At 38.1% G+C, this 72,089-nt stretch overlaps 2 long non-coding RNA genes across 2 annotated transcripts; both read right to left on the reverse strand.

Annotated features, from left to right (window-relative positions):
* Nucleotides 1-15,379: 15,379 nt before the first annotated feature.
* LOC131226785 (uncharacterized) lies at nucleotides 15,380-20,241 on the reverse strand. Its single transcript, XR_009162019.1, has 10 exons — nucleotides 20,179-20,241; nucleotides 19,922-19,992; nucleotides 19,254-19,390; nucleotides 17,823-17,927; nucleotides 17,244-17,515; nucleotides 17,053-17,142; nucleotides 16,400-16,518; nucleotides 16,175-16,234; nucleotides 15,626-15,693; nucleotides 15,380-15,541 (listed from the first exon to the last, which is right to left on the reverse strand). It is a non-coding gene; the product is annotated as an uncharacterized LOC131226785 (long non-coding RNA).
* A 4,608-nt stretch (nucleotides 20,242-24,849) lies between these two features.
* Nucleotides 24,850-26,064, reverse strand: LOC131226784 (uncharacterized). Its single transcript, XR_009162018.1, has 3 exons — nucleotides 25,647-26,064; nucleotides 25,262-25,480; nucleotides 24,850-25,043 (listed from the first exon to the last, which is right to left on the reverse strand). It is a non-coding gene; the product is annotated as an uncharacterized LOC131226784 (long non-coding RNA).
* Nucleotides 26,065-72,089: the final 46,025 nt, after the last annotated feature.

Below are 72,089 nucleotides of genomic sequence, written 5' to 3' on the forward strand. Positions count from 1 at the left end.
GAGAAAAGCAGTTTTGACATCGAACTATTCTATCTCTAGATCCATGCTAACCGCCAACTCAAGCAAGACTCGTATGGATGTCATCTTCACCACTGGTGAGAATATCTCCTTGAAGTCTATACCTTTCCTCTGACCAAACCCTTTCACCACAAGTCTGGCCTTGAACCTTGTTTGTGAATTCTTCTGCTCAATCTTCTTTCTGAACAGCCACTTGTTGTTCAGAGCTTTCTTGTCCTTAGGCAATTTCACCATATTATGGGTGTGTTCTTATACAAGGATTTCATCTCCTCTTGCATAGGTTTCAACCACTCCCCCTTATGCTCATCAGTTAGGACCTCAGAATAATCTTCTAACTCTCCCCAATCAGTGAGCATAATGTACTCATGTGGTAAGTACCTCTTGGACGGGTGTCTGTCCCTAGATGTCCTCCTCACCTGTGGCTCAATAGGTGGATCAAGTGGGGGCTACTCTCCCAGTCCATCTTCTGTAGGAACTCCCCCATCCTCTGCATCTTGTTGTACTCCCCCGTCATTAGGCACCATAGGAGGAATAATCGGATCCATGTGCTCTAGCTCACCTGAACTAGACTGGGTCTTCTCTGCCTTACAAATGTCTTCTATACATTGATCTTCAAAGAAGACCACATCTCTGCTCCTGACGAGCTTCTTCTTGGTCGGATCTCACAATCTATAGCCAAACTTTTCATCACCGCATCCCAAAAACACACATTGTCTGATCTTCATATCAAGCTTGGACCTCTTGTCCTTTGGTACGTGAACGGATGCCCTACATCCAAACACCCTGACATGACTGTACGATGGATCTTGTCCAGTCCACAACTTCTCAGGTACTTCTCCATTCAATGAAGCTGATGGAGACTTGTTTATCAAATACACTACCGTGTGCATTGCTTCTCCCCAGAACATCTTGGGCAACTTTGCATAGGATAACATGCATCTGATTCTCTCTACAATTGTGCGATTTATTCGCTGAGCCACACCATTATGCTGGGGGGTCTTGAGAACCGTCTGTTCATGTCATATACCTAAGGACTTACAATACTCATAGAAGTCACCAATGTATTCACCACCATTGTCAATGCGGATGCACTTTAATGATCTATTTGTCTCTCTCTCGAAATTACATGAAACATTTTAAACACACCAAAGACCTCGTCCTTGGATTCCAAAGCATAAACCCAAACCCTCCTAGATGCATCATCTATATAAGTGAGAAAATACAATGCCTCACACGGGGTTTTTGTCATCACAAGACCACAAACATCACAATAAACCAAATCTAATGCATGCATTTTATTAACATGGGGAGCAGATTTAACAAATGAAACTCTATGCTGTTTTCCTAATAAACAGTCAATACATGTTTTGAGAGGTATACCTGTCACTTCTGGAAGGAGTCGCTTCTTCGTTAATAGCTGAAGCCATTTTTCACTCATGTAGCCTAAACGCCTATGCCATATGTCAGTAGTTGAATCTTACGCTACGTTCAACCCACCCTTGCACACACTGACACTTGCCTTGTAAAGGGTGTAACACTTCTTCCATCTGGCTGTAATCAACGAACCCTTGATGTGCTTCCAGCACCCACCAACAAATCGACTTTCATAGCCATCATCATCGAACCTTCCTGTCGACATCAAGTTAAGGTGAAGGTCTGGAATGTGCCTCACATCCATAAGAACTAATGTGCAGCCCACATCGATCTTCACACAAATATCACCGACCCTTACGATCTTCGATACGCCAGAATTTCCAATTTTCACGGTCCCAAAGTCACGTGACTTGTAGCTTATGAAGAAATCTCTGCGTAGAGTCGCATGAAACGAGGCTCCCGAGTCTATCACCCAGTCGGTGTCCTAACTCGTAGCTGTGAGACAAACATCATAATCTGCCGAAAGAATAACTATAACGTCGCCATCTAAAGCGACCGCAGTGGAGTCCGATTCATCTTCTTTCTCCTTTCATTTTTCTTTCTTGTCATTCTTCTTCTTATGACATTCATACTTATAGTGGACCTTCTTACCACAATTTCAGCATTCAACATCCTTCCTGACACTCGACTTACCTCTTAATTTATCTCGGGCCTTCCCGTACTTTCTGTTCTTTCCTCTCCCCCGATCTTGTGTCACAAGGGCCTCTTATTGAGTAGACTCCTAAGGCTTCCTCCTTATTTCCTCATTGAAGAGACAACTAGTTACCTGTTCAATGGACACCTTTTCATCTGGCGTAGAGTTACTCAGAAACACCACCAATGTCTCCCAACTGTCAGGCAATGAGCTAAATAATAGCAAAGCCTATAGTTTATCGTCCAGGACCATCTTCATAGCGGAGAGCTAGTTTAATATGTTGTTGGCCTCATTCATGAGCTCAGCCACAGAACCACCATCTTTAAACTTGATATTCACAAGTCGTCTTATTAGAAAAATCTTATTGTCGGCTATCTTCCTCTCATACAACCCTTATAATTTCAGCCATAGGCTAGCGGCTGAGGTTTCCCTAGACATATGGTGGAATACGGAATCGTCCAGTCATTGTCTAATAAACCCCACCGCCTTTCGGTCTAACTTCTTCCAATCATCATCTAACAAATCCTTTGTCTTTGCTGATATGCCTTAAATTGGAGTATACAAGTCCTTTCAATAAAGCAAATCCTTCATCTTAGCCTTCCATATGGTCCAGTTAGAACCATTAAGACTGATCATCCTTGATGAGCCACCTTCCATAATTCAGAACTGATCCCACTCCATTCAACCAACCTGAACTCTCTGATACCACTTTATTGGGGGCGTTGCACAAATTAAAAACCTTAGGATCTCGCCTCCCAAAAAACACTAAAATTATAGATGTGATAAAGCAATGAAATAAATCAAAGCATAAACCACACGACACAAGAGATTTTACATGGAAAACCCTTGAAGAGGGAAAAAACACGGGACCTAGTCCAGAGAAACAATTCACTATGAAGTAGAACGTTACAACCGATCACAAACACACCCCGCTTAGATCAAACCTTCTTCATTCACGTAGGAGTGGATGAACAATAAGAGAATAATGAAAACGGAGAGATCTCACCGATCACGAGGACGTAGAAGTGTTGAGACGTCGACTGCACAGTAGATCACCTCTACGAGTAGAATCCTCCCTTCCACAAGCTTCATCTCTCTCTTTTCTCTCTCTCTCTTCCTCTAGAATCACTTTAGGAAGCCTTAGCATGCCCTAGGGACCCCTATTTATAGTTTAGGTAACTTCCCTTCCACACATCTGCGAAACCGCCTCAAATTTAAGCAATCTGCACAAAATCCGCGCGAATCTATGTAACCTTCGACTAGTCGAGCCAGGTCCTCGACTGGTCGAAGGAACCCCTTAGACCGGTCGAGCCTAACCCTCGACTGGTCGAACCAAAAAAATACAGCTTGCTGGACTTTGAGTCGAGCAAGCCTCGACTGGTCGAGCAGCCCCCTCGATTAGACGAGCAGCCCACTCGACTGGTCGGGCAGCGCAGTAATGCCAAGATTTGAGATATCCGATTTGTACTACCTCTCCTCTGAACTGAGGAGGAAAACCCCATCAGTTGGCATCCTACATTGGGAATTAGCTCTAATTCAAAAGTAGTTATGCATGGTATATTTACAGGTGTTTGAATTTAATTACTAAATCAACTTTAATATCTCTAGTTAGTGATGTATGTAATGTTTGACACAATAGTTATAACAAGCCTGCTAAAATATATGCTTTGCCTGAAAATAATGAAATTCCAAGTCTAGGATGGGCCACAAGCACAAGATCATGTCCGAGTGACTAACCAACGATTTTTAACCATTGATTTACATGGAAAATATTTGCATGGTGTTAATCATCATATTAAAGTAATTATAGTGATGCAATTGATAATCTAATTGTTTTGGGATATCATTAGTGGGCCATGTACCCAATAGAATAATAGTATGGTGATAGTTACACATGCAACTCTTGAAAGGATTTTAGATGTAATCCAAGCTCTCATCATGGATTTCAAACCCCTCTTCAAGGGAATTTAAAATCCCCTGGATATGAAAGCCCCAATTACTGTATGCTGTCAAACAACAAGGGGATTTGAAATCCCCCCAAATCCATGGTGCCAAACGACCCCTTAGTGTTGAAACAAGGTTATCTTCACTCAGTCTACTACTTGAGTTATGGATTGGTGTGCTATTGGTAGGCTACCTTATAAAATTCTTTGGACCTATCTTGCTTTGCTAAAAAAAAAAAATAGTATTTTTGTGCTTTTAATTTTGAAAATTACTTTTTAAGTTTTAAGTATATATTTGGTTAGTCCCTTAATTTATTAATTTAGAAAAGAATTTATTCAAATTTGCACTTCTTTCTACAGTGTCGAACCCCCTTTTGGTGGTTCACGTTTCTTCAAACTTGAGAAAATCAATCATATAATCAAAGATTTCTCTCCCTAGGTTGGAAGATTTGTTAATTTAGAGTCATTCACCTCCACGCATGTGCCATCATGGCACATAGGTCTGAGATCAAATCCATTCACCGGTTGGTTTAGCCATGTTTTCCTAAATTTAAACTAGTCCACTCAAAAGTTGGGCCCCAATATTGGAAATAGGTCAATGGGTTAGAAAACTTCAACCAAATGTTTTAGAGTTGTATATTTGTATTGAAAACTATGACACACTTGACAGTAGATCAACATCATGAAAGTGCCCTTATTTGTCAATGTACGTGAATGTTGAGTTCCAGTGTCAAGTGAGCCCTATATGAAGACTACAAGACCAAAGACTCTTCAAGTTGAAGAAGTTGAGTATGATTTACAGGTATATTAAGTCCCACTTCCCAAACCAAACCCTATCAGGTAAAAGACCCCACTTAAAATAAATCTAAACTTGCCCAAAACTATATTTGTAAAATCTTTGGTAAGCTTAGATCAGGATTTGTTTAAAGCCTATGGAGATAGAAGCAAATAAGAAAATTTTCATGTTTTGTAAATTGCAATCAAAGTGCAATCGAGCAGCTTCAATGTCATCGAACAAGTTCAATGGCATCGAAACAGAGGTCTATCAGTCCAACAACTAAGCTAGAAAATCCTGGATGAGTTCGAAGGAATCGAAGGCAGTTCGATGGAATCGAAACTTAAGTTTCGATGGCATCGAACCCACTTTAATGGCATCGATATAAGTCCTAACATCTCCATTAAGCTTTAAAAAATTCTAAGTATACTCGATGCAATCGAATCCATTTCGGTGGCATTGAAGTAAGTTATCGATTGCATCAAACACCGCACAATGGCATTGAAAATGGGATCGGTTTGTCCCGTAAACTTTCAAGGCAAATCACATATTCTCGATGGCATCAAAATTCAGATTTTGATGGCATCGAAATATGGACCAAATTGTCCAGAGATTTTTCATAGAAAAATTAATTTATTCATGATGGCATCGACATGCAATCGATGACATCTTCGATGGCATCAAAAGCGTGTTTGATGACATCGAATTTTGGCTCAATCTGTCCAGCAACCAAAGTGATATTTTCAAAGAAAATCTCAATGGCATCAAGCCATCTCTTGATGACATCAAAGAATATTCGATGGCATCGGACAAAATCTATTCTGCACTTATTTAAAAACCTTAGTGTAGACCCTTCGATTACATCGACAAGATCGAATTTCTGCCCTTTTTTTACCCTTGGGATTTGACTTTATATAAACTCTTGGGTTGCTTCTTGGCTTTTTGAGTGAGTATTGAAGAGAGCTTTGAGAGAGTTATTACCTGAGTTATTACCCTTGTTCTCAAGCCATCTTTCCTATAGGAGATCAGCATTCAATCAATGGCTTAAAGGCATTTATTGGTATATTCATATCTTGGATTGAAGAATAAACTCTGGCATTCATTGATCATCCAGAAGCATTCTTTAATGGAAAAATATTGTGCTGGGATCCTTGAATGCTTAGCTTCTGGGAATCTTCTCTAGCTCTTAAAGACTCATCATTTATTAGAGAAGATCGAACCAAACCCTGACCCAACAACCTTGTACTCGATTGGAGCATCTATAAGCTGTTGCGGTTTAAGAGAGCTGAAGATGCGTCATCAGGAAGAAGATCGTCATCAACATGTGTTAAACGGGGCTCACTCACTTACAAGTAAGTAATAGAGTCCATTGAGTCTGAAGGTCTTTCCTTATATAGGATTGGGATTCAAAGTTTGGTTCTCAAACTTGTTAAGACCTTTCGTAAGCCTTCGACGAGAGAATACATGTAGTGCCCTTATGTAGGACCTACTACCTTGTATAAGCATTATAGGTTGCCTTGTGTAGGCCCTAAAAGTTGCCTTGTGTAGGCATTGCAAGTTGCCTTGTGTAGGCACCCTAGCTAAACTTGTGTAGGTTGTTAAGGTTTATGGTTAACCTAATTTAAAACCATTAGATAGTGAAATATGGTACACTTATGGGGATGAGTGCATTAGTCGGGAGTGGAGTAGACACATAGCCGAACTACTATATATCGTTGTATTTGTGATGCATTCTTTTGTCTATGTTCTGTTGATTCATGATATAATTAATTTTCACACACTACATGTTTGATGCATCACAACTACTGTACATTTCACTATCCTATCTTTTGAGTGTGAATAGTTTTATGTAAATCCTACTTATTTTTGTTTAAATTAGTTACATTAATTTTTAAGCAGGATTAAAATTTTAAAAGTCCGACTTGTGGGCCACGCCACTCAAAATTCAGAAAAAGGGAGAATTCAATGCTCGTCAATGAAATTTGTTGTTTTTTGAAGTCTTAAATCATTCGGAAACAGAGTCTGTTGATGCATCGATAGACCATTCGATATCATCAAGAACTATTCGATGTCATCAAACAGTGCTCGATTCCATTGAGAATTTTTGGATTTTCTCCAATTGGTCACTGGACTAACTGGGTACTTTTTCGATGCCATCGATGATGGTTCAATGACATCGAAGATGAGTTTGATGCCATCGAAGACGGCTCAATGCAATTGAAGAAAATAATATTTTCGTGTCCTGTCTCTGGACTGATCGGGTATTAGTTCGATGGCATCGAAGGATAAGTTTTGATGACATCAAGGTGTGTTCGATGACATCGAATGGATCCACGTAAATTTATGCAGAGTTGCAATTTTGTAGAATTTGTTTCTTATTCCGATTGTTATTCTTCAAAAGGCTATATATATTGGGATGTAATCTGGATTGGGAGGTATTCAGAGCTTTCTAATTCATTCTAGGGTTTCAAGAGTGTAGCTTGGGTTGATTCGAGGATGTTCAGATCGGGTAATCTCTCTACTCTTGTAATTTCCTGCTTTCATAGTGATATCTATCACTTTGTGCCGTGGTTTTTTCCCACAAGGGTTTTTCCACATTAAATTTCAGAGTGTTTGCATTTTGCTTGATTGGTGCGATTGGATTACTCTACTTGATTTGTCTTTGTGTGCTTCCGCAATCCCCCAACGAAATCTTCATGGGGAAGTGTTTTCTGCTACATGTTCACCGACCATGCATTTTTTAACATAAGCAATTTTTAAGAAAAAATTTCAAAGAATCACTTAAGATTCAATTATGTAATTGTTAGAAGCACTTTTTCCCGTAAGTAATTTTTAATAAACAATTTCAAAGAATTTCTTCATATCTATTCATTTTCCAAGATGCAAATTTTATGGTTTAGAATATTTTTACCAAAGTGATGATTGTTACCAAAGTGATGATTATCGAGGAGCATGAGAAACAAAGTTGGGTTGGGTCAACCTGAACCCAACTGGCCCAGCCCAAATTTTTAGTTGTGTTGGGTTGAAAATCCTCAACCAGGTTGAGTTTGAGTTGAAGCTTTAAGTGACCTGACTAACCCAAACCCAAACCTAAACCCAATCTTAGGTTGAGTTGAGTTTGGGTTGAAGCCTAAAGCGACCTAGTTCAACCCAAACCCAACCTTAAATGTAGTATATATACATGTGAGTTATCACTAACATACATAATATGAACATAAAATTGGAGTTTAGAAAAAATTAGAATTCATATAAAAGGAACACCATTAATTTTGGTCCATAACCTGGTCACAATATTGCTCAATACTCAGCGGATGGCACAAATTTCTAACAAATGTATAGTGTGTGGAGATCTCTCACAAGTATTCCACCCCTCATACGAGCGGCTCTTTATTGATATTCATGAGCCGCTACTCGTGAAGAATTTTTTTGCATCAGTCATCACTTAACCCGATCTTAAATTGAGTTGGGATTCACAAACCTAACCTGACCCGAGCACCTCTAGAACCAGACTACAGTCAGGTTGGATCAACTGAGTTCGAGTCAATCCGAACCAACCCAAGTTGCATCTCTACCTACCCTTCTCGAATTAGGGTTAAGCTTGGGTTGATCATCAACCCGACCTGACCCAACCCAACCAAACCGAGTTGCACCTCTAAAGGTAAGGCACACTCGGTGAATTCTCTGTTGTTGATTGGACTTTTTTTTCCGGCCAAATACCACAATCATAAAATTTGTAGGATGATCAGATGGATAGGATCAAAGAATCATATGGTAAATGAGAGTTTTAAAAGATTGCCCATTAAGCATGGACAGACTGAATGGACGGTTGAGATTGACTGAGTTTGAAAGGGCCTCTACGTGTCCGCATGTTTTGATGTTGTTTGCAGGACCACTAGCAAATGACTAAGATATAGACGCTAGGCTTTTGCATGCGATGTGCTGCAGTAGAACACGTGCCGTGCGTGAACTCCACACGCCATTGCTTGCGACGAAGTCGATTTTCGTGAGGAGACTACGTTAGCCTTGTGGCAAGCACGTGCCCAGAGTGCTCATCGTACTAGCCGCTCATGGCACCTTCCCTACGCGCATATTTACATGCATGACACGTGCCAACTCGACAGCTCTCCTAGACATCTGAGCGGTTCATTAGATGGTCCCTACCATGAAGATGACCCTACATAATTTATCAGGCCATTCTACTCGTCGCATGGATGACACGTGTACATTGGATGGTGCACAATCAGGCCATTCTACCCATTGCATGGATGACACGTGTACGCTGGATGGTGCACAATCAATCACAACCAGTGTTTCTAAACCGTCCATCCTTTTAGCATAGGGCCTAATTTTTCAATACAGTCATCTTGACGGTGGGTATATACATCTTGTGCACTTGTCAGATATCCCGCGTGTACTGCATGTAAATGTGCGTGTAGGATTAGTAAACCTAGGCTAAAGTATATTCCGTCCGTCGCAATCTCCTCTAGAAGTTGAGTTGACTACACAGCAATACCTAGACATGCATTCCCTCCATGTATTTGCAACTTGCAGGACGTTGTTATTTAGGTCCGCCAGCATCTCTAACCTAATAAGTTAAGTGTTTTTCAGTTCGATGCGATGAACTGATTACGGTCCACATCTATTGTCTATGGCCATTCATGAAGCCATTGACTTTTTCATCTTGAATCTGGAACGTTCACAAGTTTTTTATATTCGACATCCATCCCACGGCAGAAGTTCAACCGCTAGGATTTTCTTATTTTTTATTTTTTATTTTTTACGCACACACTCACACCACGCACACCCACTCAGACCGCATGGGCACTGGATCCCTGGTCAGCGATGAAACGGAGGCTTGTCTACCACCGAGCCATGGAGCCGGACGCTAGGTCTGTTGAATAGATGTTTCATTCTAAGGGTTTCAAGGGTGTAGCCTGAGGATTCAATCGAATTTCTTCACGTTGGGTAATCTCTTTTCTCTAGTAATTTTTTACTTTCATAGTGTTTATTGTCCGTGATTTTTATTTTTATTTTTTCTTACAGGTGTTTTTCACGTTCAAATCTGTTGTGTTTACATTGCGCTTGCTTGGTGTGATTGGATTACTCCACTTAATTCATCTATGTGTGCTTCCGCAGTTCCCAAACAATGATTGCATCTCATGAGGAGCATTAATTCCACAACAAGACACGAGTTACAGAAACGGATTATTATTATTATTATTATATGATGTCTCAAGTTTAACCCGTAATACCACATCTTATTGTCCACCCAACGGATAATTTCCAAACAAGTGCATGTAACATGGTCCAAGAATAAGCTCCATCAACTCATCGATGTTGTCCTGGATTCCATCATGTGTAATATTTGTGGGTGTGCGAGATCTGACTGTGTAGCTCAATTCCACCTAAACAACTTTAGGCATATCAAAATCAACTGTGTGGCTTGATTCCAACTGAACAACTTTGCCCCTATGCGTTAAGATAGGTAGATTTATAGATATGTTAGAATTGACAATATATAACTGAAATATGAAAAGTATGGCCACCTATTTAGCCACTTGCAAGATGTTGTTTAAAATGATTAGGCGATGAACGAAGGGTAGGGTTCGTCCTCCGAGAATGAATTGTACCTTGCCTTCCATACAAAAAGACTTTCAAATTAAAAAAGCAAAACAAAAGGAAATACTTGTATTCAAGTGCAGGGAGTAACTGCAAAAGATCCTTTCTAAAAGGATTATATCTAACGATTATGGCTACTCCTAATAGGAGATTATGCTACCGATTATGCTAAGGAACATAAATGACTGATTATGCTAATCAATATAAAGGATAATTGAAAGATAGATTTGATTTGTTTGATTGGGCTGGTATGATGAATTGTTTGATTGGGTTGGTATGAAACACTTTGCTTCTTTGAAATCCTTCGCTATTTATAGATCTCATTGCAGTAGTCATCTAGATAAGTCTTCCCCACATTTAGTTAATAGCAATTGCTTCAGCACCACTTCGACCTTCTAGACTCTTCCTAGACACCTATCTCGGTAATTGCCTCAGTACCGTTTTTCTCTCGAACACGTCCGGTATTCGATTTTCTTAGCCATGCTTCGTCTATTAATGACGTGTAGCACTCTTAGCAGCACCAACTATAATTCCACAATGTGTGTTTGAAATATCCTCAAAGATCTTAGATGTGTTTTATACTTCTCATGCAATGACACGTATCCTTTCCTAATTGGTTATTCTACAAACAATTAAAAAAATATGGTACAACATTGCCCCCTATGTCACTTTATATTTGAGCAAAAGGTGAAAGCGACGGTAGTCTGTTGTTCTATACAATAAATGTGATCGATCTACTTTCCACATGTCAACTCTCTATTGAATCAGCTTGGCAGAGATGAAAACCGAATGGCGATTTTGCTCCTTTTCATCAGACGTCATTGCGACACCTCGCACACAATAGAATCATACGAATCATAATTATCCTTTCATTAATGTGCATGTTCTTGACCGATATATACTCAATTTCGAATCAGTTTTGATTTTTTTTTCCTCTATAACTCTTGTTCTTTACGTCTCATCTTCTTCTCAAATTCTCCAAGTTTGCTTTTGTTATCGCCATGACTACTTCTTCGTCTTTCGGTCCTGCAACCTTCCATGAGGAAGACTTCAGAAGAGACTTAGACGTTCTTTCTCCCAGGATTATGAATGACATCATCTTCACCACCCCCTGTCAACATAGATGAGGCATATCTTACGGTCGAACCAACCTTCCATCTTGAGATATTCCACGAACAGCTTCGATCGGTGGAATAATTCTTCTCAGGCTGTCCAAGTGAAAAACTTCTTATTCAATCCAATTCCCTTCTAGATACTCTGAACACCTTTAAAGCCTTAAGATCATGGTCAAGACCCATGAAAGGATGGTTGGAATGGTACAACCATGTATCCGAACAGCATGGCAATACATGGAAACAGGTTGGCATTTACAAGTGCATCAGTCTTTCTTTGCACGAGTATATAACAAACACTTCCCTTCTTACTACAGCTTCAACTTTTTAGTGTCGATTGACCAACACCTTCCACTTCAGATGCAATCCCATGAGTCCAACAGTCATGATATTTATGTTTTCACTCATCTTCTCCCTTTTGGCGATCAAGTCCATCCTAACTTCGCCCAAGACGACAAGCACTACTTTGTCTTTTCAAATAAGAATGGCAAAGCTTATTCCAACTTTATGCTAATCCAGTGCAAAACCCACACCACCGTTGATAATCAGGAACACACGACATTTCTATTGATGTGGATTTGCCGTTATTTACTCTTCAAAAGTGTTGTGCATATCACAAAAGAATGTCCACTTGGTTGAGGCGCTAGCTCAAGGATGACAGCTAACTCTAGCTTCGTTCGTGCTCGGCCATCTCTACAGCGGCATATATGAAACAACCTCCGAATACTTTTACCACAGCAGAGGGCCTCTTTGGCTTATTCAAATGTGACTTTGTGAATATTTTTGCTTTGCTTTTGTAAATCCTAATACTCATTCCAATTCTTATACTTCATTCGGCCGGTGCAACATCTTTTACCTTAAGTCTACTCATTTATTTGCAGACTATATGAACTTCTTCTCTCTTGCCCAAATAAACTCAACCGTTCTTTTTGTCCTTTTAATGTAAAGAATTTAGTTCAAACTAGTCCACGAAGGAATACAAGATAGCCAATGTAGAGATGGCCAAGCTTAGGGAGAGTTCTCTCATCTGCAGAGATCTCCCCTATGGAAGCACCATGAAGACATGTGTTAATACTAAAGCTGGGTCGAATAGTGTTGTCCCAATTTTCTTGCTCGCCAAGTCAGCCTAGCTCAATGCATTCCTTACCCATTCACCCATATATAGAACTTGTAATTAACCTCCAAACCATTGCTTGCTCGTGGATTTAGTCAATACTTTCCAAATTCTCCACAACAATTTTGAAATAGTAAGTTCTGCTTTTCAACCTCCTCTCTTCCCCATCTATCCTTGCCAAATACTCACTTTTTGTAATTAGTGGAAAAATTATTATGAGAGATTGGTACTGAACCCATTGAACTCATCATCGCCCAACTCTTTCCTTGTGTAACAAGGATAGAAAAACTTATGACCAAAAAAAGAAATCAGCGACCAAGGGCAATAAATAAAAAAAAAAAAAAACAACGGTCACTATAAGGGGGCTTTAGCATCGGTTCAAAACTGTGGCACTACAAGAAATTGGTCTTTTACCGACGAACTTATTTCCGACGAAATTGATTACATCGGTAAACATGACTTTCCCCGACGAAATATGATTTCGTCAGCAAAAGATTCCCGTCACGACCAAATATGTTCCCGCCACTATTTACAATGACGGCCTGGAAACTTTTCCCAACAATATTCTGTATCGTCAGTGAAACAACGAATCATAATATTTCCTAAAGATTATTTCGTCAATAAATTTTATATTTCCCCGACGAAATATGATTTCATCGGCAAAAGATTCCCACCACAACCAAATATGTTCCCGCCACCATTTACAACGATGACCTGGAAACTTTTCCCGACGATACATAATATTTCCCGACGATTATTTCAATTGCACAGCGAGATTCCATCACCGGCCAGAAGCCTGGACCAGTAGACCTCAACAGAGGGACTGTCGACAGGCGACGGGATCTTGGGTTCATTCTAGAGCCAACGAGAATTGGGTAAAAATCCTTACATTGTAAAATTTAATTGTATTGAATTATAATAATGTCATTTGTTATGAAAATTCATATGTTTTCATTACATGCGACGATAGACACCAAACACAGTCAGCCCACTCCCGATGGTAGTCAGCGAAGTGAGCCAGATATCCTGAGCGAGGTGCTTGGCACCCATTCTAGGTATGTGCGTGGGCTTAGCCATGGTGCCAAGCTCATGGCACCCACTAGAGTTGCCTCCAGCCGATCCGTCGCTGGGGAGACCGCCCTACGCCAAGCTGATATGGCGGAGAGAGAAGTTCAGCAGTTACAGGTCGTCGTCGATGACATCAAAGAGTAACTGGAGAGGCAGAGGGAGGAGCAGAGGCGTAGGGAGGAGCAGAGGTAGAGAGAGGAGTAGAGGTGTAGGGAAGAGGTGAGGCGACGGGAGGAGCAGGAGAGGAGGATCGAGGAGATGCGGGTGGAGCATGAGCGACAGATGCATGAGATATTTCAGGCTCTCGCTGCACGCTTTGTCACCGATGCCCCACCACTTCTACCTTCATCTTCATGATTTTTTTATTTTATTTATGATTTATTTTATATACAAATGTTAAACTTATATGTATTTGTGCGTGGATGAATGTGGGTTGTATAAATGTGGATGTGGATAGGATTGTTTGTGTATTGATGGATGTGGTTTATGTTTGGATGGATGTAATTTGTGTTTGGATGGATGTGGATGTGAATATGATGAAAATGTATTGTAACAAGTGTATTTATAGGTGTATATCAGGAATTTTTTCCTGAATTTTGGAAAAAAATAGACTATTACCGACGAAATATTTCGATGATAATAATAAGTCGAAAACTTATACCGACGCAATATTTCGTAGGTACAAATTAATACAAAAATTTGTACCAACGATCTATATATTAGATATACCGACGAATTATTTCGTCGGTGATAGCGGGCTTATGCCGACGAACATACTCATCGGTATTATTGTTTTATCAACGAACGCACTCGTCGATAATGTCATTAATACACAGTTTTACCGACATCGATATTCGCCGGTGTAAACTATGTTTACCGACAAAATATATTATTTTTTCCTGCCAAAAGTAACATGTTTTACCGACAATTTTAGTCGTCGGTATTTGTTTTATCATCGCCGAAAAAATCATATTCCATCAGGAAAAGCCTTTACCACGGTCTTATTGCGACGATCTTTCCAACCACATATTTCGTCGGTAATAATCATTACCGACGAAAAAAGATAGAATAATGACGAATTATGTCATCGGTAAAAGAGTAATTTCCTGTGGTGTGGCGAAAAAGATTAAAAACTGAGGCTAAAGCCTTTAGCCTCAGTTTTACCTCAGTTATCCAAGCCGAGGTTGAAACCCCCGTGGCTAAAGGCTTTAGCCTCAGTTTTAACAACCGAGGCTAAAATGACTTTTATAGCCTCAATTCTTCAAGTGAGGCTAAAAGAACCTTTTTAGCTTCAGTTTTCTCGAAATGAAGCTAAATCAAAATTTTAGCCTCCATTGCTTCCAGCTGAAACTAAATCCAAATTTTAGCCTCAATTGCCTCCGACCGAAGCTAAATCTATTTTTAACATCAGTTCTCAACAACTACGGCTAAAGCCTTTAGCCATGAGAGTTGTAGTCTCAGTTTAGGTAACAAATGCAAAACTGAGCCTAAAATAGATTTAGCCTTTGTTAGCATCAACTGAGGCTAAATTCAATTTTTAACATCATTTATCAATAATCGAGGCTAAATCTAGTTTCGATCAACAAAAGTTAACAATATTATAATCAACCAATGATTGAGCCGCATGTTTCACCCATTTAACATCTATCAAGACAACAATCAACAAAACAATTAATGGTCTATTTAAAGTTTTCAAAACAAACAGGCTGTCACATAGCCTTCCACATGAACTGTTTCAGTAAGGTCCCCTTCCACGTGACTATTTTCTCTCGGATCGGAGCATCACAGCCAAAGGAGCATCATTTCCATGAGTTACCATCAATCCTGTAAAAAGAAAAACAGAAAACTAAATTATGATGAATATCATTAGCTTAGAAAGAAGAGCATGATCAGTCTTAAAATACTCACCGGAGATTATTGTTTAATTTTCTCAACTGGGGGGAATCCAGCCAGTAAAATGGTTATTTCCAACATTCCTGGCAACATAGCAGAGAAGTGAATTATTAAGAGGTTCAACAGGTTAAAAAAATACCAAAGATTATAAATAAAAATTTAAAAAAAAAAAAGGGCTAGTTTCCAAATTAATTAATATTGTATATGATCAATTAAGATGAAAAAAATTTTTATGTATGGGCTGCTTGGGACGTGAAACAGGCAACTTTGGACCCAACAAGATATTCCCACTTATATGCAGAAGCACAAACAAACATGAGATAGTGATTTAAATAGGTTAAAAAGACCAAATACATGTGGTAAAATATTTACATATGTAACTAGTATCCTAATAAAATACTTTACCATGGAAAGCATTTACTTATGTTAATGGTTTGCAAACAAATGTACCCTAAATGTTGCATGCTTCCACATATCATATTTACATTTATTTTTTACAATACAGTAATTGGTTATGCAAAAGATGTAAATCTCTCAAATTTCTTGCAAATGATATTAGAATACCTGGGGATCTGATCTCAGAATTGTTTGCAGAAGGAAAAGATAATCAGGCATGTATCCAACCTGTATTAAGGTAGAAAGCATTGCTATCATGTGAATACATAAAGACATGAAGGTGTATAATGAATATGCATTTTTATCACACTGATTTGTGTATATTAAATTAAGATTCAATAGAATAACAACTCTCTGTGGATGAGATGTTGGAGAAGGAAGCATACTCCTCACCTGCTTTGAGTAAATGAGAATTTTGTCAAACTCCCTTCTCGTTCAGAAAAAGCAGCGACAACTTTTGGGGTAGCCATTGCCTTGATATATATTTTCAATGCAAGGTCATTGTCCAGAGTCTACAATAGAAAAAAGAACCAAGATTTGAAAACACAATAAATGATAAACAGTCTAAGCTGCAAGATGGATAAAAGAAACCGTGAGAGTAACAAAGACCAAATAAAACAAACCCCTGCATGAGTATAAAATTCATTTTAGTGCAACTTAAACACCAATTATAATCAATATATTTTCCATGAATTATCGAGGGTAAATTATTACCATTACCATATAATGAAACCATTGAGTGACTAGGAAAGGAAAAGTTCCAAACCAACCTCCCCCCCCCCCCTTCTTTTTTTAACACACACTCACGCCGTAGTGGGATTTCACCACCTATGGGTACTCGAACCCTCGACCAGGTGTTGAAACTCCCGAGAGTCTACCACCGGAGTAAGAGTAAGTAGCCAATTCACAAGATCCCCTAGTTCCTCACTACACTCAAGCTTGTCCTCAGCCAACCAATTCTCCAATAGCATTATGTTACAGGCTCCAATCTTCCAATAGCATTCACAAATGATGCTTTCATCAGTATAGTCATTCATAACACTGACCTCATGGCTTTGGGACTCTCATGAGAATTCGACTTCTGCATCGTTGGAAATTGAGGCAGTGTTTGTGCTTAAGACCAATTGCTCTTGCAACTCAACGGTCCCATTACATGCATTCATATGATGACTACTAACAGATACTGGACTGAGAATACATATAAGAACAGGTACCCTAATAAAGAAAGAAATTGCACATCAGATCAAAAGTACCTTTGATTTTGTTCCGAGCGGCCATAGGACCAGAGAAGCAGGAAGAGCGTTCCTGTTTCAAGTACACAACTAGAAGCAAGCTTTCTGATACTCAAAAGCTATCATGGTCTAGTTTCCAAGTGGAAAGTGCATAAATGATCCGCCCCTTCCACCCCTGAAGCATCCACTGGCTATCTTCGTCGATGACGAAATCCTTATGGTAGCAACTCCTCAACCTATCCCTCACTTTCCCCATGATATCCTGATTCAATGAGAGCTGCTTGAACCCAGCCAGGACCAGAATATCTCAATTCAGTTTAGGAGTTGGTAAATATCAGGTACCATTCAGTAAATCAGCACCAATCCTACGAACCGTGGATTGGTGCACATGGCGATTGACCAAGACTGCCCAATCACTAGGCCACATCTTGGATAAGGCACAGACTAAAACTCTAGAAGTTTATACAGATGGAATGGTTAAAATATTCCTGATTACTGCAATTTTTTTTAGCTTGGGCCCATCCATGAGGTGGCATTCAATTTTTACTTTCCATTTTTACTTAACAAACGAGGCCATCATATACCTTCCATCTGGTGATCGATGAACACTGAGGAACTGAAACGGATGCTTGCACTGAGGACAGGAAGGATTCTGATTATACATGGCCCATATTAGGATGCAAGTCACACTACACAAAGTAGACAATGCAAACAAAGCAACAGTTAGTATCATCTAGATAACACTTCCAGGCCTTCAAAACCATTTTTTTATTTTTTTTATTTTTTTTTTTTGAAGAAATGCAGTAGGGGCCATCTCAAAAACAAGCAATATCTAAGTTGATATATCAGGAGTCCTAAGCTCAGACAGGCCTACATATTTCCTCCAATGTATGTGCTAGGCGCCCAACAAAAGCTAAAATGGCAAAACTTTCTCAAACAAGCTAAAATAAGTACTTGCAGACATTTGAAAACCAACATTCCCTGGAAACTGGAAAGCAGAAGAATAGCATCATTTCTCTCTGGATACTTATAAAAGTGACGTACCTATCTCTCTTCTATTTCTTCTCTTCCTTCTTGGCTTCAGCAGCCTTCTTCAACCTTACTCCCACGTGACGCTCATTCGTCCGTTCCAAGCGAAGCTGAAATGAGTTTCTCTTATGTTTTACAAATGCATCACAAGTGTTTCAAAGAAATTTTGAAGTGCAAAATTATTACTTTTGCAAATTTGCCTTTCACAAACGTTCCCCAAGGGAATGCATTTCAATTCTGACACAACATTTGAAATGCAAATCTGCCTTTTCTGAAATGCATTTCAGATGGCCCTAGGGTGTTTCCAGCTACCATGGTCAAGATGAACTATTTCACATATGCAGGTTACAACTGCCATCAAGAAACATGTTTTCCCGAATGGTGTGTATCTATTACCAAAAAAAGGAAATTGTTTGGATCTGTTTTCAGCAAACTCGCAATTTCTGCAAGACGAACAGACACTCTCAGCCAGCAAACTATGTTGTGCTTGGCCATGTGTTTTCTTATTTTACAATACTTACAGCAGACGACTATTTTAATTTTTCTCTACAATTGCTAATATTTTTAATTTATAAATTATTGCATATAGAGACAAGTTAGGTTGTAGCTTTGAGTCGACACAACCCAGATGAACATGGAACCAAGTTGACTTTTCAGGTTCTTAAACTATGATCCTTACACAAAGTACAAAACCACTACAGAAGGATTGCATGAACAAACATAGAAACAGATGAAACAATCTTTTTGGAAGTGAAAAGCTTAAGGTGTGATACACCCATTGTTTTAAATAGCTATGCTTACACTATGTAGCATAGCATGGTACGTAGCTCATGAAAAGCTCAAGTCATAGCTCACATGATGTTTTCAATGATTTGTTACATTTTTCCATTTTCAATAAAAATTAGTTAACCTTTTTAATGCTTTTAATAAAATAACAAATAAATAAATAAAACAGTATTAAATCAGTTTCATTGCTCTTTCTTCACCTTTAAAAAACAACAAGCATTTTCCAATCATGTTTCTTTCTCTGCATGTTGCATATCTGCATAGACAACATCAGCATCCTCCACAGATCTTTAACTGCATCTTAGCAACAGTACCCACAGATTTTGTAGTTTCAGTTCTAACGAATTCAGTTTAGCCAAGAGGAAGCGACAAAAAATAATGATGAAACCTTAGCATTCACAGCGAGAAGTAGCTGGCAAATATCACCACAAGGGATATTTGCATTAACTCAATACAACTCCAGTATTATTTCACCACTCAAAACTAAAAGCTTGTAGTAAAAATGATATGAAAAATGCTTATGGAAACCAAATCAAATCCCCTATTCATACAGCTAATGCATTAAAAAAAAATAATAATAAATAATAAATCCCCTGTTATGCATGCAACAAAACTGCTTCTCTCATTCTACTGACAACTCCCTTCATTACCGTCAACAGGTGGATCCAGCCCCTGTATTGGAAGGATTGGACTATTAAGACCATTTTTATCATGTGTAGCCCACTTGGTCATTGGACCAGGCGACCAGCCTGTGCTTCTTCTTTTTTTCCCTATCTTGCTCACTATTAACTTGTCGGAGATTGATCTAAATTCAAACAGTTTTCAACTGAAAGAGGAAAAATGCGGGATTGATTCTATTGTACATTACCTTACAATTCCTCAGTCGAATCTCTTGATAAAAATCCTTTCTGAATATCTGAACTGATGAACAATCTGTACCTGTAACACCAAAAGAAGAAAAATAAAACAGGGATTTTAGATTTTCTATAAATGAAATCGGATAGACGGAAGGACCTTATGTAACAGGGAAACCGAGATTGTTTAACAGGGAAACAGGGAAACAGAGGCGATTGTGTCCCACCAAAGGCCAAAGAAAACAGGGAAAAAGCTGGGGTTTCTACTGACCTTATGTAAAACAATGTCAAAAGGACCTTGATCTGAAAAAGGCCTGTTGTGGTTGATTGCAACCGGTGTTCGAAGTATCGGTATCGCAACAAGTTTCGTTGGCCAGGGATACGGAAACAATATCGATATCGTCAATAATATCGCTGATAACTGGAAATGCAGGGAAACATGGGAAAAACAGTGGAGTTTTCAATGAAACTTCAGGAAATGTTAAAATGCACATATTTGCATATTTAAAAATGAAAGAATTGTAAAAAAGAATGCATATATAACAAGTTTCCATTTAATGGGGCTTTAAAAGCATGTGCTGTTGTAAGAAATCAGTCCAACATTCCATCCGGCCTATTTAACCATCTAACCTTTCATCCAAACATCCATCAATATTGCAAAATATCAACAACACATGATATTTCACCAAGAAATCATCAACAATTGGTAAGGAAACGAAAGATTGTGGTCTTAATATCGCACATGTTGCAATATTGATAATATCGAGATATTATCAATATTATCAATGACAAATTGAACACTACATACAACCATGTGCCTATGAAAAAAAAAAAAATTTAATTAAATTTTTTTCTAATAAACAAAATTTTGATGATATCAATACGTTGGCGATATTATTGAAATATCGTTGATATACTTATGATACAAGCATTACCTAGAATTTACATAGTTGAAAATATTGGTATACATTGGCAATATTGATGCATTGACAATACAAGCAACACCTAGAATTTACATAGTTGAAAATATTGGCGATTACATTAGCGATATTGATAAGTTAGCGATTCTTAGCTATACATTGCTAATACCTGAAATTTCTAATACTACCAGTGTTATCGGTATCGCTACCTTTGTTATCGGTATCGTTGAGCTGGAGATAAAGATAATATCGGAGATATTTCGATAATTTCGGAGATAATTCGAACACTAATTGCAACAAATAAGATCCCCTTCTTCCTACACAGATTTTTTGACAGTTGTTCATTAGTAGCAGAGATTCGGCAAAATCTCCCAAAAATAGCACCAAAACCTAACCCTAAATCGTTCCGATCTATGAGATTCAGCAAAATCTCCCAAAAATAGCAAAGAAACCGCAATCTAGAGATAGGGCAGCTCAAATCTCATTAAGAAAAGATAACAAAAGGCTGAGATTCAAAGCTCTCAGTTGGAAATCGCAGCAAGAAAACGCATCTTGTTTATCTAGCGTGGGAAGCAGATTGTGACCTACCTGGCCTGCATGGAAATCGGCTCCATCCCTTCTTTGGATCTCTCACACACACACACACAAAAAGAGAGAGAGAGAGAGAGAGAGAGAGAGAGAGAGAGAGAGAGAGACGGATCGAGAGGAAGAGAGAGAAGAGAGAGGATTAGGGCGAGAGAGATTGAGAGAGTAAATCTGTATTAGCTAATTCGCTGGTGTAAATGGGAAGCAGATTGGCTGGTGTACCACACACCAACTATATAGCTGTTGTATTGACGTCAGCAAGTTCTGTGGATCCCATCATGATGTATGTGTTATATCCAAACCGTTCATCCATTTGGCGAGCTCGTCTTAAGGCTTGGGACTAAAAATAAGACAGTTATAAAGATAGTATGACCATAACTAGGAAAGGCATCTGTTGGTAGGGCTAAAATGCTCCTATATTTGTGCTTTTTTTTACCTATGGCCTATTGTCAGTGGGACGCTCGAGATGAACGGTCAGGATATTATACATGTGTGTCATCTGTCCATGCCAGCCGTTCAAAACTCAAGCCTGAACCAACTTAAAGCCCAGTTTCTGAGCAGAAAGATGACCAATGAAATGGCTTCGGCCCAAGCACCATGGCCCACTGTTAACGGCCCAGGAAGAAGGATAATAGAATTTATCAAATTTGTTGGGCTGATCCAGCCGTTGATGCTAGGGTTGGCAATGGGCCAAGATTGGGAACCTGAAATAGGCCCAAGTACTGGGCTCGTACTTGAAATATTGGCCTTGTGGTCACAACAGGCCAATGGCAAATGGCCTGGCCCTGTCTGTTTACCCATTCCATTCATCAAGCGGGCCACTCTTTTAGAAAAAGAATGGACGGTTTAAAGACACTTGTTATGGTTTCTATTCTACATACATGTGTAGTTGAGATACTTTTTAGCTAAGAGTTCGAGTTTCAACAATCTGAACCGTTCATATGATGAGACTCGTGGTGGATGGAGAACAATTTTAAACCTTTGATCATTCAACTCTTTTACTTGTTGGGCTAGATCATTCAACATAGTTGATCACTAAGCAATGGGCCCCACTTGTACAAGTCGAAAATCCAAACTTGAACCATAAGTTCCAATTTTGGACATATGACCATCTTGTCCAGTGACTCATTAGGTGGGCCCAGCCCATTTCCACCCCTAACAGGAGACCTGGCAGAGTCATACTTCAAAGCGACAAATTTGTTTAATAAAGTGATAGGGACCGTTGATTTAGTGGCCACGATGCCAAACACATCTTCAACCTGCAAACAGAAAACCATGGTGGGGCCCAAAATCGGTTTAGCCCAAAAATCAGGTCGCATCAGATCAACATTTGCAAAATAGACTTTTAGCCTCAGTTCCTATGCAACTAAGGCTAAAAAGTAGACTTTTGGCCTCGGTTCCTATGCAACTGAGGCTAAAAAGTAGACTTTTCACCTCGGTTCCTATGCAACTGAGGCTAAAAAGTAGACTTTTAGCCCCTGTTCCTATGCAACTGAGGCTAAAAAGTAAACTTTTCGCCTCGGTTCCTATGCAACTGAGGCAAAATAGTGTACTTTTAGCCTCGGTTCCTATGCAACTGTGGCTAAAAAGTAAACTTTTCACCTCGGTTCCTATGCAACTGAGGCTGAAAAGTAGACTTTTCGCCTCGGTTCCTATGCAACTGAGGCTAAAAAGTAGACTTTTGGCCTCGGTTCCTATGCAACTAAGGCTAAAAAGTAGACTTTTCGCCTCAGTTCCTATGCAACTGAGGCTAAAAAAATAGACTTTTCGACTCAGTTCCTTAGCAACTAAGGCAAAAAATGAACTTTTAGCCTCAATTCCTTAGCAACCGAAGCTAAAAAACACATTTAGCCTCCATTTTTTCAACTGAGGCTAAAAAATTGTGGCTAAAGGCCTATTTTCTTGTAGTCAGTATCAAAATTAATTGTCCTTAGGCTAGAGAATGACACGGTCGCGGAGAATGACATCGACCATCCAACCCCCCCCCAACCTTTTCTTCAACAATAAAGGTGGTTGACCTAACATCTCCCAAGTCAAAGCATCAAAAGATTACAGCTGCAAGCCCTGTCAATGGAACTACCAGCCCAAACAACCCCAATATCTACAGCTCCGCTCATTCTCTGGAGGATTTCAGATTTAGGACCTCTTCTAGGTCTCAACCCTAAACCTCCTACTACTCCAAATGTCCCAAAGAGTTACTCCACAATAGCTTGCGCTGACTGAGCCATAAGGAAAACTCCAGGTATTTCTTATGTAGCCAATGTTATTTTTGCCTCCAAAAAATATTATAATATAAAGTATTGGCCAAGAACATCGCCTTCAAAATATTCTTGGGAAATAAAAGAGGCTTATTAAAGACATGCAAAAGCCCATTTTAATCGAGCTCAGAATAAATGGGAGAAAAAAAAGGTCGAATGATCCTAACCTCCCTTTTAACCGATATCTTACACCTTACATACCTAATCCACCCCCTTTCCCTATCTCTAATCGTCCTCTTGTGATCGCTATCGAAAATACTATCAAAATTCAATCAATGATCAACCGATACTCTGCTTTTGTTGTTTGCTCTAACTTAAGTGGACATTTTCTCTTTCTTTTCTATTTGTTTGCTTTATGTTTTCTCCTTCTTCTGACATCTTTAACCACTACAAGAAAAGATGGCTTTAGCCTCGGTTCAAAACTATGGCTAAAAAGGTTAAAAACTGAAGCTAAAGCCTTTAGCCTCGGTTTTGCCTCAGTTATCCAAACCAAGGTTGAAACCCCCATAGCTAAAGGCTTTAGCCTCAGTTTTAGCAACCAAGGCTAAAATGACTTATACAGCCTCGGTTCTTCAAGTGAAGCTAAAAGAACCTTTTTAGCTTCAATTTTCTCAAAATGAGGCTAAATTAAAATTTTAGCCTCCATTGTTTCCAACTGAGACTAAATCCAAATTTAGCCTCAATTGCCTCCGACCGAAGCTAAAACTATTTTTAACCTTGGTTCTCAAGAACCGGGGCTAAAGCCTTTAGCCATGAGAGTAGTAGTCTCAGTTTGGATAACTGAGGCTAAAGATGGATTTAGCCTCTATTGGCATCAACTAAGCCTTTTTCACTGTTGATTACCCTCGAATCAGTCACCAGAGAACATGTTAGCTTCAAAGAAATCTGAAAAAGAAAAGTAATAGGAATCCATTGCAAACAGATCAAACAGCACAAAATACTGAGAGTAGCACTCCACATAACCAGTCTTGCAAAACCAAAGTTTAAGCAAATGGCATTTTAGCATGTTCTGCCTAGTGCCAACCCTGTGGAATATTCAGAATAACATCTGTTGCATTTTTCACCAATGCCTGGCCAAAATATTCAGTAGTAATCATCAACAGCAGTAACTGAGCATTGTAGCTTTGGACAAGAGTAACATGCTCTCCCTCCTTCAACAAACCTCGGCTCTGGTGCATGAAAATTTTATAGAATTAACTATTAAAGGGGAAAACAAGGGGAAATAAAAACAATCAAGATCCATGAGTGCAAGCATTCAATAATTCCATACCAGCAGGAGAGCTCGAGAGAATGTCTCTTCTGCATCATTGGAGAACTACATATATATGGGCAACACCCCATGATAAAGTGCCAGCCTCTGCTTAACCCTTTCTCTGCCAAGCACGAAACTCTAATTCTATCATCACAAAAATTATACCACAACAGCAAAAGGCTCCAATCTATAACTTGCACATCGGCAAGCCAATAATTGAGGAAAAGTCCTCGATGCCAAATGTTGGCTATTTGTCATCCTGAAACTTTTTATATAAGACTAAAAGTTTTTTTGTATAAGACCAAAAACTGCACAGAAAGCTAATTTAGCATGATATACCGTTGCCGGTGGGAATTGCACATGCGTAGAACATCCAATTCTTTCTTGCAAAATGTGGATTCCACCATGAAAAACAGGTGTATCCACACATCAATTGGGCAACAGCTGTATGTTGGGTCAGATCATTGGTTGTCGCCCTCCTCACTGAGTCGACCTGTTCAATTTTCAGGCCAAGTGCTCATCCTGATTGGGCCCACCTTTTTGCACTACCTGGACATCCTACACACATGACACATTGAGGGGAAAGAAAAGTACAACATACTATGAGTTGAATGTGATGAGATTCATGTGATCATTACTCTTTAGAAAGACACGCACATCCACATGCATCAATACAGATATGCATGCATTAGAAGAGAGTGTTTCTTGGGTAGATGAGAAAGACCTGCACGCCTACTTGTTGGTTTTGTATAAAAGCTTGGCACAAGATAGTTGATAGCATGAGGGCATAGTCTCTGAATACGAGAGTACTGGAATCTCTCAAGTTCTTTGATGCGAACTCCAAGCTTGCAGTCTTTCTTTGCTTCCTCCACATCTCTCCATCTGCATTAAAAATCTCATATCCACGTAACACTTCCATGTACGAATGATACACTTCAGCCTGCATCATCAAACACTCATCTCCCAAAACAAATCTCGGAATATGGGTTCTTACTGCTCTTAAGAATAATTGTTAGGATCCTCCAATTTGGCAAATTTTTGGTGCATCTCCCATCTACAGGGAGTCCATCATATCAACAGATTGGACTGTAGAGAAAAATAGTGGCATGCTTTTAAAAAAGTAACAAGTAGAGAAAAATGAATCTTACTTCTAGCATAAGATGTTTATCCTCGGCTTGCATTAAAATAATGTATGTGAAGTCTGATTTTGGCTCAATTAGTAAATAGGTTAGATTCTGGCTGACCTTGACATGGCCCAAACCTGGCCCATAACCACCCCTAAATGATTATCCAGTCAATTTACTTTCATTCAACATAAACATAGCAATAAGCCTGCTGGAAAAGAATTTTGAACACAATTCAAAAGCATTTAAGAAGTATGCAACAACAATACCTAAAACTATTCTTACCATAGGAACTACAATATCTTCCTTCCGAGTACTCCTAAAAAATGTGCTGGATAGCATTCCAATACTCTGTGTAAGTCTAAAGACCAGGATACAAGAAATATTCAGTTACTTTCAATGGTAAAACAAAGCAAAACTTAACAAAGAAAATGCTATCAATAACAAGACATAGATTAAAGTACAAGACCAATAACCACCTGGTTTCGTTAAAAAATATAAGCACTTCTCTAATCAATGCTAAAGATCTACATTTTTCAATAACTGAGTTACTATTCACATAAAAAAAAAAAAAAAATAGTCTAGAGATGGCCAAAATGGAAAAAAAAAAAAAAAAAAAAAAAAAATAATAAGAAGAAGGAGAAGAAGAAGAAGATATCCAGAATTTTGAAATTGATTCCATGCGTGCACACATTTATGCTCCAGATAACCAAACTGCATCAAAATGTGACTAACCATTGCCTTGATAACCAAGTTGCATCAAAATGCGATCAACCAAAAAAGGAAGCTAATAATTAGAAAAGCTTGATTTTTTTAACTCAAATTATCAAGATTCAAGAGTCACATTTCATTGGTCATGGTTTTCAAAGGTATTGAATATAGTTTTTTTTTTTTTTTTTTCATTTTCTTTTGTGGGCTTTCATACATTTTCTTTTCTCATGAAAGGGACGACTTTTTTTTCCCTCTTTCAAGCAAAAGACAATGCTTAGCCTAAAGATCATTATTTCTTGAAATTTTCTCAAACCTCAGGACCCTTTGGTGACAATTCACAAAATTCAATATAAATGTCTTATCTGAATAGGCAAGGATTCTACTCAAAGCCAACACTGATCTTGCCATTCCTTCATCCTATAGCCACTTATACATTAAATACCATATTTTGACCCTCTCAATTGTATATGACATACATAACGAAAATGCTATTAACGATTTTAATGGGTAACTGACACAGTTTACTAGAAAATCAATATTCTTCTCAATCAAATCTTCTTCACAAAATGCAATAAAAAAATCATAGCCTTTTGGAGGGTATTGGGGAAAACGATCAAGTCCCACATCATGTGGATGATTCATGGAAACATCGGGTTGCCCATGCTCCTTCCTACCGACAACCTAAACAGGAATTAAAAAGAAAAAGAAAAAAAAAAAAAAAAAAGGTTAAATAGAATATAAAGCATGCACCTGCCCGACAGAACCCACTTGCAAAGGCTGAGAAATATCCCTGATTTCACAATTGGCCATAGTACCCTGTATTTCAACAAGTGACTCTCCCATCTCACAAACTAGTATAATTCATGACAATAGAATGAAGAGAAGTATATGAATTAAATGGGCATGAAGTTTTAAGAAAGAAAAGGTTGAATTACAGGAACAAATGGAAAAGAAAGTTTTAAGAAAGAAAGGGTTGAACCCACTCCATAATGATGGTTTTTTTTTTAATATTAAGTTGCCAATGAAGCATAATGTATAAAGATGGCAAGTGTTGTTGGGTAAGATATTAGCAAGTGCCTAATTAAAATAGCAAATAGAATGAAAACAAGCACATGTACCTATACAGGATATCGAAAGTTACGTAGAGCGAGCATGACCTAGATGGTTGAAATCGTAGGGGCTGATGCCACAGACATACATACCTACTTTTCCAGGGATTTTAGGCTTGAAAAGCTCCATCTGTCTGGTCAAAGAGTTGAAGATCTGGAAATTCCTCATCCCAAGCCCTCTCTTAAACCCAAATCCTTGCCCTAGTCTTTCTGTCAGAATGCATGTGAAGAGATAAGGACAAAAAAAGATATTGAGAATTAAAAAACTAATTACTCATGTTAAAGGAAAATCATCAAACTAATCTTACCTTTCCAAAAAAAAAAAAAAAGAAATAAAAATCTACTCAATCTTATTTGTTTATTCTTATTTCTTGTAATGACTTTGCCATGAAAGTGACGCAGGACAATTAACCACTTGCTCTAAAAGCTCGAATTATTAAAGTATGGCAAATTAATCCCTTTATCTCATAGCCAAGGCCTCACATCTCATGGGTAAGGACCTCGGCCGAACCCCCTTCGTGGGCCCCAAATCACATGGGCCGCCCACCCCGAGTGTGTCCCCGCATCCCACGAGCTACCCCACTCGAGCCTGGTGTGAAATGCGCATTAATCACCCCCGGTAAGGAGTCTCGAACACGAAACCTCCTCCGTGGGCCGCACCCACCCCAAGTGTGCCCCTGCATCCCACAAGCAACCCCACTCGAGCCCGGTGTGAAAATGCTCCTACATTGATTACCCCCATTGAGGAGTCTCAAGCACGAGACCTCCTGCTCTGATACCAATTTGACGCAGGACAATTAACCACTTGCTTTAAAAGCTCGAACTGTTAGATTATGGCGAATTAATCCCTTTATCTCATAACCCAGGCCCCACATCTCATGGGTAAGGACCTCGGCCGAACCCCCTTCGTGGGCCCCAAATCACATGGGCCGCCCACCCCGAGTGTGTCCCCGCATCCCACAAGTTACCCCACTTGAGCCTGGTGTGAAATGCGCATTAATCACCCCCGGTAAGGAGTCTCGAACACGAGACCTCCTCCGTGGGCCGCACCCACCCCGAGTGTGCCCCTGCATCCCACAAGCGACCCCACTCGAGCCCGGTGTGAAAATGCCCCTGCATTAGAAAGCTTATCATTATTGTCTCATACCAGCAAAAGAAACTAGATGAGCTCTTCCAGAGGCATCAAACAATACTTGGATAAGACTTTGTATTATATTATTGGGTTTAGACAAGCGGCCTCGGGTCCATTCAATGACCCAAATGTTTGATATAATGGGCTCACCATGGATGAATCCACTAGAGTTGAAGGAACATAGCCATCGAATTTTTTGGCCATTTTTGGTTGAATGTGGAACTGTCCTTTTTTTTTCCGCTTCTTAAACATTGATCTTCTAGCCACAAATTGAGGGTTTAGGATTCCGATCAAGGGGACTTTTTTTTCATGGCCATATATAATAGTGTCCACAGTGAGATGCACAATTACACATATTTTCTAATATAAAAATAGAAAAATTAGAATTCCCTAATTTCCTCCATTTTTCACTGAAGTGTTAATTTTTGGTTGATTTCAAAACATCCCAATATGCTCGGATAGAAACTGTGGCACCGATCAAGCATTTTCATCTCAACTAACAGATACACTACACTCCTAGGATTCATGCAGGGAATAAAAAGACTCAAAGTTCGTCTTATACCTGGGAACTGTTTTTGTTGTTTCTTTATGAAATTGAGGGCTAGGATCAGTACTCAAGAGACCATCCAAACCGATTCAAATAACATGCATTCTGAGTTTCAAAGTAGAAATTAAAAAAATAATAAATAAATAAAAATTTAAAAAAATTACAAAATGTCATTTGGAAGCCGTGAATACATCATAATTAAGCTCATTTGCATTAAAGTGAAACTGATCTACTAATTTATCTTTCTTTCAAAATCAGCCAAAGATCAGATATCTATAACAGATTTCATCACACAATATTTCAACAAAAATGAAAGAAAAAAAGGGAAATGAAACAACAAACTGCTACTACAATTTTCTAATCCAAAACAAGCAAAGATAGCAACTAATTCGCAACATTTTTTAGCGTTGAAAATTAAATCAAGGAAAAAAAAAAAAAAAAAACAGCAAGACAGTGAAATAACTAGCTAAAATCACATCCAAGCATCAAATCAAGCAAAAAAATAGAACGATGAGAAATCATTTTTCCTTGATCATTGCTATAATAAGATTACAACATGTCTATCCCATACACACTAGGAGAATCAACAAGAACGAATCGACAATCACATCCGAAAAGGGGGGAAATGCCTAATGAGCATGCGTCCTCTTACCCTTATGCCTCCACGACGGGAAATGCTCAAAAGACCGTCATCGTCCGGAAAAAACCTAAATATCGGAGAAACACGAAGGTTTTCGCAGAATAAAAGAGTAATAGAGAAGAATTTCGCTTCACGTACCGACAATTTGAGGGTAGGAGATTGAATCCTCACCTATCGAAGCTTCGTTTTGCGAATCAGATTCTCTGTTCTTCGCTTCAACCATTGAATGAAGATCGGAGAAAACACATGCGAGATCCAATTGTTCACTTCCAAAAACGATCTTATAGCAAAAGAGGGGGAAAATGGGCGGACTTCGTAGATTCTCGCGGAATAAAAGAGTAATAGAGAAGATTTTTGCTTCACGTACCGAGAATTTGAGGGGTAATATTCCGAATCCTCGCCTCTCGAAGCTTCATTTTGTGGATGGATTCTCTGTTCTTTGCTTCGAAACTTCGTTTCAGAGCTACAATGGCGAAAGAGAGTGAAAGAGGGGAAATGGTGGAAAACGTGCGATGTAGGGGCCTTTATGGGCGTAAATTTCAAGAAAAACGGATGGACAGTGTAGATAGACCACATACATTCAATATGAACGGACATGGATTAGCTACGTTGAGCAGCGAGACTTGCTACTAAAGTGACATAACCAAGTTCTGTGGGGCCCACCATGATGTATGTGTTGTATCCACACTGTCCATCCATTTTTAGATACCATTTTATGGCATGAGCCAAAGAATGAGGTAGATAAAAAGCTGTAGTGGACCCCACCACAGAAAACAGTGGGGAGAGTGATTCCCACCGTTGAAACTATCCCAAGGCCCACCATGATTTTTATTTGAAATCCAACCTGTTCAAGAGTTAAAAAAGACATGAAAGAAGCTAAAACACAAATATCATCTTGATCAAAGACTTTCGTGGCCTTTAGAAGTTTTTAATGGTGGGCGTCACTGTCCCCATTGTTTTCTATGGTAGGGTCCACCGGAGCTTTGGATTTAAGTCATTCTCTGGATATCTTATCCTAAAGCATACATCATGGTGGGGCCCACGGAAATTGGTGAGGTCACTCCAGTAGCGAGTCTTGCTACTCAACCTGTCAGTCGCTAATCTGCGTCCGAGATGGACGGTCCTATCAGCGGCTTTGTCGGGCCCACCATGATGTACATGTTTTATCCAAACCGCCCATCCATTTTGGATCAAGTGAATCTTTGAATTTTCCCTTCATCCATTTCTGCTTAACATTATCAATGGTTTGGATGGAAAAAAAAAAAAACATTTGAGATCCGTTTAAAATAAGCTAGCCATCCTCCATTCTGAATAGATGTGGGCCCTTGCAAAACTTTTAGCCTCAGTTCCTATGCAACTGAGACTAAAAATTAAACCTTTAACCTCCATTACTTACTAACCGAGGCAAAATAGTAGACTTTTAGCCTCGGTTCCTATGCAACTGAGGCTAAAAATTAGACTTTTAGCCTTGGTTCCCATGTAACTGAGGCTAAAAAGTAGACTTTTGGCCTCGGTTCCTATGCAACTGAGGCTAAAAAGTAGACTTTTCGCCTCGGTTCCTATACAACTGAGGCTAAAAAGTAGGCTTTTGGCCTCGGTACCTATGCAACTGAGGCTAAAAGTAGGCTTTTGGCCTTGGTACCTATGCAACTGAGGCTAAAAATTAGGCTTTTGGTCTCAGCTCCTACGCAACTGAGGCTAAAAATTAGGCTTTGGCCTCGGTTCCTATGCAACTGAGGCTAAAAATTAGGCTTTGGCCTCGGTTCTCATGCAACTGAGGCTAAAAATTAGGCTTTCGCCTCGGTTCCTAAGCAACTGAGGCTAAAAAGTAGACTTTTCGCCTCAGTTCCTATGCAACTGATGCTAAAAAGTAGACTTTTCGCCTTAGTTCCTATGCAATTGAGGCTAAAAAGTAGACTTTTAGCCTCGGTTCCTATGCAACTGAAGCTTAAAAGTAGATTTTTCGCCTCGGTTCCTATGTAACTAAGGCTAAAAAGTAGACTTTTAGCCTCATTTCCTATGCAACTGAGGCTAAAAAGTAGACTTTTGGCCTCAGTTCCTATGCAACTGAGGCTAAAAATCAGGCTTTTGGCCTCGGTTCCTATGCAAATGAGGCTAAAAAGTAGACTTTTAGCCTCGGTTCCTATGCAACTGAGGCTAAAAAGTAGACTTTTCGCCTGGATTCCTATGCAACTGAGGCTAAAAAGTAGGCTTTTGGCCTTGGTTCCTACGCAACTGAGGCTAAAAAGTAGGCTTTTGGCCTCGGTTCCTATGCAACTGAGGCTAAAAATTAGGCTTTTGGCCTCAGTTCCTATGCAACTGAGGCTAAAAATTAGGTTTTGGCCTCGGTTCCTATGCAACTGAGGCTAAAAATTAGACTTTGGCCTCGGTTCCTATGCAACTGAGGCTAAAAATTAGGCTTTGGCCTCGGTTCTTATGCAACTGAGGCTAAAAATTAGGCTTTTCGCCTCGGTTCTTATGCAACTGAGGCTAAAAAGTAGACTTTTCACCTCGGTTCCTATGCAATGGAGGCTAAAAAGTAGACTTTTAGCCTCAGTTCCTTAGCAACTGAGGTGAAAAATGAACTTTTAGCTTCAGTTCCTTAGCAACCGAGGCTAAAAAACACATTTAGCCTCCATTTTTTCAACTGAGGCTAAAAAATTGTAGCTAAAGGCCTATTTTCTTGTAGTGCACCTTTGCAATGATAAGGAACATTTTCGCTATTGAGAAACAAATTCTTTCTACAGTACCACAACCTCAACAATCTGAAAGAGCCATTGTTGTTGTTGTAGCTGACGAACCTATCACTCTAATGGAAAAACTCATTGTCTCTAATTTTGAGGTGACCACAAGTGATGTCCCTCGACCTAACAATCAAGCTCAATGGGATACAAAAATTGCCCAATCGATAGGACCTTTGCATGTTTCCATCTATTCTAGGGCTTCATGAACCGAGATGAGCTGGGAGTTCCCTAAAAAGTTTTTCCTGGCTCATAAAACCAACACTCTTAGGCATGATATAATGAACTTCTCTAGAAAAAGAAATGAAACTTTTTTAGTGTTGGGAACGATTCAAGGATTTACTTCTCGCTTGCCTACACCATGGCTACAAGATTTGGTAGATGATTAGCTTTTTCTATGAATAACTAAGCTCAAACATGCGTCAATTTCATAGAGATAATGTGTAATGACGAATTTATGAATAAGGATCCAGAAGATGCTTGGCATTTCTTAGGCATGCTAGCTGAAAATGCCCAATCATGGAACATATCCAAACAAGCTAGTAATCCCAAGGCAGTGCCAAGAGAGAGGAGAGTACATGTGCTCAAAAAGGAGGAAGATATTAGTGCAAGGTTGATAGACCTCACAAGGAAGATTGAGGCCTTGGAATCTAGGAAGAAAGTGATCCAAGCCATTGCAATCATTGAAACCGTATGTGGTATTTGCAAGAGTGAGGTTCACCTAACTAAAGATTGTCCTACAATTTTTGTGTTTAAAGAAGTGTTGCACGCTCAAGCGAATGCTATGAACATGTATCAACGCCCCTTCAGTGAATTCTAACACATACACTCCTGATTGGCGGAACATCATAATTTCAATTGGAGGAATAGACGGACTGCGAATACACCAATAATCTCTAAGGGTCATCTACTAGACCCCCATTAAGGAGAACCCTTGAGTATATGTTGAATGCATTCATGCATGGGCATATGCAAGCCATAAATGAACTCAAAACTTCAATTGCAAGAATTAAGACACAACTAAGTGATAGGAAGAAAGGGACATTTCTAGCCCAACCTTAACCTAACCCTTACAGACAATTCCAAATAAGTGATCCCAATTCTTCAACCCAATATGTGGAACATGTTAAATCCATTACCACCCTGAGAAGTGGTAAAGAGATTGATCAGAATATTCCTAAGAAGGTTGAGAAACTTGAGGAATCCAAAGACTCAAAAGGATGATGGTGAATCCAGCAGTACTCTACATAACATAGAGCCAGTGTAGGAATATAAACATGTAGCCCCCTTTCCCCAATGTCTTACCTCATTAAAATGGCCAAGCGAAAATCAGGATATTTTAGAGGTTTTCAAATAAGTCAATATCAACATCCCCCTTCTTCGATGCAATTAGACAATTCCCATCCTATGCCAAATTCTTAAAGGATTTGTGTGGTAAAGTGTAAGTTGAACGTACACAAGAAAGCTTCGTGACGGAACAAGTGAGTGCCATCATTAATCAAAACACTCCCCCAAAATACAAAGAATTTGAAAGTCCTATAATCTTATATATAATAGGAAACTTCCGGGTAGATAAAGCACTTCTAAATCTTAGGCAAGTGTTAATATGATATCATACTCGGTATACGAGCAATTGGGCCTTGATGAGTTGAAACCCACCAAGACAATGTTATAATTGGCTGACTGCTCAAGTAGAATACCGAGAGGAGTGGTAAAACATGTGTTAGTCTAAGTGGATAGATTCTACTACCCGGTAGACCTTATTATCTTAGATACACAACCGATTATAAATCCGAGCACTCAAATTCCTATCATTCTAGGCCAACCATTCATAGTTATCACTAATGCCAAAATCAATTGTCGGAATAGGATCATGAAAATATCTTTTAGGAATATGACCTTGAAGTTGAAGATATTTAATTTGCACAAACCACAAAAGGATGAGGATTTGATTCATGAGGTGAATTTAATTGATATATTTGAAGATGATGAGCCTCTTTTGACTAAAATTTTTGAACCTCTAAAAGTATGTTTGGCACACTATGCAGATTCAAACGATCCTATGATTAGAGATATAATGAATGTCTTGCAGATTGTATTTCGGTGCCTGACACTAATCGGGAAGAAAAATATTCTAAAAAACCTCCTTCTACCAATTCTAAATGTTTACTATTAAGGGAGGAGGAGCAAGAATTTGAATCGAAGTCTGAAACTTCAAATTTTACTGACACTACGTTGACGAAAGAGAACATTACTAAAATTCAATTGTCTGTAGTCTCTTATTAACCATGGTACATTAATGTTGAAAAAATTTCTGCCATAAGTGAATCATATGTTCTTTGGACACCTCACGACAATAAACAGGAAAATTTTGATGAGGTACATAGATTTCTATTAACAATTATGGTCCACGATATCCAAACTTACTCTAAAATAAGTTTATGGATGATCTTATTGAAAAGCTTGTTGAGAAATTTTTTGAGATACTTGATAGTTTAGATTTATGAATTTATTGCTTTCTTAGGATTAGTTTGCTTTATTAATTTATTTTAGTTTCTAAAACACCAACTGACAGGAAGTTCGCACTAGTTTATCTGTATGTCGCCTTTCAGGTACTTTTCATTTATTCCTCTTTATTTTCATTGCTCTTATATTACTCTTATTACATATGTTTATACATTGAGGACAATGTAGAATTTAGATTGGGGGGGGGGGGGTAGATTTCCTTTGGGAAATTCGTCTTCATATTTGTGCTAAATTGTTGAATATTTTTTAACTAAATTTTTTTATATTTTAAAAAAGTTTCTATGAATGTAAATGATTTTGAAATTAATCCGGAGATGAGAATGGTAAGATATTTAATGTTGAGGATTTTTTAAACCTAAAATTTAGTTATTTGATAGATTTCAAAGTTAAGTTTGAAGTATTTAAACTTTCAATTAAAAAGTTTTAAACATTGATTGAAGTCATGAATTCCCATCTAGCTTACATATTAAAGTTTAAGTTTGATATTGAATTGTTAACTTGATTATTATTGAGCATGATAGAAACCAAAGTTGGGGAATTTGTCCATCATGTTCAATGAAAAGAAAAGAAAAAAGAAAAGAAAGTAATACCCAGCTAAAAAATAGTTGTCATTGAAAAGAGCTACCTATTGAAGTTCCATGAAAAGACCATTGAGAAAAATAAAAGAAGAAAAATGTTGAAAATAGTGTGAAGGCTATCAATGGAAAAATCAAAAGCTAGAAAAGTATAGTGTTGAACTGTAAGGCAAATTTTGGTTTAGACTTTGGTTATCCTGAACTCTTTTGATTACCATTATTATCATGAAAGTAGATAATTGAACATTTGGTTGTGTTAAGTCTAGATTTCACTATGGAACTCAATGTTTAGAATTTTTCTAACTATATTATTAATACTTTGAACTTGATTAGGATATTTACCAAGTGCTAGAGTTTATGTGGAAGTAGTGCTCTACATTAGTGTACTTTGAATTTCTATAATTTGGATTGGTTTTAGAATTCCTTGAGTTTAAAGGAAATTATTCAATTGGTTTCGAGATATCTTTCGGATGTTTTACTCGGGACTAGCAAAATGCTGATTGGGGGGGTGATAAGGTTTAAACATTGTATATTTATCCTCCGGATTACATTATTTTTCCTAGCATTTAGGTGTTAATAAGATACAATTATATACATTTACATCATGCAAGGTGATTCGGAAGCCTAAGATGAATACACGCTTAAAAAAATATATTAAAGCTAAAAAAGAGATAAAATTGAAGACACTAAAGAATTGGGTCTATGGAAGACATTATTGAAGATTTCAAGTATCAAATATCCAAGAAAAGCAAGTACAAAGGATGTAAAAAAGGCTAGAAAAATCATAAAGTACATCAACAAAATTATAAACTGTCGGTCCCACCTGATGTTGGTTCGGTCCGACGGAATGTCCACATAACAGTCTAGCAAGAAATTGTGATTTTCAAAGTTAATTCGACTCGACACTTAGGTCCGACCGAAGCCATGTTCATACCACCGAAGGAGAGTTCGTTGCAACCTAAGAGAGACAAAGACTTCAGATAAATATTGAAGAAATTCGGCTACAACCGAGAGACTAATTCAGTGTGACCGGAGTAATATTCAGTGCGACCGAAGCCTAACCAAAATGCATAAATTTGAAGTCAGTTCCAAGTCGGTGCATATTTTTCCTATTTAAAAGGATGTTTTAAGCTTTCCTAGTTACGAATCAGGGCTTAAGAGAAAGACCTAGCAGTGGCGGAGTTTCCACAGAGCCATTCTTCTTGTTTTATCCGTCAAATCTAGTTTGTCGTTTCAATTTTTCTTTGTTTTTCTTTCTAAATTGTTAGTCATGTTAGGCTAATATCTTAACTAAGGCTACGGGATGAAGCTTGTAGTTCAATTACAATATTTAATTTATTTTATTCAATAACAATGGATTGAATGATGATAGTGGATTGATTTGTTTTGCATTTACTTTAAAGTCTTAAAGTTGTTTATTTCTGGATTTGTTATGCACTCCGGGTACAATGAATGCTTTGATTTAACAATTGTTTACTCTAAATTAGAAAAGGGTTCAATCTGTATAATTGATTAATCTATTGTCACTTAAGGGTGCTTGCAACTGAATCTGAGTGCTTCATAAGAAAATCATTTAATCAAAATCATATTCTTATTGGTGTTAATGAATGGTTTAACAGAATTATCTTCTGATTTGATAGGATAGGACTTTGATTCCAATTGAGATATACATTGAATCAATGAATGAGATGTTGTGATTGCTATGAGTTGATTCCTAGATTCTTAGTCTTTTATTTATTTGTTTTAAAACTCTTTCATTAATTGCTGGATTAAAAACCCAGACCAACCTTTACTATTAGACTAGTTCTAAACCGTGCTCCCCATTCCTTAAGGATTCTACCTCAATCTTACCAAGTTATAACTACATCGCAGCCATGCACCTGGGGTTGTCAACCCTTGGGTTCAATCAATTCACCTCCAACCTTTACAAGCATAGACTTTTATTGGAGGCCTACACAAGGATTGGGCGCACGTACACTCCCATATCGGAGGAACGCATTTTTACCCGTGTCAGTGGCAATCATATTTTGGTAAATCCTCTTGTGATACCATGGAGTCATCATATGATGAGGATGTACCCTCATGAAAGACTAATCTATCTTCTATTCAGGGCAAAGTATTATTGAATACCCGCACATCTGAAGCTGAACTTTTCCAACCAGTAAGAATATATGTAAATCTTATATCAAGACTATAAGCGGACATGATATTTTGGGATAGGAAGCCTTTCCTAATATGAAAAGTAGAATTTCTGTTGGTCAGTATAAAAACAAGAATTTAGGTCCTGTCAGGTAAAGCCATACTGGTTAATTATCCTGTTCCCCTTATAAGTCAGCATGGAGCCAAAATGAATAAGTTATTTAGAATATATGATTCATTTAAGTAAATAAGTTAGGATTGGGTGGAACTATGCCATCCGTGATGACAGTAAATGAGCAGATCCAAGCGAGCAACAAAAGAGAAACAAACACAGAAAATGCTATCTTTATAAGTCACCTGAGATGAACCAAAATCATATGCTGTTAATGTTTCATGTTGGAAATATTGGATTAGTTCTTTACTAAAAGAAGGAAAACATAAAGCCATTTCTAATCCATAACACATGGCCAAAGCTCAAAATGCAAGAACCTGCGGTGGAGATAGTTCTCACCCTGGATAAAATGGAGTTGGAACCAGCAAAGCTTCTCTTGGGTCTGCTATATGAACGTTAATAGCTCATTAGCCACAGTTGCGCCAGCCGTTAGGACAATCCTATCAGGATCGAATTTCACTCTTTTTCCTCTTATTTGCTCCATGAAACTTGCCATTGCCAGGTCATGAATGCAAATGTTGCAGAATAAGGTTAGGACATCATTATGCAATTCCAATGCATTTCATCGTGAATGCAAACTACTTATCTAAGTGTAAATATAAATGAAACGTGAGTTTTGAGTGTTTTTACATTATCTTCTTAGATAAAAGAAATATAAGATGATTATATGAACTAAAGAGAAGATTTAGGTGCTTTTATAGAAATAAATTCAAAGTGTGGAACATATTAAAAAAACATCTGTCTGAAAGTTTTGAGTCCATAGTAATCTTGAAACAAGGCATTTTTTCTAAAACTAGAGATCCCAATCCCCCAGTTAGATGTTTCTGGATGCTGTTCCAAATACTCTGTCAAATCAAATGAAACCAGTTCAAAATATAAAACACAACATTTAATCCAAGGCCCAAGATTACAGCTACACATGTACTTACATTCATAGGGAAATAAAACTCCTTGATTTTAATCAACCATGTTATAGACTATACATAGTGTCTGTGGGAGTTTTGTGCTTTAATTGCTAGTCCCAAGGCCAGAAAAAGAGGGGTTGTGTGAGGTTGACAAATAATATAAGACTTTTGCCAGAACTTCTATCATGAATCCTGACAATATGACATTCCAGACTTGGCCCTCGATAGAATGGAACAACCGAACAGGATTTGTGCAGCTGACCCCAATTAGTTGGGATAAGGCTTAGATAATGATGATGATCATGATATAGGGAAATGATATATACACCCTATGTTTTCTAAATACTTAAGAATAAGAAGAAGATCGGATTGAAAAGAAAACCTCAATCAGCAAAACAATTTGAACTGACCAACTAAACATTTCATTAAAAAGAAAAAGAAAAATAAAATCAGCAAGGAAGAGCACAGACCTGCAAGGAAAACCCTGATCCCAACCAAATTCCACCAAATCCGGCCCGAAATCATGATAGAAATCTAAAGAGATGATCACTTCAATCCATTCCTCTGCGTGCTTATCATTTTCTACAGTTTTGCTCATATGAAACAGGCCTATTATGAAAGGAGAGAGTGCATTTCTCCATTTCAAATGGATGGAATTCCTCATAGGGCCATTATGAAAAGAAAGGTTATCCATGGATGTTACCATAGTTTCTTGGCAAAGCTTTTTGCAAGTTTCCTTGTTTTGTTGTTGTAAATATAGGTAATCTAGGCAAAGGCAACCCACTGTAAGAAATGAAACCCAATATCCATAAGTAAAGCAATAATGCAAATAACGATAACCCAAAATAATAATAATAATAATAAATCAAATCAAATCAAATCAAATGGAAAACCGAACATCCCACATTTATGGGATTTATCAAGAATCAGAGACATCCAATCACCAGATGGGCTACACCATGGAACAATGGACCACTGCCCAAAAACCTTCAAAAGAAAATTGCAATTGCTGAAAACACAAGACGTGTAATAATCAAATGGAATTGAAAAAAAAAAAATCACATTATATCACCACAGCTTCCAATAAACATTCCCATTAGCATAAAAGAAATTCCATAGTAATTCACAAAGAATAGGACAAACAAATTCACAAGATTTATTGCATCGAAGGAATCTGCTCCCAAAATCAGGACGAAAGATTTTTTAAGGACAACTCAACAGAAGAATCCTTAAAAAGGTACTTCGCTACAAAATGCATATCCTTTCACATTAAACCAAATGTGTCATGCCCCATCACTTCGATGTCACTGCGAGCACATGTACGCGACTTCCTGTGTAAAACCTGTAACCCAATACTGCCTAAATCGTACACTTTTTTATACTTCTGCGGGTCATCTGACGTTTCCTACGAGACCCAAATCAAGCGCGCAAGTACACACCCGAGTGATCAAAACTCAAAATTTTGAAACCTATGTCATATCAACCGCCCCGCCGCCACGAGCACAGAGGTAAATGCGATGAACCACTAAGGTGGTGCGGCGCAAAGAACTTAGCATTGTACATGTGCGCTAATATCTCACATTTATGTCAATAAAATAATATGATGATTGATATCACTTTTTCTAGAAAACATTAGCTTAATTAAACTACTCTAAGTAGCCTTAAACCCCATGATTAAGCTCCTTAATCAATCAACTTTTTAAAAGTCAAAAGAGAATCTCTTTTTTCCTTAAACTAAGGAGAGGTGGGACACCTCATTTTATCTAGAAGTAGTTAGGTGTATCATAAGCACCATTATTTGGCATAAAACATGAACTAATTAATATAAGTAGTGTTTAAAGCAAACTAATAAAGTAAAGACATAAAAGTCAAAGACACATTTTCTTAAAATAAGGAGGTGCTAGCCACATGCCCCTTTACTTTTCTAGAAAAGTTGCAAACAATTAATGGCACCATCATTTACCCACTTAATCCCTAATTGAGGTAGACAAATTCTCTTTGAAATAAGGAAGACCATCCACCTATGCCAACTCTAGAAACTACCTCCTTAATCACCCTTATTTATATAAATATGCACCCTCCAACACAACTTGGACCACTTTTGTGCCTAAGTTACAATCCTTGCTAAGCCCCTTTAAGCTAAGAGAGAGAGAGAGAGAGAGAGAGAGAGAGAGAGAGAGAAGAGGAGGTGGGCCACTCATCAAGGCCTTACATCAAGTCTATCTAACACCATTGAGGAAATCCATATCATTAAACAAGGTGATTATATCCCCTTTCACCTATTCTTTTATTTTTATGTTATAGATTTATTTTTTTTCTTTTACACACGCACCCACCACACACCCACGCACCCCGTAGTGGGATTTCACCACCTATAGGTTTCGAATCCAAGACTTCGTGTTGAAACTCCTCAGAGTCTACCACTCGGGCAAGGACTGGAATTATAGATGATGATGATTGTGATTTTGATAATGAGGTTGTGGGACCCATTGACCGGTACCTCACTTGCAACGTCCAAACCCTTCTTCGGGTCACACATACATGGATGAATGGGATATACGTATATCAGCTCGATCCTATATTTCTTTGGGACCCATTGACCATGGGCCCCACTATGACAATGATCGTCATCCCACCTATTGGTTGCTCTCACAGCCTGGGATGGAAGAGAAAACACAAATATTAACTTGATTCTAAACTTTGTAGGGCTCTCATAGCCTTGCTACATGCAAGGCACTCAAACCCTCCACCCTTTTTCTGCCCTTTCTGGTGGCCCACTAGAGGTGGGGCCCAACCTGATTCATGCATCTGAAATCTAGACCAACCCCACCTAGGACCCACCATGATGTAAGGGTTCATCCAGCCGTCCAGCCTGCTGCCGAGTGGATAGCGCTGGATGCTGGCCAGACCCCCCTTTAAAACACGCACTCACACACCAACACAGACACACGTGAACACCTACCTCACCCAGATGTGGGGTCCACCATGGATTAATCCTCCATGTTACAGATGATCCATACTATCCATCCAATGTCGCTGGACATTTAAGTGGAGGGGCCTAAACCTGGGACCGATCCAGACCAAAGATGGGCCACCGCAAAAACAGTTGGGATGGAACATCCACCATTGAACGTGCAGGGCCCCACCTTGTTGTTCATCTACTGGACGTTAGCAGGATGCAACCTGCAAAAAAAAAAAAAATACATATATAATGATAATAATAATAATAATATATTATACATACATATATAAGAGCAAGAGAAGACATCCCTAGACGTCCAACCCCCCTCCTTTTTCACCTTTGTCCTATGGGGCCCACTATTGGACCCACTATGATGCATGTGCTCCATCCACATTGTCCATCCATTTCTCCATTTCATTTTAGGCTAGCAGCCCAAATACTGGGCAGAATCGGGGCTAGGGTGGGCCACACCAAGGGATGGTGTGGACAGAAATGTCCACCGTTAAGATGGTCTAGAACACCCTCCAACAACCTTACAAAAAAATAGTAATAATACATATATATATATATATAAAGGAAAGCATGAGCTTTTAAAGCCCAGTGAGTACACACATGTGTGCAGTGTGTCCTACATGCAAGCAAGATAAATGACACGAAGAAGGGTTTGGATGTTGCAAGTGGGGTACCGGTCAATGGGTCCCACAACCTCATTATCAACATCACGATCATCATCATCTATAACATAAAAATAAAAGAATAGGTGAAAGGGAATGTAAGTTTAATGGTATGGATCTCCTCAATGGTGTTAGATAGACTTGATGTAAGGCCTTGATAAGTGGCCCACCTCCTCCTCCTCCTCCTCCTCCTCTCTCTCTCTCTCTCTCTCTCTCTCTCTCTCTCTCTCTCTCTCTAAGCTTAAAGGGGTTTAACAAGGATTGTAACTTAGGCACAAAAGTGATCCAAGTTGTGTTGGAGGGTGCATATTTATATAAATAAGGGTGATCGAGGAAGTAGGTTCTACAGTTGGCATAGGTGGATGGTCCTCCTTATTTCAAGGAGAATTTGTCTACCTTAAATAGGGATTAAGGGGGTAAATGATGGTGTCATTAATTGTTTGCAACTTTTCTAGAAAAGTAAAGGGACGTGGCTAACACCTACTTATTTTAAGGAAAGGTGTCTTTGACTTTTATGTCTTTACTTTATTAGTCTGCTTTAAACACTACTTATATTAATTATTTCATGTTTTATGCCAAATAATGATGCTTATGATACACCTAACTACTTCTAGATAAAACGAGATGTATCATGGTGTTTAAGGCTACTTAGAGTAGTTTAATTAACCTAATGTTATCTAGAAAAAGTGACATCAATCATCACATTATTTTATTGACACAAATGTGAGATATTCGCACACATGCACAACACAAAGTTCTTTGCACCACACCACATTAACGGTTCATCGCATCAACTGATGGAAGGTACCTCTGTGCTCATGGCAGCAGGGCGGTCGATATGACATAGGTTTTGAATTTTTGAATTTTGATCACTCGGGTGTGTACTTGCACGCTTGATTCGGGTCCCATGGGAAACGTCGGATGACCCGTGGAAGTATCAAAAAGTGTACGATTCAGGTAGTATTGGATTACAGGTTTTACACGGGAAATCGTATACATGTGCTCGCAAAGACATCAAAGAGACGGGGCATTACAAAACAAGAATACTTAAAATTTTAAAAATTTAAAAGCATGGAAGTCAACAAAAATTAAACTAGAATTCTAAAAACTAAACAGAAATGCTTCGAAGAGAAAAGACTTTCGAAGAAATGATGGGGCCATCGGATCAATAGCCTAGATGAACTAGTTACGAGCCCCTCATGTACAGATTCTGAGCCCCACATGAACGAGTAACAATGACTTCTGATCACCACCATATCCATTGTAAATACAGCATCACACTTGGGTCATCAGGACCATCGATCTGGTCAGCCGATCATTCAATGGTCAAAAAGTTCACCAATCTCATAGTTAAGATGTTCAGTTGCTGTTATGTTTTTAGCTATGGCCTGCAATATTGCAATTCCCATGCGATGCACATGCGAGCCTTGTGCATGGTGCAGGCCTTGAGTGACGATGGTGACTCTGTAACATTTCCCATTTCATTTTGATGAAAAATGAAAATAGGTAAAAGTAATTGGGAAAATTGTAGAGAAAAGTCAAAATTGTTGTTGCAAGAAAATAAACCTTCATCATTTTCACACAGGTGATGCATTCTTGTTTTTTTTCCTTTTTGGTAGTGTGTTGCAGCACCTTGCTGATAGGCATTTCCCCCCTTTATTGTGGATGTTGTTGTTTCCTATATTCAGGGTCTTGTATTTTTCCCTTTGGGAGGGTTTTTTTAATAGAAGTAGGATATTCATTAAAAAAAAGTTATTTAGTGAAGCCTTTTGCATAGGACTTTACTAAAATGCTTGTTAGTTGAACCTGCATCAGCATCAAATCGATGTAAAAAAGTATGCATCGTGAGAGCAGATCTTATTTAAATTTTCAAGGGATGAACACAGGTGCAGTTGAGGTGTTTCGAAGAAGCATGGGATTCAAAGTACATTATGTATATTTATGGGTGCTGGAGATATGCATACAAATGCCCTATGCATTTATTGATAAGTTTCTTCTAAATTAGAGAGGACTGCTAATTTATCTGGCAATTGAGATGTGATCTGACTGTTGAATAAGGAGATCAGATCACAATTTACTGCTGGGCAGAACTGGTAATAGATAAATCTGAGAGCAATTAATATTTTGGAGCTCTCAAGTCTGGAAAAGCCACTAATAGCATGCTCAAATATCTATGGGGAGCCCTAAAGTATCAACCCTAGGATAGATGCTAGGGAGACCAAGGACTCTAAGCTCAGCTTTCTGATCTGAGATTAGTACTGCACCAACAACTTTCTCTTATTGACCATCAGCTTCCATTGTTTCTTCTTTAAGCTCAGCCTCCATTGAAGATATTGTTTGTATAATCATATCAGAATTTGATAATCGTGTTTCACAACAATATTCTCACAAGAATAACAATTAACAACAAACACTTTTTTATGCAAGAATCCTCAAAACAGCTTTCCATTGATCATAGAAAATCATGATTTGCTTAATGCAATCCTGAAAAACCATGATTTGGAATGATATTCTCACAAGCATAATCACATACACCTTACATGCAAAAATTCTCAAAACAGCTTTCCATGGTTCGGTCATCCAAACAAAAATTCAAAACCAAAACGAAGACTAAAAACCAAAAGGCACGATCACCTCTTCAGATCGGCAACAGGCGGGAGTTCAACGGCGTTCCATTGTTGTTGATGACCGGAGATGCGGCAGAGTTTCGGCGGCTGGTAGATGCAGTGTACTGGCGATGGTGATGGGTTTGAATGACGATAATGGTGGACGCACAAGGGTCTTGATTTGGGAATTTGGTCTTTTTCACATTGGGACGCAGGGATCACAAAGGGGACAGGGTCTGTAATGGTGCAGATGCAATGGGAAAGGGTTGGTTTGCCGAAGACGGGAGTTTAGACGGAGATGTTGCTGAGGTAGAGGGAGAGGGAGAGGGAGAGGGACACATGACCCCGGGGCCCGGCCAGAGAGATATCTTTCTGCCCGGGGCTGTATGGGGTCCATTGAGATGACTGCGACGAATCTACTCCGTCCATCTATTTATAAAGACAACAATAGTTCAGGATTCTGAAGATCTAAAACTCAGGTCGGACACACCAACAAAACAGTGAGAACAATAACGTCCGCCGTTAAAACCTCCAAATTCAGGAGCCATTCCAATTTTGCGATTTTGGTTAGTGCACCACGGTGGCACCTGAAATGTATTTACTGGATATTGACGCTACCTATCCATTTTTCCAGCTCATTTTATGTCATGGGTTAAAAAAATGTAGGAGTTTCAAATCTCAAATATACCACACCACAAGGCAATCGTAGTAATTGACTGTTATTTTTTATTTTTATATTTTGGTAGGCTACAAAATTTTTGGGTCAAGTATACTCTCTTTTTTTTTTCATTCACCGGGGCTTTATAACCTTACCAATAGGTTGGATGGAAAATAAACATTAATGTGAGCCCTGAGAAGTTGGTAACGGTGAGTCACTTGATATTTAGGTCCGCATCATTTTTGGGTTCGTGCTCTAAAAATAGCCAGAGATATAAATGGCAGCGTGGATACACCATACGTATGTCAAGGTGAACCCCATGATCGTACCATGTTGGGTGAGGTCGAAAGTAAGGAAAGACTAGTTTCAGGGTCATTTTAGAAACAACGTTGACTCCCGAAAGTCGCAAATCACGTGCTTGTAAGGACAATCTAGACCGTCCCAGTTACTAAAACAATTACATATTTAACATAGCTAGGGCCATATGGATAGGAGTAAATGGAAGCAAAGGGGAGAATTAGGAGTAAATGACATTTGAAGTATGTTTATATGGAAATAAATGCAAGAAAATGAAATGAGATCGGAGTAAATGGGCTTGCGAAGTGAATAAAGATAAAATGCCTTTTTGAACTCATTAAAGAGCTGCACAAATAAACGAAAGTGTTGTTACGTACATGTCCACCATACATGTGTCATGTTGATGATATTCCAAAACAATTTAATTATTGACTATATCGTTAAAATCATACAAATAAAATGACCAAAACCATCCAAAAGTTTGTCATCTAAATGGAAAATTAAAAAAAAAAATTTAAAAAAAAAAACAAAAAACAGTGGCAAGTTGCTTGTTTATGGGATCCTTACTCTTGCTCGGGTGGTAGACTCTGAGGAGTTTCAACAACCGGTCAAGGGTTCGAGTATCCATAAGTGGTGAAATTTCACTAGCATGAGTGTGTGGGGGTGTGTAAAAAAAAGAAAAGTTGCTTGTTTATGATCTTTACTATTGTTGTACCCTATTTCTAGTTATTTCTGAAATAGCCGATCAGATAATGACATATGTTGTTGCACAGAGGATATAATATGTGGAAAGATCTTCAAAAATATTTGGAGCACTTTTTACAAAAGCATAGCTGGCACTGAGTTATATAATACACATCAACTGGTTACAGGGCATGGTCGAGAAGTTTAAGGGATAGAAAGCGGTCAAGAGAAGAGGACTAGTTAGAAGAATACAAAGAGGCAAAAGGATTTGGAAGACTGACATGACAACAATTCAGTTGTCATAACGGCTGAGGTAATGAAGAAAAATAGATGCAGAGTATCCGTGTAGTAGGGAAGCTTGTAAATAAAATGGGAAATCAACATAAAAAATCATCTAATACTAACCAAACAAACCAACCACTTTATATTTCCTTATCATGGCTTTAGCTCTATCTTGGGAGTAACGATAAATTTTAGATGCAGTCTTTAGCTGTAATCTTTAACTGTAATCTAAGTCTATGCTCTTATGCTAGATTATTTTTGTTTCAATACAAATAGTTCTTCATTCAAAAAAGCTCCTTGCAGTCTCGCCATGTGGTTGATTGTTAGTATTATCTTTGTGTGATTGTTTAACTGAAAGTCCTTTTGTACGAAAGATAAAGTGCGACCTATTTTCGGAGGAAGAACTCCACCCTCCGATAGTCACTTGATTATCTTGTAACAATCTATGCAAGTGGGTGAATAAGTGACCAATCTTCTAAGGTCTTAGTCATATACGATTGCAATCGACATATCTGCCTATCTTGACGCTTGAGGTCAAAGTTTTTCAGTTTTAATTGAGCCGCACAATTGGTTTTGGTACTCACACACACACATATCTATCCAAAAAGATGACAATCCCAAGTGTAGGGCTACGATGTAGTTTGAACTCAATGAGACCGAGATCAAATCCATAAGGACTTATATTTTTGGGTTCTCTAAAACACTTTAAAACTAGAATTAAATTTAAAACTAACTATAGAATTGGGTCATTGCTCTTGCTCCAGCAGTAGACTCTTAGGAGTTTCAACACCTGGTTAAGGTTTCGAGTACCCATAGGTGGTGAAATCCCACTACGGTGTGAGTGTGTGGTGGTGTGTGTGCGTGTGTTACCCTTATAAAAAATTTAACAAAAAAAAAAAAAAAAAAACTAACTATGGAATTGGATTATAAGAAATAATGATTAAAATTTAGATAATTTAAAAAGAAATCAATAACGTGAAAAACTAGAGCACTAAGGATTTACTTATAATCATTCTTAATGCTAATTCATTTAACTCAACTGAAATCGAAGTCATATCCTATCCAACCAGATAATAGAGCAATTAATTCATCGTTTACAAACCAAAATAGATTTAAACTTTAATTGATTTAGTTTTCACACAAAACAAAGTATTGATCACATGGAATTCAAAACATCTATTGTGCCTTTAGTCTATGATAGACAATGGATTTTGCATATCAATCCCTTGCAAAATAGATAAGTAGTCAATCTTAGCCTTTCTAAGTATCCAATGTGCTTGGAGTCAACAATGAATCAAAATAAACTAAAACTGAAACTTCATTCAAACCAATATAAATAAATTATTCAACGTTCAAACCAAATATTTGAATCAAAGTAAACTAAGACATAAAAAATCACTATAAGCTTCACCTCTTAGCCCTAGCTAAGGGATTTAGCCAACCATAAATATGATTAAATTAAACTCAAACAAAAACATGAAGAAAAAAACTTAGAACCGAAAGATTAGAGAGGAAGAACGGTTCCGTAAATACTCTGCCACTCTGTGCTCTTTCTTCCAAACCTTCAATTGTACTTAAAATAGCTTAAAACATCCTTTTAAATAGAGAAAACCCGCACCAACTTCGAACTGACTTCAATTTTTCGCACTTTCGATATGTTTTGGTTGCACCGAAGTCACATCGAGTCCATCCGAATATTCCTTTAGGTGCAGTCGAATTTCATCAAAATTTGTTTGAAGTCTCCGTCTCCTTCAGGTTGGACCGAATCCTCCTTCAGTGGCACCAAACATAACTTCGGTTGGATGCAAGTGTTGAACTGAATTAACTCTGAAAATTATTATTTCTTACTGGACTACTCTAGGCACTTTTTGGTCGAACTGAACCAACCTCAGGTGGGACCGAATAGTTGGTTATTTCTGTTAATGCACTTTGTGATTTTTACAATCTTTTTTTCATCCTTCGTCCTTAGTTTTCTTGGATCATTGACATATAAATTCAACAATAATGACCTTCAAATCTCCAATTTTCATTGATCATTCTTTTGAGATTTAATCTATCCTTTTAAACATGTATTCTTCTTTAGGTCCAAAATCTCCTCACATGGCACAATCGAAGGATAGTTCGGGCATGACCAATCATCTCTTCAAACGCCGCAAGTCTATGTATCATAATGCCCTCAGACTCATGTCTTTTGTTTTCCCAGGATGTACCTTCGATCACAGCACAATTGAGGACATGCACAATATTATCCATGTGATGACTGAGAGTTTTGGCTTTAAGCTCTACTTTTCTTTTCCAAGCCTTACTTTCTTGTGACCGATCTTGAAAGGTAACAATTTGAAATTTGATAAAGTTCAGTTGTTCTTGAGGATGCAAACAATCAAGACTGTCATAGGCGTGTTCGATTTCCTTAATGTCATTTTTCAAGTCCTTGTATTGGGCTTGTAACACACACGGCACCATTTTATTGAATTGGTGAATTCAAGTCCAACAGATTCGCTCGGACCAATCTATATCATAGTTAGTATAAAGGGTATCTATTTCATCTTAGAGCGTAGCCAATTATTTCAATTTACAATCGGCGCACTGGAGGTCAATTTCAACCTCGAAATAGGACTCTCTAAAGATGTGGAGCTTTTTCAAAACCTTTAAGAGTTCTCTCAGAGGATCATGAGATTAGGCAGTGTTACTCTACTGATGAATGAAGTAGCTAGTATCAAACAAGAGCATGGATTGGCCATACAAAGCAAGATCCATAATGAAGATTTCTTCCAGGAAGGCCTTAGCTTGAGAAAGATGAGTAGAAATCCGAGCAGAAGGCATTGATGTTAAAGGAAAAAATGATTCAAAAAATTTAAAGACAGAGGTCTAGAAGTATGGAGAAAATGAAAATCTGAAGGGTTGTATATATAGCCACCAGAGATTTCAATCGTGTCCACATCCAATGCAACATGTGTTGAGTGTGAAATATTGCATATTTTCTCGTAGTTATACCATGGATTTATGAACATTATAATGGTTAAGAGATCTATTTATATATGTTTTATCTTACAATGTAATTTCAAGAGCTTAAGGTGAAAAGATGCTAAAAGTATAGATTTAATGCTTAAGATTTACCAAAGTGAGAATTGGATATTTGGAGGTAAAGATTGAAGAATTCAAGAGTCTAAGATCCAAGAAAACCAAGTAAAGACAGAAGAAATTCGAAGTTGAAAAGTGCAAAAAATCGGAAGTGTTGAACTTGACAATTCACAATCAATCTCTTTTACTCTAGATTCTAGTATAGTTTAGATTTTAGTTATAGTTCTAGTTTATTTCAGAAATCACACATATAGTAAGTCCCTATGTAGTTGACCTTAGTCTCACCGAGTTATTACTACTCTACAACTCTGCACTCAGGGTTCGTGAACATCATAACGATTTGAATGGCACACAAAACATCTCTTTGGAAGAGGAAATGAGGGTTCACAATGGTAGTTATTATTGAAAACGATAAATGACTCTTCATTTTTATGCCACATTAACCATGCAATTATTACGTTTAAGTATATAAGAGGGAAATGCTAAGTACCAAACGGTCGAGACACGGGAAAAAAAAAGAAAAAAAAACCATTCTGACTGATTTTATTAATTTGGAACTAAAGTACAGTCCGATAAAAAAATCAAAAATCAAAGGATGAAAAGGCAACCATTTTTTCTAAAATATCCATTTATCTCGCTTCATGACGATCAAGGATTATCTGAGCCTTTAAAGCTGATTGAACCCAAGGATTGAAAACCCCAAGTGCAAGGCTAAGATGTCGTAATAACTCAATGACACAAAGGTCAATCTACAGGGAATAGGAAACACAAATAGAACTAGTCTAAAGGTAAACGGGTTATCTGGGTTTTTTAATCCAACCAAGTAAAAAGGGTTCAAAATAAATAATAAAATGACTAAGGATCGAGCAATCCACTTTTAGCAATAATAATATCTAATTCATTGACTCAACTCTAATAACTCAATTCAAATCGAAATTCTATCATATCCAATTGGAAAATAATTCTATTAAACAAATCACCAACACCAATCAAAAGATGATTTCAATTGGAAGATTCTCTCGTGAAGCACTCTGATCTTAATCGCAGGGAAATTCAGTCATCTACTGTGTCCAAAGTTTACAATAGATCAAAGAATTGTATAAATTGATTCCTTCTCTAATTAAGATAAGCAATTGTTAAATCAAAGCATTCATTATAGTCATGATTCATAACAAATCCAAATAAATAACTTAAAGGCTTTAAAATAAAATCCAAATCAATTCAATCTTTTTTCATTATTCAAACCATTGTTGTTGAATCAAATAAACTAAATATTATAATTAACTATAGGCTTCACCCTTTAACCTTAGCTAAGAGATTAGCCAAGTATGACCAACATCTTAGAACAAAAGAAAACATAAAAAATAAACTAGAACCGAATAATTAAATAAGAATGATGGCTTAGTAGAGGCTCCACCACCCATTGATCTCTTTCTCAAGCCCTAATTCCACTTTATAATAGTCTAAAACACCTCCTTAAATAGAGAAAATTTACACCGAATTTGCACCGACTTCAATTTTCGCACTTTTGTGATGCTTCAGTTGCACCAAAGTGGGCCTTCGATCGCATCGAAATCTAACTGAGTCCATCCGAAGCTGCCTTCGAATACAGCCGAATTTCTCCAAAATATGTCAAAAGTCTTTATCTCCTTTAAGTTGCACCGAGCATACCTTCGGTGACACTGAACATTACTTCGATCACACCTAATAGTTGAACACAATTAAGTTTAAAAATCATTGTAACACTTTCGGTCAAATCGAACCAACCTTAGGTGGGACCGAATAGTCTGTTATTTTTGTTACTTGACTACGTGATTTTTCAAACTTTTCCTCATCTTCGATACTTGGTTTTCTTGGATCTTTGACATTTAAATCCTTTAATATTGTCTTCTAAACATCTAATTCTTTATCACCTTTGAACTTAATATATTTTTGAGCTTTAAATCATCCATTTAAATACATATTCAACTTTAGATTCAAAATCACCTTGCATATAGAAAACATATCTAATTAGATTAATTAATCACTTAAATGCAGCCAAAATTAGTGTAATTGAGGAGATAAATATACAATATTTAGGCTTGATCACACCTCATAATTAGTATTTTACTAGTTTCGAGCAAAACATGCGAAAGATATTTCAAAACCAAATGAATGAGTTCTTATAAACTCAATTAATTCTAAAACACAATCCAGATTATAAAAATCCAAATTATATTAATTTAGAGTACAAATTTCACCTAAATCTAGCACTTGGTAAATATCATAATCAAGTTCAAAGTGTTAATTCTATAATTATAAAAATTCTAAGCATTTTGTTTCATGAGTGCATATTGAAATCTAGACCTAACACATTCAAAGGTTCAATTATCTACATTCATGTTAACATTAATAATCAAATGAGTATTGAGGATGACCAAAGCCTAAACCAAAATGTGTCTTACAGTTTAACACTCTAGCTTTTGATTTTTCCATTAAAGGTGTTTACACTATTATCATGATTTTTCTTATTTTCTTGTCCATTCAAATTTCTTTTCCTTATTTCATGGACACTTTAATGGTAGCTCTTTTCGACGACAACTGTTTTTTTAATTGAGTATTATATATTTTCTCTTCTCTTTTTTTTTTGTGAACATGATGGACAAATTCCTCAGGCTTGGTTCCTATCATTCTTACATCAAGTTAACAATTCAGTATCCAACTTTGAAACTTTAATGTGTAAGCTAGATGTAACATGTGAATTATATGACTCAATTAATGTTCAAACTTTCCAATTAAGAATTAATAACTTCGAACTCAACTTTGAAATATAACAAATAACTAGAATACAGGCTTCAAAAATCCATAACATTGGTGTTTTGTCATTCTAATCTTTGGATTAATTTAAAAATCATTTAAATTTACAAAAAAAAAAAAAAAAAAAAAAAAAGCCCAAAAGTTTAAAATTCAGCACAATTTGAAGAATTTCCTAAGGAAGCCCTACCCCCCAACCTAAATTAGATATTGTCTTCAATGTAAAAATAAATGTAATGAAAGCAAAATGAGTGCAATCAAATTGTAAGCAAGTAGAGGGTAGAAAATACCTGAAAGACAATGATTATATAAGTGTGAGTGCGAACTTCATTTCAACTAGTGTTTCAACAACTAAAATACACTAACATGGCAAACTAATCCTAAAAAAGTAATTAAAATGCTAATTCTAAATTGATCAATCCTAAATAAATAGGATCATCCCAAGACATGGATTCCTCCTCTAGCAAGTATCTTGGCAAACTTCTCAACATGCTTCTCAACAAGATCATCCAAAAGTCCATTTTACAATAGGCTTAGATATCCTGGAGCATGTACGTCAAGAGAAATTTGTTAACCTCAGCAAAAAATCTTCGATCATAATCTTAAGGTATTCGGATTGTATAGAATTCACCAATGGTAAAAAAATAAAAATCAATATCATTGCACCATAGTGAATAAGAGACTGCAAATAATTGAAATTCAGTAAACTTATCCTCAGCCATCGTAGTCTTCATGAACTTCAAAGTTTCAGTCTTCGAGTCAACTTCCAACTCCTCCACTTCTGATGATAAATATTCAGAATTTTTGGAAATGAGCTTTTCATAATAAATTTCTTCCCGGCTAGTGTCAAGCATCGGGGTACAATCTCGTAAGGCATTCACTATGTCTCTAATCATGAGATTGTCTAAATTTACAATGTGTGTCATGCATACTTCTAGAGGTTTGGGAAATTCAGTCAAGAGAGACTCATCATCTACAAATGTATTAATCAAATTAACCTCGTGGATCACATCCTCATCCTCTTGCGGCAGGTGCAAATTAAACACATTCAACTTTAAGATTATATTCCCAAAAGATATCTTCATAATCTCACTTTGGCAACTGATTATAGCATTAGCAGTAGCTAATAGACAGGCATCGGAGTAAGATTTTGTCAACCCCTTTTCAGTAGAGTTCACTATCGATCATGACATAATTTGCAGCCGACCTCCTCACATTCCTATTAACCTTAGTGCGCGGGTTCTGAAGATAACCCATAAGAGGAGCCCTCCAATCTTCTTTCCCTAACTATGCTTGGCATATTTTCATAACATTTCCTCTTTCAAAAACATATGGTAGGGACCTTCTCTAGAAAACAATCGTCCTTTCAGCCGATCCCCTTAGGACATCGAGTCATGCAGCTAACTGCGCCATTTTGTTGGCATACATGTTATGATCTCTAGTAATGTGCATAAGCTTTACTTACTCGAAAAAATTCAGCATTTGAATTTCCAAAGCATAGTATGACAATAAGGTTGTACTGGTACATTTGAAGAGCCCTGCCATCTAATTGATCATTAACTGTGAGTATCCTATTATCGTTATATTCCTTGCACCTATTTCCATCAATAATTCTAAGTTGATTATACTGTGAGTCTCCTATTATCGTCATATTCCTTACACCTAATTCCATCAATAATTATAATTAAGTTGATTATCATAGCTTCATACTTAACTTGATTATTGGTGCAGTCGAATTCCAATTAGAATGCAAACTCTTTTTTGTTTCCATTTGGTGCAATTAAGATTATGCCAGCTCCTAACGCCTTATACGTTTTTATCCATCAAAGATCAACTTCCATGGTGTTAACTGTATGAATTCAGATTCATAATCTTCGGAGAAATCTATTCTTCCAGATTATATGGGTGGTCATCCAAAAATTTTGCCATGGCCTGACCTTTTACTGCCTTTTGAGGAATATAACAAATATCAAATTCAGATAAGGTTATTACCCATTTGTCAATTCGGCTATTCAAAATTGGCCAATTCAACATATATTTCACTAGATCTATAACGTCCTGAATTTTTGTTATTTTGGATTGCCAAAAATCCTTAATTTTTTTTTATATAACTAGCCTATGTCATCACTTACTGACCTTTGATGCTCGAAGTGAGCTTATACACAGGTGGTATCAATAAAGAACTGTACAAATAAGATTGATCAACGGTAGAAAGCTAACGAATCCGACTGATTTTTTAAACATCGAGTTTAGCCCTGTGATTTGTTCACATATGGCCTAAATCTAGCAAACTTATCATCGACCAATCGAGACAACCATAACTAAATAAAGACCTACCTAAAACCAAGACAACTATGGGTCAGATCTTAATTAATAAACCAAATCAACTCAATTACTCATTTAGCCTATGAACCAATGGTTTAGAGTGATTATGACCGAATCACCATTTTTGCTAATTACGAATAGGCCACACTATGAACATAGTTAATCTAAACCCTAATAATTGCGTACAAAAAATTTTAATACTTAATTCATTCCATAAATGCCCCGATTATCCGAACAAGCTCTATACCGCTTGTTAGTGGGCCACTAGTTTCGAAACTATAGAATAATATCTGTCTAACTAGGCTTAATGTCCATCACGGGTGGCGAACCAAGAAAGTGCTCAGAACTGCTCAACTTGGGCCAGAAGCCAAGTGCTTGAAACGTGAAAATCCCCTAGACTGAAATTTAGAAATTAAGTGAAACTAGTCACTTTGTTCCTTCACGAAGTTGTGAATTTCAGACCGTTGATTCATGGCCAAAGTCGACATACCAACTAAAGATATTTCCTCACACATATCCGTATAATGGTGGCTCCGATCGACCATCAATGACCGTCGAACAGACTTCTGATCATACCTATCAATTGATGCATCCAAATAGCGAACGATCGTATCCATATGTAGATCATTATTATGGCTAATTATCCTACAGTGTATATCAACTCCTACACCCTATAGTGGGCCTCAAAGGTTAAAAACACCCTCTTATAGGGTTAGTATAATAAAAACCTAGCCCTTAAGGCCATTCGTACAACTTCTAGAACTATATAAGACCTTCATTTGGGCACTGCCTTCTCCCATACGAATTTCATGCCCTAGCTTGGGTGAAGGAGAAGAGAAAGAGAAAGAGAGAGATGGAGAGAAAAGAAAGAGAAAGAGAAGGGAGAGAGAGAGAGAGAGTATGTGTGTGTGTGTGTGAGTGAGGGAAATCTTAGTTTGTAGGGTTGATATTTCTTCAACCAAACCTTTGGCTACTACCAAACCTTCACCAACTCTACCCATGCCAAGGATTGGAGGTAAGAATTATATATTACTCTTTAATTAAGTAACCTAGTATAAATTTCTAGTTATCAATGGTGTTTTCTTGATTTTGATTTAGGAATTAATTATTTTTCTACAAATCTCTAACCTTGGAAGCTTAAAATTGGAGATTCCTTCTTAGAGGTATGGACCATTATCTCTAGGTTGCTGATTATCGAGTCTTATACTTCAGTTAATGATTTGTGCTTGTGAACGTGTGAATGCATGCTAACTTGTATATGTATATTTTGATTTCCTTTTCATAAATTGTTATTGTCGATATGGTGACGCTTGCATGTTTAATAAAATGCCCGAATGAGTAAATTGTTAGATTTATTGCTCATATTCATTCTTGTAAATTACTATTGTGGGTTAACTAATTTTATCGAGTGATTAAGACTACTTGAGCGGGTTAGTCGGAAAATCGTAGAACACGGGGGTGGCTCGGGTTTGGTCGGCCACCCCTGATCATTCGATTGATCGGGCCGAACACGGATAACCGACAATAGCTAGGGTATGAGGGATGCTTGCACTCAATGCCGGTTGTACTGATGTTCACCCAAGTCAACCAAATTCGTCTAACAATCGACTAAACATGTATGCTTACTATGTTTGATCACGATTGCCTGAATATAGAATACTTCATACCATTTGAAAAATCTACTAATAACCATTAATAGTACGATCCTCAAGTCTTATGAGCTGGATATAGTGGTATGGGACACTGTGTCTGTGCTATCGGCCTACGCTGGGGTGACGAGCCTCCCCGTATTGACCAATGATCAATCAAGAAGGCTATGAGCTTAGTACATCAAACTGTAATGATGTCGCGACCGCTCCACATTTGTGTTTGGGTGACGACTCTTATATATTTGTGGGCGCCCTCTACCCATCGATGGGCTACATAACCCTGTGTGTCCGGGCTGTGTCATCCGGGTCCTTAGTGATCGGTCGGGCTAGTTAGTCGGGCCAGTGTTAGCCTCACATTGATTGTGAAGTTGTTGCCTGGATGATAAAGCCAAATATGGATCAAGGGATACAGGCATGGAGCCACTATGACTGCTCCCGTGCCTAGTGATCCAGATGAGACTAATGACCAAAATGGAGGTACTTTAGCTTTCCCAATTTTGTTGGATGAACAGACGTAATTAACTCACTCAGTTAACATGAACATTCATCTCATCGCATTAGTTTAGGCTCCAGTGACTCGGCAATTGAGGTCACGTTCTGAGGAAGTATTGGTCATTTACGAACGTAAGAGGGAGTCGCTATAAGGGAGTGTTGGATGACGAGGGCATGCATCATATCATAATGGCATCCGTGTGCATTAACAAGAGTGTCTATGGACTGTATGCTTAAGTTGCTTTTTATTAATTGTGCATGTGCATATGATAACATGTGTAACTTAGAGTTAATAGAACCATTGAGTTGATCACTCACTCCTACTCTAGAACAGTGTTTTAAAACACCAACCAGACATTTTTGTAGATGCAAGTACTATGGAGTCTGATGCATTGGAGGAGGTGCACACAGATTCGAAGGAGTCCTCGTACTTCCAGTTGCAGGGTGGGACGATGTAGGACACTTTCAGGATGTCAATGAGATTTAAGAGTTGATATATTTTGTATTTTTGAAACTATATATTTTGCTCAGTTGTAGTCCCGTACTCTATATAATATATTTTACTTGCTAGTTGATTTACTTGCGTTAAAATTTACGTTTATTTTAGAGTACATAGCATAGTCTATTTTAATTCTAAGAATTGCTCAAGCATAAGTGGCACCTGGGATATCGCAAGTCGAGTATCTACACGGCTCTCAAAATTTCGGGCGTTACAAGATTGGTCACTGCTATTACATTTACTCTTTCGGCCAAAAAATAATGTCTTAATTTAGTGGTCATATAGTACAATGATAAGCATAACTTTTTTATAGCTAAGTAATGTCTCTCCGTGTCGAGCAACATTCTGCTCAAATAATAAGATGCACACTCTTTTTGGGTCTCGTCGTCCTGGGCTAAGAGAGCTTCAACCGACTCTGCGGATGTTGCAACATATAGCTTGAGTGGTCGACCTTCGACTGGTGGCATTAACACTGATGGCCTTATCAAATATTCTTTGATCTTGTCGAAAGCTAGCTAATGTTCTACCTCTCATATGAACTCGGACCCTTGCTTCAGCTTTATCAATGACTAAAATATGTTGGTCTTTCCTACACAATTATATATGAATCTTCACATAAAATTGACTTGCCCTGGGAATCATTGCAGCTCTGATTTATTCATTAGCGGGTGAGCGTTAATGATTGCACGAGCCTTGTTCCGATCAACTTCAATTCCTCGCTAATGCACTAAGAATCCCAGGAAATTACTAGTCGAAACTATAAAACACACTTTAGGGGGTTCATTTTTAGCTTATGGAGCCTCATTTGCTTAAACGATTTACACAATTGAACGATATGGTCTTCTATATTGGCTGACTTGACCACTACATTGTTCACATAGACATCCATAAATTAGCCACTCAGATCATGGAATATGGCATTCATTACTCTCTGATATCTGGTTCCCACATTCTTAAGTCTGAAAGACATCACCACCTAATAATAAGTTCTTAATGGACCTAGACACCTAAACCTTGTCTTTGGCACATCTTTCGTAGTGATATAAATCTGGTTATACCCATAATGGTCATCTATGAAGGATACAACTCAATGCCCGACAACCCTATCAATCAATTGATCAACCACAGGCACTAGGTATTCATTCTTTGACATGGTTGGATTCAAAATTTAGAAGTCAATACAAACCCGCAATTTACCATTCTTTTTTATAATTGGGACTACATTTGAAATCCATTCGGTGTAATTGATAGGCCTAACGAAACCAATATTTAGAAGCCATTCAATTTCTTTTTTATTTTATTTTGTGGGTTACTTCCGCTGTCATTCGCCTGAGTGGTTGCTTATGTGACCGATACCCTTCTTTTTATAGGTAACGTGTTCTTGACTAAGCCTCGATCGAGTCTCAACATCTCATAGTAATCCCATGTGAAGCAACCAGTGAACTCTTCAAGTAAGCTAATCAACCGTGCTTTCTTTTAGGATCTCAACAAATCATTGATGAACGTAGGCTTTAGGACTTGCTTTGTCCCTAAGTTGACCTTCACCAAAGGATCATGAACTTGGGGCCAAGAACCTCCAGCTTATCAGGAGCTTCCTTGAGCTCTATGTCCTTTTCTTCGATTGAGATATCCATATCAGCCAAGTTCACAAGACAACCATCATCTACCTTTCTCAGGCTTTCTTTGAGCCTTCTTATTTTGGCCATGAAATCGACCTGGTATTCCTCATCTCTTAATGTATCAATCATGAAATTTCTTCAATAGTACAACGTGGAACCGTCCGATAAGGAACAATGTCCCTCAGCAGGGTATTGTCCGGTTATATTACTTTCGTAATGTGTTACACAACACTATCTGGATTCTTTTTTATATATATTCCAGTTGGTCAACCGAACTTCTTCCTTCCAGTAAAACAAATTGGCCCTACTTCTTCCCCATAATAATAGGCTTCATTTACATTCGAAGTGGACAAGAAGGGATTATTATCATCCATGACTAGTTTAACTTTATCCCGATTCTAGAAGATTACGAACTAATGTAGGGACAATAGAATACGTATGGATGAATGAATCCGGTCTCTACCGAATAGGGCATTGTAGCTAAATGAAGTGTTGACCATAAAAAATGGATCTAATATTGTTTTGGTTCTAACAGTTAAGTCGACTGGCAGGATGTAAGTGCTTATACTCAAGCACATAGTAGTTTATCAAATTTCGTAATCCTATAAGGATTGTAAGCTCTATTAAAGACAAGTTATCAACTCGATCAAGCGTATGAAAAGAATACTCAACATCTCAAGTCAAGATCATTTATGGTTTGAAGATCGGAACACTTCATATGAGTCAACCATCAGATCGTATAACCCTAGATTGACCATAGGTTAGGTGTATTTCACACATGCATAGCAATGATCATATTTTATATAAAATAGACTCGAGTTAGGCTAGCTCGACATTTGGTTCGGCCAGCCTAACTGACTTCGGCCAACCCTACATTATTTAGGCAAAAAGGAGATGAAAAGATTTTTCCACGGCCTGTTCGGCCAGCCCCACCATATGATTAGCCACCGGAGGTGGGTTCGGTCAAGTTTCCAACAACGATACAATTTTGGATTTAAGGTATATTGGGAATAGAAGCTCTCTTACTCTCTTACTCTTCAAAGCACGAAAATTCATAGATCTATCTTGTGTTGAAAAGAGTGAAAGTCCAAGCCTCCTTAAGCTATTTGTGCTGTAATTTTTATATTTGTTTTATCTAATTCTATTCTCTCTCTCAAGTTAGTTTAGACTGTCTAATTGAGTAATTCATACTCTACTTGAGAAATAAAGAATCGAATTTGTAGCATTAGAGTATCATTCATTTTTATTGAAAATACATTAGATCCCTTTATTTCTTTTTCGGTTAAACTCATACAAAGACTTCATCTACATCCGAAGAAGAAGATTGCTGCATTCAAGTTACAGATTCGACTTCGACTCGCCAATCGAAGATAAGTATTGTCTTTATATTTATTTCAGTTTAGGTTTTTCTGAGATAGCCCGGAAATCTCAATGGGTTTGTTTATGGTGATCCTGTAAAAATCACAAAGTGGGTTTAATTGTGATAGCTCGTGAAAATCGTAATAACTATATCGGTTTGTTAAGGTGACTCTGGGAAAACCTTGAGATAATGAAAGCCAAAATTGCGAGAGTAGTAATTTTGGGAGTGGAGTAGGTTGCGTTTAGGCACCGAACCCTATCATTCTTTTGTGCATTGTGGTGATTGCTTTTTATTATTTATGCCTATCTTGTGCTTCATTTGTTCTTGCTATAGTTTAATATTTTGATTTTAAAGACGTCGTGAAATAAGATTGTCCTGCCTAAATCCTTTAGGTGAATGTTGTCCCATGAACTATTTGATATAAAGAATTCAATACTTTAAGCAATTGAGTTTATTTGGTTTATTATTCTGCATTGAATCGAAATATTTGGCATAGTCCTATTCACCCCCCTTTAGGACATCTATAGCTCATCCTTTCATAAGACCCTGTGAGTATTCGTAACGTGACTAGCAAAATTATTGATAGAACTTCCGAATGGATCAGATTAGTTGCTGTCTTTCCTAGTTTTGACATCATTCTCAACAGTAAAGGTTGATGATGACCCCATTATCGACCAAGATTCTGGTGATCGAGCATCGTTCGAGATGAGCATAAATATGTACAATAGCTTGAGATGATGTATGATACCGTGAGTAGCTCTTTCTATGATCACCCTTTCAGATGTGACCCTTAACTCTACTGTATTGTGTTTATATGTGATGTTCCATCTGTCTCGAGTTCATTTCTGGTCATCTCCTCAGATGGAAAAGAAGCATGTTGTATTACATCTGGAGGACTAAATTCTTCCACATCACTTGCCATTCTAGTTGGTTGGGCTGGTTTAACCTGGAAGTTGGAAGGTAGTGTGAATACCATATTGTAATGGAACACGACCGGTGGCAATGTCCCAAACACAATTCCTTCGTTCGAACATTGCCCCCTAGTGTTCCTACATTCATTTCCATACTAAGGTCTTTGATTTACTTAACACTTTTGTCGGTCACAAGGCGGGTTAATGCATTCGCCGGTGAGGCAACTCGCAATACTTTAGCAGTCGTTACTATTTCATTTACTAGCCATTCATCCACAGGGAAGCATTCGCCACTAAGATAATCTAATAAATTGTTGCAACCATGTTCCTCCTTTGGACTGGCTGATAACATTGGAATCCTGTTCACATAACATAGGAGACCGAACTGCCCACACTATGCTTTCAGCCACTGGTTCTTCAGACACAAGAATTTTCAGAATGGTTGTGATTGGTTTACTTTCGGCCGAGGCAGATCTATGACTTCTTCTGATCCTCTTCTCATCGCATCTCGACATCTCTGCCATCAACGTTTTTGAGTTTGAGTCAATGCCTCTAGTGTTGCCAGAAATTTTGGGTGCATAACCCTCTTCCATACTCCTTCCTAAGTTGTCAGGGGCTTAACCATTATTTGGTTAGGTACTCCAACTTGCTGGCGACGGCTAAGGGTTGTTCATTGTGGCCGATACTAATAAACCCTCTCCATTTGTTTAGGAATCATGCAGCAGCCTTGCAACCTTAATTTGGGAGGATCTTTCCATTCGAGAATAGTCCTTCTAGCACATCGGTTGCACAGTTGTGAACCCTTCCTGTCTTGCCGAATGGCGTTCAGTCGAGCAATGTTAAAATGAGGAGACTAACATCGCCTTGCATTGGTCGTTGTGGTATACCTTCCTAGTTAGTCAGACTGAGATTGATCTTTGGTTGCGGCCGATCAACCTTTCTTAGATTCGTTGCAACCATATTAACCTTAAGGTTGGGCGGGAATAGATATGTGTTGATTAATATGGCATCCTTGCCTTTTTCGGGAACTTCAACAGCCTGCGGTTGATGTTATCCTGGACGATATTCCTAAATACAACATATTTATTAGTCAAATGATACCGAGTTCCGTGTCATTTGCAATATTCAATCTTTTGTAATTCATCAGCTGAATGTATTTTATGATTTATGGAAACCCTGATAGACTTTTCGGCCAACAGAATTTCAAATATCTCATCGGCTCTTTTGATATCAAAAGTATAAACCTTTTGAGTTTTCTGTGGAGTCAACGCAGTTGATTTTTCTTCGGCCAGTGCTGAACATGGAAGTGGTTTCTTAGCTACCACTTCGGCAATCGCGATATCGTTATTTGGGTCATGATAATAAGTTTCTATTGACGAGATTTTTTTTTTCCAGGCACCTTCTTGTAGAAGTTCCTTGTACCTGAAAGCCTTCCCAGTCAAGTCATATAGGTCCACAACTTTGTTCCAATAAACTTCTTACAAAGTTTATACTTGAGCTTGTCTTGTGCTAGTTGCATAAATTCAGCTTCAGTCATAACAATCTTACATCGGCTATTTGCCATTTTAAATTGAGTAATATAACTCTCACAAGTCTCTCCTAGTAATTGCCAAAAACGGGCGAGAGCAGCCATAGTTATTTAACTATTATTGGAGAATTAACTATTATTGGAGAAAAAAACATAACTATCTATTATTGGAGAAAAAACTGAGCGTGGAATTTCTCCTCCATTTCTTACCAAGTGTTTACCGAATTTGACAATAGATTTGAATACCATGTAAAGGCCGTTGCCATTAGTGAATGACCAAATAATTGTAACTTATGATAGTTATCATTCGCCAACTCTCTCCACTGCATGGTAAACCAACCGACATATTCAATAGTTGACTGACCAGGATCGCTTAAAAACAAGGCAAAAATTGGTCGATGGTTTCGCGACAACGGATGTTGTCGATCTATCCATTCAAGATATGGTCTGTGATACACTGGGACAATATTGCGGTCGAGTACTTGGCCTGCAACCTCCCATACAATTTTCATGATTTGGTCATGATGCACTCGCTAAGGTTCAATGACCGGTGGTGGATCGGGGTCTAATTGGTTCAGTCCTTCTTAGAATAATGGGTTCCTAGGAAATTGCTAAGGGCTATATCCTTTTGGTAATCCTTGATTTCGATTTTCAGATACAGAGTTTCTAGCCTCTTGCTCCGGTTATATAAGTTCGACGGGAGGCGGAGTATTTCTCATCTCTTGAACTGGGACTGGTGGTGGATTCCTTTGTAGAGGAGGCATAGGTGGCAACTGAGCTACATTGCCAATAGAACTTCCTTCAATATTATATTACATTACCAACGACATTCGTTCGGCCATCATAACCTTCAATCGATGTATGGCCTGAGTCTGGTAGCCATATACCTGTTGGTATTTTCAATTTGAATTCGAAATTGCTGAACTTGGGCTCTTCTATATTCCTGGACATGCTGAATACTTAGTTGTACATCTTGAAGCACGATCACTATCTCGTTTGGGAGAACAGTCCGAGAGGTCGATGCTCCTTCCCAATCCCAAGTACCGAGCGTTGGACTATTATTCAAATTCAACGATTTAGGGGCCACTCGAACCGGCATGTCCTCGACTGGAGGTGGTGCGTTGGTGTGGAGGGCTCGATCCTAGCGATTCGAGTGCTTCTTATATTCACAATTTCGATTAGCAAATATATGTTGTTAAATTAGAGACAGGGTCCCACCGGGCGTGCTGAAAACTATTGCTACTTAGTCCGTTTGGTTGGAATGCGAGCATCCCATAATTGAATTTGTGGCTCAATTCAAACCGAACAACTATGACCCCAACCGTCGAGATAGGCAGACACGTAGTGTATGATCGAGATTTGATGAGATCGGTCGCCTATTCAACTACCCACTCAATGTGTAAATAGGATAAAGTAATATTTAGAGGATAGAGTTCGTCCTCTAATGATGGGTTGCACCTTTACCTTCCGTACGAAAGAACTTTTCATTACAGATAAAGTGAAATGAGAAAATGGATTCTTACAATCAGTCATAAAGAACATCTAAAAAAAAAAACATTTTCTGATGTGGAACTAAATCCAACGTGAAAACATATACTCAAATTACAACTAAGATTATCAGCTACTTGATTAATTTATGGATTACATTGGAATGTAAACAACAAGCTAAAAGTAAAGAATTACACTAAAAAGTGTAATTGAATGATAATTGAAAGATAATGTTTGGTTTTGATTGGGTTGTTATGAGACTAGATCTTTCCGCTAAATCCCTTTGCTATTTATAACTTTAATACGACTATTTATATGCTTCCCATGTTCTGATAATTGTTATAACCATTTAACAACACTTACTTTTTTCTATTTGTTTTTCTGTCATCTGTCTTGTAATTGTTCTTTTATGATTGTTCTTCTATCCACCGTTTAAAAAATTACGTGGCATTACTTGATACATTCCGGTTATATTACCAAGAAATTCCCTTTCAGTACATCCCAGTAGATCTTTAAAACCACTATGCGGATACATATATATCACATTTATCTTACTCTGATTGGTTCTCACCGGGAATAACGAACACATGATGAACATCTTCAACCGCAAACATGACATTGTTTTCATTGCAATCCATACCATCCAAATCGCTCATCTAATAGTGGAACATAACATTCTAAAAACTCGCACTGTAAAGATGATATTATCTCTCTTATTCTACCTTTTAATTTGGACTACTCACCGTTAATTGGATGGTTAAGATTTCTTGATCAGTCTGATCTCATAGGTACGCTCCATCCACTACTTTCCCATAATTTGAATGGTTTGGATATGCGTAGACGGGTGCAACTTTGAAGGAGGGTGAGTAACCACTTACCACCATTCCATGAATATCATGAATATCACATGTTAGGACTTTTATATCAGTGTTGCCCCACTTAAAAAATATAATGACTCGTCATCCTCACATTGGGCACGAACGCGGATGTAACGTCCCAGAAAAATCCATACAAAGACCTGAGTACCACCTTAGGCAGAAATCATTAAAGACCAAATCCTTTAGAAATTAGACGAAGATTAATTAAGTGCTTAACTAAATAACCTATCGAATTAGCTTGGACAGCTTTCAATACAAACTGTAAGACCTAAAATCAATGGGATCGCTGACGCTACATTACCCTGAAACCTATGATCAATCTCTAAACCCGGTTGCTCTTGGAAGTGCATTGAAACTCTGTATCGAACCTGGACTGCACGTCGAAAATCCGATAACTACGAAACTATATCGTTATAACCACCTCACTAGACTTGGCAACCACCTCGGAAATCAAGTTTAGATAATACCCAGAAACGCACAACTTGAGTCCGGGGTGAAGTGTGTGAGAAACGCGAATACCTTTAGAAAATAAACTGGGACTTAAGTGAATTGAGTCGTTTCACTTGCAGGTCAAATCTAAGGATTTAAACAGTCAGATTCAAACCCAATTACACCCTCGGATTAGGAAAAATTTTCAACACATGTCAATGTACTTGTGGCCCTGATCGAGTACTAGTGACCGTTGAACTAAAACTGGTCCGCCACGGTCGATCTATAAATCCGATTGGACCGAAAACTCAGCTTGACCTAGATCTAATGTCAGGGAGCTTAAGTCCAACCGCATGCAGAAAAGAGGCCTCCAGAAGTGCTCCGTTAGATCGAAACAGCCGCTATTTGGCTGTACCCTAAGTATACCATGGCCCTGGGGCCATTCCCATTAGTTCTGGGCCTATATAAGGGCCTTAAACCCTCTCTCTCTCATTCCATACGATTTTGCAACCCTAGGAGAGAGAAGAGAGCAAAGAGAGAAGGAAAGAGAGAGAAAGTGAGAGAAAGTGGGAGAGAGTTCCTTGTATCCGAGCCCATCGCTCCACGTGCTGAATCGACCTATCTGTATCGTTGTACTGGTGATTCTGATTCCATTTTCAGGTAAGAAATCCTAACCCTAATCTGTTTTAGGGATTCAGGTAGAGTAAATGGTGAAATAGCTGACCCGTTTCATACTATAGGTTGTCGTTGTGCCGTAAACAAAGACTTAGTGTTTAAACTGAGTTTGTTACACGTTTACTGGCGAAAGGTGTGGACTATAAACGTTTAGGTTATGGTTTTCAAGGCCTTCAATGTCAGTAATGGTTTATGACTGACTTGATTACTGTCACATGTGATTAGATGCGATATTTCTCGTATATTACACATATATGTAAACTATGTTGATTTTAATGCCTTCCATGTGTTTGGTGAAATGCTTAAATGAATATGAAATTATGGTTTCTGCTTGCCATGATTATTGTTTGAGAATACATACTTGTTGTATGGGTGGCAACTCCTTGGTGGAAGGATTTGCTATAATATAGGTTATAACTAATTTATTTCATATATAATGGAATGTGTAAACTAAGTGTTTGATGAAATGTTTGAATGAGAAATGGTCCAATGAATTGTATTTATTTAGGGCGTTGAGATAGGATTTTCCAACTACCTTACCTAGGTATATAATTTCCTCCATGTAGTCTTAATTTCAATTACGTGGTTTATGTATAAAATGCACATGTATAATAACATATTCTATGTGAATGATAAAATGTCTAAATGAGGTATTGTTCGTTGAACTATATTTAATAAGAGTGTTGAGATAGAATTCTCATCTACCTTATCTATATGTATAGTTTCCTTCATGTAACTTAAATTCCGATTATGCAAATTTATGGATGAAATGCAATATATGGCAATATGTGCAATGTGTTTGATGAAATGCTCGAATGAGATTCATGTTGGAAATGTTCGCTAAATGCTTATATGATTATCACATGTCTCCATATGCTTTATTTGAATATGATTGTGACTACTATGTAGTCCAGGCAATCGGTAACAATTCCTATTTGAGTGGCCGCATTAGTCTCGCCACAATTGACGCGTTCGGTGAATCCGAGTCGTATGATGATCGTCGACAACGGTACCTTGTCGATTAATTCAGCGTACGATCGTACCAGTCGAGCTCATCAAGTAACCCGATTGACCCGATGTATGTTCACCATGTATGGACGCTACTGCTTGAATCTAAGGTACCAAACTCACAAAAGCTCGTTTAACCTTGGTACCTCGATCCGCTAAGACTCATGAGCCGGACATAGTGGTATGGGACACCGTAATCGTTCTGTCAGCCTACGCTAGGGTGACGAGCCTCCTCGTAGTGACTAGTGAGCAACCCAAACTCGTGAGCTAAATACGGTGGTATGGGACACTGTATTCGAGCTATCGGCCTACACTGATCAGGTGACGAGCATCTCAAGTGACCTCGAGTATAAAATAGGCCTATGTGGATGGTGATGAGTCTCCTGTAGTGACCTCGAGTGTAAACTCATGAACTTGCCTGTCCACTGCTTTCAAATTAGCGGTGATGTTGCCCTATAACTTACGTATCATATGTGATTAACTAGGACTGACGACCGTAGAATGGATCATTGTTTGAGAATTGATATAAGGGAGGTACCTTAGCTTCCCATTCCTGCTGTATGAAAAAGACTAATAAGAACTTGGTAATCACGCCCATGCACCGCATTACGTGTGCGTTTGGCGTAGCAGGTTAAGCACTGAGGAAGTGTTTCATGCGCGATCGTGAGATGAAGTCGCTGAGGGAGCGCAGGCGAGGGCATGCATCATTATTTCCTATCATTCTTGCATTAATCACAGTATTTAGGGATGTTTACTTGTATTGCGTTATCATTACTGCTTGACTGAATTGATAACATGTTAACCTTTGCTTTATTGTTCCACTGAGTTGATCACTCACTCCCACGTTACGGGACGGTGTTGTATACACCAACCAGACCCTATTGTAGGTTTAGATGATGGCGAAGCCAGACTTTAAGGATGATGAGAAGGCATTCTCATATATTCAGTATTCTGGCGGGTTTATATAGGCTGCTCGGAACGACGGGATTAAAGGAATATATGATTAGTTGGACATCCACATTTTGTCATTTTGTATTCTTTTTGAAACAGATATGTATTTATTCAGCTCAGTGATGCTATCATACTCAGGAGGTTGAGAAACACATCTATGTAGTTTATATAAATCCATCATAGTCTTCCGCTTGCATAATTTAACTGTCTCTGGAGTATGATATGCTGTTTTGGTATAATCTTATTCATGTTTAAAGCACTAATACAAACAACATTAAATCATCATTATCGATGTTGCATAAGTGATGCATTGGAACTCGGGAGTTGAGTCTATGCTCGACCCCCGATTTTCAGGGCGTTACAGCGGATCTATCTAGACCATTTAAATAGTGGCTCCTATTATGAATGGTACATACTTCTAAAACCACGCTGACTAAATAATCTTAACCATCTAATTAATGTCTATCGAATGAATTATTAGGATTAATATGGTGGTTGGTGACTTGGTGTCACAGGGAAAAGGAAAGCTATTTTTAGTGCAAAATTCAAGGGAAGTAATAACATTTTACAAAATAAAGCTTGAAGAATGAAATTACAAAAATATCCTTATTTAAGTTTTTCTTTAAAAATTAGTAAAGGCTGAGACTTGCAGGATCCACAACATTTGTATAACATCCAAGCCATCCAATGTATAAAACCCACCATTTTGATAGAACGAATAAAAAATCATGTTGATTGAATCATCAGATAAGTTACACTTGAATTTAGATGTTTTAGTGGTGTATATTATTTTTTATGGATTGACCTACCTTATAAATGGATCCCCATATCTTTGGTTCTCTTTGTGATCATATCGGTTTGCATGGTTTGATGAGAAGGAATTGGGTACTACCCTCATCAGACCTAACTAGACACGGAGGACGGTCCATTAAGGGTTATGTGGACCTCACTGTGATGTATGTGTTTTCTCTACCCACCTATATATTTAGAAAAATCATTTTAAATGATAAGCCCAAAATAGATGTTGATCAAATGTTCAAATTAAACTACAGGATACAATGGGACTGAATACCAATGGCTGAAAACCTCTTGGATGTCACATAAGTTTTGGATATGATGTTTATTTTTTCCTTTCATCCCGGTCTACATGAACTTATGAATAGGGTTGTACACAAACCGAGTTAGCTTGGTTAGCTTACTCGACTCGACTCGAAAATGCTCAATTTGACTCAGTTCGAAACTAAGTTCAAGTCGAGTCGAGCTGATTTTTTGAGCTCGAAAAAAAATTAGAATTGAGTTTGAGCTTGCTCAAGCTTGACTCAACTCGGATTGAACCCAACTCGAATCGAACTTGGATCGAACCAGTTCGGTGACTAGGTTACTTTGATATTGATGTTGCTCACCAAGTGTTTGGTGAAATGACTTAACAAAGTGTCGGCTGGTGGCAAGGAAGGTAAGTTTCATCAAACAAATACCATTTTTTCTTGATTTTGATGTTGCTTATAAGGTGTTTGATGAAATACCTATAAAACCGCTGCTACTATTTTACATGCAGTGAGAATTTGAAAGTGCAATCCATGTGTTTGTGAATATGCTGCACATGCAAACTGAGCTCGATCTTTGTTCTAACTCGACTCGAATTGGGCTGAGTTGCTGACTGAACCGAGTTGAGCTAGCCAGTCAAGCTCGAGGACCAAGCCGAGCTGAGCTCGGCTGTAATGTTTCGGAAAAATTCGTACAAAGACCTGAGTACCACCTCAGGCAGAAATCACTAAGAACTAAATCCCTTTAGAAATTAGATGTGGATTAATTAGGTACTAAACTAGATTATCTGTGAAATTAGCACTAATCACTTTAAATATAATTTGTATGACCCAAAATCTGCAGGATCGCTAATGCTACATTGCCTAAAAACTTAAGATCCATCTCAAAACCCAGTTACTCTTGGGAGCGCATCGAAACTCCGTATCGGACCTGGACCGCGCGTCGAAAGACCAATTTCCCCAAGTCTATACGGTTATGACCGCCTTACTGGACTTGGCAACTATCTCCAAAATCAAGTCCTAAAGGTATCCAGAAATGCATAACATGAGCTCGGAACGAAATGTGTGAGAAACGTGAATATCTTTAGGAAATGAACTGAAACTTAAGTGAATTGAGTCGTTCGCTTGCAGGCCGAATCTAAGGATTCAGACCATCAGATTCTGACCCAATTACACCCTCAGATCAGAAAAAATTTTCAACACATGTCAGTGCACTTGTGACCCTGATCGAGTACCGGTGACCGTTGAACTGAAACTGGTCCCCCGCGGCCGATCCACTGATCCGATCGGATCGAGATCTTAACCTGACCTAGATCCAATGGTAGGGAGCTTAAGTCCGACCTCATGTAGAAAAGGGGCCTCCAGAACAGCTCTATTGGACTGAAACGGCCACTCCTTGGCTATACCTAAGTATATCATGGCCCTGGGCCCATTCCCATCAGTTTTGGGCCTATATGAGGGCCTTAAACCCTCTTTCTCCCTTCACATACGAATTTGCAAACCCTAGAGAGATAAGAGAGAAGAAAGAGAAGGAAAGAGAGAGAAAGTGAGTGAGAGAGTGGGGGATTATTCCTGGGATTCTTCCCTGCCATTCCACGTGCTTAACCCCCGTTACCGTATCGCTATTCCGGCGATTCTGATTCCATTCTTAGGTAAGAAATCCTAACCCTAATCTGTTTTAGGGATTCTAATAGAGTCAAAGGTGAAATAGCTAACCTATTTCATGCTATAGGTTGCCGTTATGCCGTAGACAAGGACTTAAGGTTTAAACTGAGTTCGTTGCGAGTCTACCGGCGTAAGGTGCGGATTATAAATGTTTAGGTTATGGTTTTTAAGGCTTTCAATGTTAGTAATGATTTATGACTGGCTTGATTGCTATTACATGTGCTTAGATACGAGGTTTTTCGTATATATGCTTATATATAACTATGTTGATTTATAACGCATTCCATGT

The sequence above is a fragment of the Magnolia sinica genome, chromosome 15, assembly GCF_029962835.1.
Source record: "Magnolia sinica isolate HGM2019 chromosome 15, MsV1, whole genome shotgun sequence".
Lineage (NCBI taxonomy): Eukaryota > Viridiplantae > Streptophyta > Magnoliopsida > Magnoliales > Magnoliaceae > Magnolia > Magnolia sinica.